This window comes from Pyrgilauda ruficollis, unplaced genomic scaffold (assembly GCF_017590135.1).
Source record: "Pyrgilauda ruficollis isolate IOZ18807 unplaced genomic scaffold, ASM1759013v1 scaffold6, whole genome shotgun sequence".
Taxonomy (NCBI): domain Eukaryota; kingdom Metazoa; phylum Chordata; class Aves; order Passeriformes; family Passeridae; genus Pyrgilauda; species Pyrgilauda ruficollis.
In genome coordinates this window covers 4,303,305-4,375,393 of record NW_024527710.1, presented here as the reverse complement: position 1 = coordinate 4,375,393, position 72,089 = coordinate 4,303,305, and the positions used below count along the sequence as shown (strand labels likewise).

Genomic DNA, 72,089 nt, shown 5'->3' with positions numbered 1-72,089 from the left:
CTATTTAAGGCAGAATTTAAATACACCATGAATTTATACTTCATAAATAATCAGATTTTTTTTCCTGTTATTTCTTTTAGTGTAAGTTAACAACTAATTGTGGCCTTATAATCACAAAATACAACAGCCTTACAATCAGCAAATCACTCTCCTGACTCTTGTGAGAAAGAGAAGTCTTCCCTATTACCAGAAAAACTAAGAAACTGCCTAAAGTCATGAAAAGAAAATTTGTGTCAGAATGAGAAAAGAGGAAACTCCATCTTTCAGCTGCTCAGAACAGTCTCAGGTCTCCCACACTCAGCCCAAGCTGCACAGCAAGCTCTGGCAGTGAGCACCAAAGGCTGCTGCTGCAGGAGATGGCTCGTGAGCCAGATGAGCTGCCCATGAAGAGTCACAATGACTCTCACCTCTTGGCCACATCATAAATATCTGTCTATGCAATCCAATTCAATCAAGTTCAACGTTCAATCCACAAAACTAGAAGACAGCCAAAAAATCCCACTGTAAATGAGGCCTATCCTGTATACATTGCATCTGTGGATAGCACAAATACACATCTGGCACAATTCCTTCTGAAGAAGGGGACAAAAAAGACTGGATTTGATTCAATGCTGCGTAATTTGCAGGAAACATAATTACAAACATAGTAAAAGAACTCAGCTTTTAAAGGCTTGTTAATACAATTAAATTTAAACTCAAAAGCAGTGCATTTGATTTCTACTGGACCCCTTTAAAGGGTAAAGTTACCCATGTAAGAAAAAGGGACAGTTGGATGGACACCTAAGAGGCCAACAATAATTTTGCATGTGTTCATTAGAGGTAGAGAGCTACTACAGTCAAGATTTTAAATACTACATCACATTTTACAAATATTCTTTCTAAATACATTATAAATCATACAAAAGAATGCAGATCAATATGCAAAAAACCTGTTTTAGTTAAAAAGCCATATTTTGTCTAAAAGCTTTACATGTACCTTGACAAAGTACTTATATTTTAATATATTTAAATGCATTATATTTTTCCAGAGATTCTATAAATTTGAGGCAGCTAAAATTATTTCAATATTTTCAGAATACCCAAGATTCATGGTCTCCTGGCAACTAGTAATCACATGGCTGAAGAGGTTTTGGCCTACTGTTACAATGCCGTTATATGTTTGGTAGATGATTTATTCAAACCCAGTTGCAAACCTGCTGTTAGCTCCCTCATTGCTTTAATGCAGCCAGTCTACCATTCATAACTGTCAAGAACCAATTCATTGGGACTTGAGCTTATTAAGCACCCAAAGTGTGTCCTGAACATATGCAGTTTTGTGCCTTGGAATGTGAATAAACACTATCCTTTCCATCCCTTTAAATTGAGTCTCTGATGTTTTTAACACCATGCATTATTTTTATCTTGTTATCAGAATACTCAGCCATGAACTCCAAAGAATCCATTGTGCACAGCTTGGTGTTAGCAGGTGTCAGTAAAGCCTGGCAACCAGGGCACAGGCACAGAGGGAGAGGGTGGCTTCATACACTGTGCTTGCAAAAAGTTACTGTAGGCACAGAGTATGAGCTTTGTGATTTCACACAGAAACAGGAAGGACAGGCTCATCTTATGCATACAGCACTTGCAGAAACAGTAATGGACTTCTTTTCTTAAACACTGCTTTATTTGAAAGGAGAAAGATGGCTCTGGCAATTAAATGAGTAATCACAGTAGATATTTACCCTATTGAGGACAATATATCAATTCTCTTGGTCAAACACACCAACTGTATAAATAATATAAAGAGGAAATGGGTTTTGAAAATAAAATATTACTTAACAAGTTCATTTATATTTTAATCTAACTCTGTTAATTCAATTGTCTCAAAAAGGCATATTTGAATTGCAGGCTTTTATAGTTTTTCATGTTGAATAACATGGTAATATGATTTTTCTCCATTCTGTACACATAAGGAACATTCTAAAATGTGTAGCCACAATTACACAGCAACAGTGTGCGTGATATTTAATGCTAGACTGGGAATAAAGCTGGTTCAAACCATTTGGTTTGAAACAATAATGAACAGCCATTTTAACATAGTGATTCTAGTATAATATGCTTTGCTTATATTTTAAGAATTGTAGTGGGGAAAAGATAACATTCTGAACACTAATTTAATTTAAATTAGGACTTCTGTAGAATTTAAGTTCTGACCAAATAATAATTAAATAAAGTTTGAGGTTGTTTTTTGGGGTTTTTTTTTGGTTTTGTTTTTGTTCTGACACAAAGGACTAAGAATTTCTTGAAAAGGAAATTATTATAAAAATGTCAGCAAGAATAATTGGAGGGTCAGGAGGTTTTTTCTTGAGTGCTTGCTGATGTTGTGCCCATCCCATCAAGAATTTCAAAAGAGAAATAAAATGGCACTCTATCTTCTGGACAGCTTGATGTTTGTCTTTGCTGTCAAGCAAAAGGGGATGCAATTCCATTCATACCAAGATTAGAATAATGCAGAAAATATGACAAACCAGAAAAATTCACAACCAGTCAACACGCTGAGGGATCCAGACTCCTTTAGTACATAGGAACTGACACACAGGGCCCTAATGAATCAAGGTTGTTCACTAATAACAAATGTACTTTCTTACTAGCTCTTCACATTTTCATGAAGAATTTAACACAAATAGCTTCTTAAAATTACTCAAAATCAGCTCAGCACCACTTAACTACACTACACCTTAACCTGATGCTGTAAACAGAACAGGTCTCTGCTTACACTCAGGAGTGGCTGCGACAGGACTATTCTGCACTGTACATGGGAGTCCTTGCAGGAAAAACCCTTCCAGAACTATTGGTAGAGTCATGACAGAGAGGTATGGACGTATATGTAAGTTTTTCTAAAGAACAATTGCCCTAGAAGATGAATCCTCATTCCTTTTCTACAAGACTTCCAGCTCAAACTCAGGGCTTCCTTTAACATAAACACAGTGGACACAGTACTCCAGGCTGTTCCATTTGTTTTGTGGCAATGTAGTGCAATTACATTTAACTAGCCATGAACTGGCAAACATATACAGTGTTTGGGATTCACCTTTAAATAAAGCTTACTGCTGCTCCAAGTTAATCAAAATCTTCTGCAAACTTGAAAGAAAGCTTCAAGAAATTTCATCTTTGTATCTATTTTCATGGTTACCTATAGAAATACCTATTCTTTGGAAAGTCAAGGTGCTGTGCAACACTCCTGTGGTCTCCTTCAATGTATTCCCCCAAATGCAGTTCATTTTCAGATGTGTGAAGCAATTCAGTACTGTCTTACTCTTCCTGAATTTTTAATGATTACTCAGAGATGAAACTTTTGGTGGAACCAATTCTGATTACCTTTTATGCTGTGATTTCATCTACAGGAGATAAAGATTTAATGGAATAATGGCTGGGTGTTTGCATCCAACTTTTCACACCATTAGTGTGATGATAAACACACAGAAATACCTAAATCTAACTGGCTCTGTACCAAACTGGCATTATATCTTATCTTCCCTCATCAGATACTCAGATCTGTTCATTGATGCCATGTATACATCTGTCCCCAAATGTAGGAATGCAATGAAATGAATGAAACAAAAAATGATGGGTAGTAGTAGCAATTTCTAGTCTCCACATTATTTAACCATTTCTTATTCGGAGATTTCATCTGGGAGAAGTAATGAACAGTTAAATATAATCAAGGAATGTTATCAGGAAAGAGAGGAAAAGAAGCTCAGTAGGCCAACCAGGGCAGCTTTGCACTTTCAAGGGTCTAATATAAATAAGGAATAAGCTGTATATTTCTGTATAACCTGTTTCGTAAAAATGATTACAATTACACAGCCTCCTAAAATAGCTGTTCCCATCCCCCAGTCAGCATCATAAAATGAAAGATTGCTTCTCTCCTGCTCTGTAATAAAAATTTCTTTCCCTATACACAGGAAAAAGAATATCTTGCCCTGCACTTAGCAAACACAGGGAACAATCCTACTCGTAGCAATCATTTAGAACTTACATTATTCACCCCTCAGTCTTTTCTTAGCTAGATAAATCCAGAAGTTTCAAGGGAGCATGTTTATTCTGTTTCACAAGTCTTTATCTTGACCAAAACTCAGGCAGAGTATTGAATCTCAGGTCTAACACTTCAAGGGGTAATTTTCTCCCAGATTTTAAATCTGAGGGTCCTGATCATGCATTGTGTAATTAAACCCTGGAGTCTTTTCCCCCCAGTACTTAACAAGATCTTTAGAATTCTAAAGTTAATCTTCTGAATGCTTGCAAACTCTTCTCAACGGGTGTCAGCCAAAACTTTTTTATTGCTATCTTCTGCTATATCATCAGAGAGTGGAGCTGGATCCATGAGACACCTTGGGGAAGTTTGTTGTGTACATCCCCGAGTTGCAAAACAAAGCATTGCTATCTTTGAGTATTTTTAAACATTTATGTAAATGTTGTACTTAGCTTCATCTGGGTCATAGTTTCTTGCACTACAATCTCTATGTTTTAAACATTAAAATGATATTTTAAAACTTAAAAACTTAAAAAAAGTTAAAATGGGAATTTTTATTTCAATCACAGAGCAGATCACAGTTCTTTTGTGAATGAACGTAAGTGAAATGAAAGGCAAGGAATACCTCATCTGCCTTAAAAACTGATCAAAGAAGATACAAATTAAGAGGAAAGTGAGGTCATCAACAAGCAGAATGTCAGGAAATATAATGGATAAGGCCAACTTTAAAAACTGTCCATAAGACTGATCATAAACATGGCCAGTTAAATTTCCCACAGAATTTTCAAAGGCAGAAGACTGCACAAGCCAGGTACCAGTAGCAGTTTTACTTTTATGTACAATCTGAACTCTCAACTCCAATATAATATGCTTGTTTACTGGAGAAAAAAAAAAATAGTTCTTCCCTTACTCTTCCATGTTTGAAAGAATAACAACCCAATTAGTATGAACAAGGTTTGATTACTTAACACTGCTAATCATCCCTCAGAGCCTTGGGTTTCCACAGAGGCTGAAATACACACAAGGACTGAATCTCCTTCCTTTGTAGGATACTCTCCACTGAAGACACCCTCCTTCCCTTGTAGATCTCAGACCACATAGCCCTGGCCTTTGGCTCTGCCTGTTTAGTTGTTTTCTCATATATTCTCACTTTTCGTCTATTCACAAGAAGGTGAGTTTTCATTTACCAGCTCAAGGCTCACAAAAGCAGTGTGACAGATTGCAAGTAGTGTTTCCAAATCCTTCCCCACGAAAGTCCTTAAAAAAACTTTCAATCCATAGAATATCTACCCCATTATTTACAAGTGTCTTTCCATATTTCTTAAAAAAAATAGTATTCTGACATGAAGACAGGTATGAGAGAAAATCAGGTAAGCAAAGCATAGCTAATACCAACTTCAAATATGAAGAGACTAGCACACCTCTGCTTTCTTAAAAAGGAGAGCTACATTTGGTCACACATGACGGCGGGGAGAGAAGATTCCTCACTCAGGCAAATTCAAAGGCAGAACTAAGACAAAATTTTTCTGACTTGTACACAAAAATCCCAAAGAGACTAAACTATTCATCAGGGATGGAGGAATATTTGTCTATTGCCTGTATATATCAAGGCAGTTTTCTTCATTAGTGTAATGAACAATGAAACCAGAATCAGTGCACGCATTCAGATGAAATGGCTCTGTTGGTTTTCCTGTTCCCTTGCAAAAAGGGATATTCAGCACCTCTGTTCAGGGCTTAGATCTCATCAAGAGAATGGATAAATGCACCAGAACACTTGTACAGATCTCTCTCACTGCCTTGTACATTCAGCCCCCATGCTCAGAATCTCTGCCAGCTTAGATGAAACCTGCAATATTTTTGTAACTATTGTGTTTTGACAGTGTCAGAGTTAAGTGATGTAATAGGTAGGAAGCAGAGAGCCTCATAAATCATATTAAAAGTTAAAGTTTTGGTGCAATGGCCAAAGGTGCATGAGGTAATGTATCCACAGTTCTCAATCACAGCCTCCTTTATTATGGCCTATTTCCATCAGTCTAATCTGAAATGAATGCATTATGTTTTGTGTTCTTTGCACAGTTGCTGCCAGCATCACTCTGCCCTTCCTCCTTATTTCCTCGGTAGTTTGGGAGCCTAAGGGAGGGGTGGATTAAATTGGAAAATATAAATAACAAATCAAAAATTAAAATTGATTGGATAAACAATTTCCCTGTTTCTTAATAAGTGATTGATTTTTTAATCAATATTCATTATTTCTCAGAACATACCAAACTGTTTATTGAATAAATGAATGGTTGGAACTACAATGACATGAAATCAAATAGGTGAACCAATTTCTTTAATAACATGGGCTGAACAGGCCACCTTATCTTACCTGGTTGAAACTAAAAGCCAGAAATTCAACTCCATTGACTAGGCGATCCAAAAAAGGGATGCAATTTGTTTTCATGTTTGATACACACAGGTGTATAGCCACATGCTGATTTGTGCGATATTTCTAAATTGCAGTTGAAAGTTATTTTCTTTTTGATACAACTTTAGTGTTCTTCATTAGTCAGCAGACTGCAAAGCTTCTGAAATAAAATTCAGATCTGAAAAATGAGATCTGTAAAACTGTTCACTGTAAAGGCTTCAGGCATGGCAAATGAATTTCTCTAATAAGTTTTTATTCACTTGTATCAGATTCAGTGGTACACATATAAACTATACACTACATCCTAATATATACTTCAGACTATTTCTTTTTTTTTGGCATAATGTAAAAAAAAATCGTTTGAGGCACAGAGGTTCTGCTGTTCCTTTCTTCAGTTGAAGAAAAAGCACTAGGGTATGAGATCTCCAAGAAATGTTTGCACATTTGTCTAAAACACAAGCAAGGATATTAAATTTGGTTCTACATAAAAAAGATCATATCATTTACATGATCTTCAACTCAAGAAATTTCTTCCAGGATGTGGAAATATTTAACTTTCATTTGTACTCAGAACATAAATGATTCTTCTTCTTATGAAAAATTATAAGCTGTACTAATCAATTGTTAATTAATTTGTAGGATGCTCACTTTAACATCTATTTTAACTTGTCACAATTAATTTAACATATGACCAAACAGCAATATAATTTCATTGCTCCAAAGGCATAAAAGTATGGAATAACCTGAGCAATGAAAGGATTTGGAAAGATTGCAGTTGCAGTTTGTACACTAATTCAATGTGTTCTTTGTCATCAAAATTAATTATACAGAAACCAAGTATCAATCTATTGTGCTATGTTGTCATGTACAATAACACTAATGTAAGAAATTTCATTAAACTCACTTTTGTAGATCACAGATTTCTGCAAATGGTAAAGGCCTACAGTAAAACCAGAAATCTAACCTAAAATCCGAAACTTCAAGTATAATTTCACTTTCAAAGTCTTACAGCACTGCTTCCCAATAATAAAGAGGTAAGTTCCACTGTTAACTCTAACAATTGGCATTTTGAAAGTTTTAGCTATTGAAATGAAGTTGTTTCCTCTCATGATATATAAATATTCTGCAGAAATTCCAGTCCAGTCACCAACCTGTGTAACACACATATCAAGAGCATTCAGGACCATCTGACAACATGAATCATCATCACTGACAAAAACACTTTCCCCTAATTCCGAGCATAAAATTCCAGGCACTAATGCTTTGGATTTATTCACAGAGCTTTCAGCTCCCTTAGTCTGGCATTTTGCACCATCCACTTTAATATACATCTACATAAGCTTGTTAGGGTCCAGTTTCCCTTTGGAAATTTTAAAATGTGCTATTTTTCCAGTATGAGCTTGCTTCAAACGGCTGTGACTGTCCCCTCAGTTGAGGTAATAGGCTCGCCAAAGCCAGCAGCAGAGGAAGTGGAGGCAGTTTGTGTCCCAGGCACTGGCCAGGAGATGGTGGCAGAGTGCAGCTCTCCCTCAGCCCCTTCAGCACTCACTGGAATCCTCAGAGACCCCAAGGTACTTCAGACACCTCATTACTGCCACACTCCTGACTTGTGCCATCAACTTACTTTTTATGTTTTAGGATAACGTAACAAGCTCCAAACATTAGTTAACATCCAGTTCTTTCAGTCAGATCTGGGCACTTGCATGAACACGCTACAAGCTGGATGCACTCAGCTCTCCCTCTTCTGCTGAAGAACCAAGTTTCCTGACATCAGTTTTGGTAGTGATAAAAATCAAACATTTTCTGGAGCCATTATTGCCTAAAATGTTAATGCAGTTTACTTTTTTCAACTGTGATCGATAGCTGAAGGAAAAGTGCCCATAAATTACTAAAGGCAAATACGATTCTATTAGCACTCAGGAGATTTTGCAACATTTGCCAGTCTGTTTTACTGGAAGAAAAAAAATTAATTTGTTGAAAGCCTAGTTTTTTACCTGTCTTTGTCTTTCTCTGTAGAAGAGGGATATTTTTATCAGGAGTCATTTAGGAGATGTAATTCTAATGTACTATAGCTATAGGTTTCAATTAATGTTCTACCTCTCTGTCAGCTTTACATTCCATGTTTTATGAAATCATTAACTATTGTCATGTTTCTATTATGATACTATTAGGAAATAAAGAGATATATGTAAATGGAGATGTAAAATAAATGTATGACAGTTACTAGGAGCAACATCTGTGCACTATCATACGTGTTTACACTAATTTTCTAAAGATTCTTCCATTCATTACAGAGCATTGTTACTTGCTGTGGCACAACCCTTATTTCCATGCATTTAGGGATTCAAGCAAAGAGAGGGTAAATGAGAGCCTAATCAATACCACTTTTCATTTTGCTTCTAATGTGCTGCCTTTCTCTTTCTTTTCTTCATGAACAAATCCAAAAAAGATCCTGACGTTACAGTCATAAAATGTAATTCTTCTGCAGAAACACAGACAATAATGCTCTCTGTATTCAGGCATATTGCATATTCTAATGGCATTTGGCTAAATTGAGTATGGATTTAACATCAAAGGCTTCATGAATTTTTCAAATGAGATATTAAAGTCAATATTTCAAGTGAAAGATATTTCAATTTAGTTGCATACACAACAATAAAAAACTTCTACAAGGCAGAGGTACTAGTGGCTATGGCAGTATTAGTTCATTCAGGAAATTATTAGTTTATAAGAAAATCAAACAGAAGGTTGTGATACAGCAATGACACTGAATAAATTAGACTAACAGATACACACTAACGTACTTTATCTCTTGAAGTCTGAAGCAGAACTTGCTACTGGCATGTTCAGTCCTTCAAGCAGAGTTTCATTTGGGGATATTTTATTTATTTATTTTGTAAATTCAAATACTTCTACCTAAATTTACATTCAGAACCTCAGAAATCTGCTTACATTCGTCTCTGAAATGGTTAGGCCTCCTGTATGCAAGAAGGACCCTGACCCTGTTTATTTTTTAATTTAAGTGCATTTTGCTCCATATTATCAATGCTTATGCAATGCTGCTTCTGATTTCACACTGAGTTACAAAACATTCAGACTACTCAGTGCTCACAAATAGTCCACTGAGCTCTGACTACTTCTATGTCTCAGCAGAGATAAAGACTTGCAAACAAAATAACACAGGGTCTGGTCGTTCTTTGCCTTCCTATTTTGGGCATGTGGAATGTAGCAAAATGCCCATTAAATCATGAGGATGTTGTATTATGATGCCTTGATATATCCCTGAGGAACATGTGTCACCTACGACTCCTGGGGGAGCTGGATGCCCCACATACATGTGCTCCTAGAGCACATTTAGGCAGCTGCACCCACAGGGGTTTTGTGCTACTCCAAGGCCAAATACATCACTTGTTCACACACAAATAACAGAAGCTACCAGAAACTACAAATATATACTGCAATGAATACTGATTTTACTAGTAATTCTTATATTACTAAAAACTAATTATAATTGGGTACCAGGGAAAGTTACACTGATTTAAAATCTTGACTATCAGGTAGTTTGGGCCGACAAATTACTGCAAAGAATTCTGATCCTAAAAGCACTTCCCTGAAACTAGCAGGTTGTTTGTCTCTACAGTATTCACCCAAAGTGTTTGCACTTACTGTGACACTGCTACAAGGGTTCACAGAGAAAAAAAGCTGGTGCTAACAAATTGTTAAACTGCTAGGCCTGTTTCTACCATGGCTGCAGGAGTGACAGCAAATGCTGATCTGTTACTCAGAACTAAACAAAGCTAGTAGCATTGCGGGGAACTCTTGGAGAGACTGGGGCAGGCCATGCTTCCCCCATTTAAACACTACCTCACTTGTAGCACTGCTCTTGGGGTTCTAAACAGCTCTTTGTTCACCCCTGGGGCTTTTCTGAAGCTCAGTGCTCAAAGCGTTACAATATTTCCATAAAATGAGAAGTGCCACCATCTCAAAGGCAATCAATCAGGGACAAATAGATCTTCAGAAACAGTACTCTCATAAAAAATATTTCTTGTGGTAACAAAGGTAAGGCAGAAGCCTTGTATAGATAATAAGATCCAATAATAACCAGAATTGTATTTCCAAAATTGCCTCTGGGGTTGGGGAATATGGTTTCCTTTTCTTCTGTTTTGATTTCTGGACATGTCTGAGATTGTTCTGAAAACTACAGTTCATGCTTAGTGAGGCGGTAGTACATCCAAAAACTTCCAGTTGAAATTATTGAAATTTTGATTTTTTCATGACATAAAATGACACTGTTAAGAGGATAGATTCCCCCATTATGTCTACTCAGCCTGAGAATGATGTTTAAGGAATGATCCTCTGAATTGAATAATTTCCCATTTTCCTTGTTGATTATAGGGATGCACATAAAGTTAAGAGTACATCTCTTACAAGATCTGTGTCAAAATGAGAGCTCAAATCCTTCTTTAGAGCACTGCTAAATAGACAAGGAATATTTGGCGTTCAGATCAGAAAAGGAGACCAAACTGTAGGATTTGGTCTTGGACAACCAAATGCTATGCCAAAACCAAAATCATTCACATATTGTGCTGTACATACCTTTTGTATTTAATATAAGGTTTTATTGAAAACATATGAGTAGATTATCCATAGAAATAAACTGAAGAAATTCTGCTACCTAAAATATGCTTTTGACTCTTTATTAACTTGTGACAATCTGCACTGATTTGCATCGCAATTCCATTGCAGATGTTGTTGATGTTAAGACTTATGACAAGGAAACTACAGAAAAAGCTGATTTAAACAGGTATTTCACATTAACTCAACAATATATGCAGTGCATAACATCTTCCATGGCAGTTCAAATATTCTACCTAATTCTTTGCAATTTCATTGTTCTTAAAAATAAGGAGCAATGAAAGTTCAGTTGACAGTCATTTGGTTTTCTCTAATTTCATAACTTTCTAGAATTTTCTGATATGCTCTTGAACTTTCCTTCTTGATGGAGTCTAAAGAAGGAGCTGTAATTATGTAGTTCAACTGAAACTCATGGCATGGGAAGGGATGGTTACATTTCTTTGGATCTACCATTATTACAGCAGGAGCAAGCACAGCTCCTTTCAGACTTGTTAATACATTCTGTAGGGGATGAAAGCCTTGAAAAGGGTGATACTTGTGTGAATTTCCTCCCCCTCCACACAGCAATGGAGCTGGCAGTCCACCAAAGCTCCAAACTTTATGCTCCTGCACTGTCTGGCAGAAGAAAGTGTGGCACTTGATTAAGGGGAAAATGGTGCTTTTGGGGCACTGCATAGGATCATCTCCAACACAGAGGAAGAGCCATGAAGGATGAAGGACTGAAAGGTGGGAAATGTGTGTTTGACTAGGTGAAGAAATGATCCCTGGATCACACTGTAAGGCTTTTTTCTTTCTGTTTAAACACAGTATTAGTCAGTAGAAATCAAAATAAGAAGCTCCATGTAGGTCATCTGAAAAGCCTAAAAAGCAGTCAAAAATCCAGCTGTTACCAGGCACGCAACAATAGGAACAACCTCTGTGCAAATATAATAAACAAATTCCTCTAGTAATGTGAACTACACAGATGCTTTCTCCATCAACTCAGTCCATATTCTGAAAGCCACACAGGATCAATGAAGGCAACAGAACTTACCCAACTTCAGTAGCTCAGCAATGAGCTCTGTGTGCTCGTCCACCCACCTCCCTGGAAAAAAAAAGAAGTGTTACATGTCAGGAATGAGTCCAGTAATTATCTTCTAACACAGGAGCAATGCCAGCAACATTCTGGTAATGGCAGCATTAATGCTAAAAGTTTACATTTTCAAAAGTGAAAACATTCACAGACACAATCTGGATATTTTAACTGTCACAGGCCTCAGCAATCTGATATTGCTTAGCCTTGTGGCCAAGGCATTAAGACACTGGTATCTATCTGCCACAGATAAGAACAGATCTTCTCAGTACTTCCTTAATAAACTCAATAATTAATCCACCAAAATTTGAAAAATAAAAACAAGGGTCATGTCACTATTAACAAATAAGAAACAAAGAAAAAATTTACTTATTTTGCTAAAAATAGATAATGAAAATATTTTCTACTCTGTGGTAAGATCAGAAAACAACATAAAGCTGTAAAGTTCTATAGTAATTCAAATTCATTGAAGTAATTATAAATCCCAAAATACAGAGAATAACTTTAATTCATTTACTTGGTCAATCATTTCAGTTACCTGTCAAAACAAAGCAAAACAAAACCAAAAAAAGGGCAACAAGTTCATGCCCACATAAAAAGGACAAAGCATCTACTATATGAGTGTAATCAAATGCAGGTTTGTACCAGAAATATAAATAGTAGAGATTGGAAAAACACTTGAATAATGAAGTATTTAATGCAATTCCAAGGAAAATTAGATGAATGACTGAAAAGGATAGAAGTGTACACAATTCATTATATAGAATATGGTAACACTTGGCTAAAAGAAGTGTGGAGTTCCTCACTTTAATGAGCACAGTCTTTGCTCACAAATTAAAAATAAACAAATAAAAAAGATACGAGTATGATCTCACTTATTGGCAGTCGATCAAACTGCAATTTCTCCCAAGAGCTGGGAAGCCACTACCTTATAACACATCAAGAACTCCTGCTTATTGAACTGATCTGTGTTCAGTCTGTCTCCTTTTCTGTCTACAGAAATTGTTTTTCCTATCAAAACATTTGGGTTTATGGAAATGACAACTTAATGGTTAACTGGAAACATAGCATGATGTTAAAGTGAAATCATGCTCTCTTGACTTCAGTGTCTCATTGTACCCCCACTGAATAAAAGTATTTATAAAAGTTTCCTTTCACTGAGGGTTGTACAGCTGGTCCAACCTCAGTGCAATGCTGCTGATGTTAATAGCAAACTTGAATAGCTACACACAACAGTTTAAATCTCTAACATACATATATTACCATAACTAAACCCAGCACTTTTCATTAATCATACAATGGCATGCTTCTTCATTTACAGCTAGCTGATTAAAATACAGATATATTGTCCTGAACATCACAAAAATCACAGGCACCCAGCGGTTGTTTCCAAATAGTGTTTTCTCAGCCTTGTTTCACTCCTCAGCTACATATTGCAGATTACAAAAACCATTAAAGATTCCAGCATAGAAATGGACAACAAAATATCCTAAAAAAGAGATTGAATGGGTATAAATTTTCTGCCACAACAAGGATAAAGCTTCAGGTAGAGAAGGCCTACATCAGTGTCCTCCGCCCTACTACTGCAGCATTTCAAACACAATCAAAAGAAATTAATGTGAGTTTTTGATAAGGAAAACCTGAAAATAGCTTAATAAGCTATAGATAGACACATGTAGCTTTAAATTTTTATTTACATGAGTCCAAACACCTAAAAATGCTTGGAAAGCAGGCACATCTACACTGAAAACAAAGTTATTTCTTTGAGAATGGGTCAACAATCTACCTCTTAAGTCACTTATCATACAAGTCTGTGTGAATCTCACATGACTCTTACTGAAAGGAACAGTTAAGACCCAAAGTACACCTTCATCTCTGACCTATGTCTCTAAATATAGCATTTACTCAGGAATCGTATCTCAATTCAAGTATATAGTTTTGGAGTATTTTTCAGAAGGGACACAATGGCTGTATCACTAAGCTTCTAATCCTATAAACAGGAAAAATTGGTAGTCATGGCAGCTCTGGAAGGTGGTTGAGGCAGGCAGAAACTTCCAGATGGTAGAGGAATTAGTGATTCTTTGCCTATGTTTCTGAAATGTATATGAAGGATAAGAAAGGAGCTTACATATGGGGATTTTTACCATCAGCCTGTGAGAGGCTGAAGAGCAGATTTCAGAGTACACAGACCATGAGTTATGGGGAAAGAACAACAGGGACAGAGGTTGAGATGGAAGTTTTTACATTACCTGGAAATAATCTGTTCACTCTCTTCATAAAAAGTATTTCTCCTAAGGTGTTCTTTTCATTAACAGAACATCTTTTCAAGTCTTTTTCTTGGCTTTATTTTAAAATTTGGTACCCCTGATATTTAAAATTTGGTACCCCTATAGTTTTATTTACTGAATATCATTATTTACTGACTATCTTACTGCACAAATATTGAATACATACTTTAATAGTTATGAAGCTGCCTAGTCCACAGGTTCATTTTTAAAGTATTGTTTTCCTACAAGACTATTTGGCCAACAAGTAACAAAATAATGGGCTAGCAATGGTACTTCTTACATTGAATCCTAAAAATCCAATGCTGTAATTTATAATTTCTATAAAGATTTCACAGACTTTTGAGAATATACCTCATGACTATTGCTGCACTTACCCATACAGACAGCTGGGAAAAAATCAACATAGGTTGTAATATAGAACAATTTGCAGATACAATTTCCAGCTAGACTGAAGTAGATTTGATTATAAAAGATGGGGCTGAATATAACCTGTTTTTCTAAAGCTCTCTTCTTCTGTGAGGTACTTGAATGGCCATAAAATGTTTTCCATAAAGAAAAATCCACATATGCAAAGGTAGCATTCTGGAAATGGATTTAGAATATTTTCTGATGGAATATCTAAAAAGCCACTTCCAGTCTTTTCTGTATACCAAGTGCCACTGCTGTTCAGTCACACCCTTTATCCTTTGGGATACATCCACTAAATCCTGTTCACAGCCTTAGCAGCCTCTGCATCAGAGTCCCTTCACCACTTACCCTGCATCATCAGACCCCTACAAAACCAACTGGCAAAGTCAGTGGATGACATCAATGCCTTGTCTGCTAAGTGTCTCTATTTTAAAAAAGAACCAAATCCAACCACATTTCATGCCATGGAAACAATGATCAAAATAATCATCATAATAATATTGTATTATCATCTACAAAAGCAATGATGACCCACAAAAGTAGAAATTTAGAATTTATCTTTCATCCATAGTCCACTTTTAACAATTAGAAATATAATTTGTTCATTTAAGAATTGCAAAGCAGAATACAGTGTCTGTCAGTTATCCACCCTAAAAAACTCATCCTGCTGAAACAACTGAGAACAAGTAGTACAAAAAATACATGAAAGGTCCTGTGGAAGACTGGGTACTACATGCCTAATTCTGCATGGGGATGCAGTCCTATGTAGCAAGAGCTATTCAGTATAACAATCTTTTACAGCATGGATTATTATTTCTAAAGCACCATAAGGAGTCTTGCACACCATCAGACAGGATTAGTGATTATTCCTCTAATACTCATTGTCTACCAGTGCATATATACTGCTACATATTTATTATAAGCTACATGTTTACAATTATAATTTATGTACATATTTCCACAAATTTTCTTGGAGAATGGCATTTTGCTGTGAACTGAATGCAGAACCAGGAACCAAGAGCTTCTCTGTCCTAACCTTCACTCCAGTAACAGGTTCTTGAGTTTGCAGTCTTCAGCAAACCGCTTCCTGCATTTGTAAAATGAAGATATAAACACCTGCTTGCTCACCTAGAAAAGAATACTGGAAAACTATTTGGCTTTCACAACCAAAAGTCAAGTCTTAAAAATTCACAGTGAATTTGGCAAGGAAATATTGCACAGGGCACTGAGATCCCAGTGTTCCTTTGGCACTCTATGGCATTTTCCCTGTATGCTTTCCAGGCTGAGTTCAAGTTTCTGTTTGACTTCCAAACCTGCAGACAGTTATGGCTGTTAAACTACAATCACAGAATTTGTCTCTATGACTTCAGGAGGATTAATTAGATGCCTAAAGGTAAGGAATTAACCAAATGCTTGTAGAATGAAGGCTTCATTTGGTGAAGGGCCAATTTTCCCAATTGATAACGTATAAATAAAATAACGTCTAATTTGCTACCATTACTAATGCTTTATATACTATATAATTGGAAGCAAATTAGCAATTTATTTTAAATTGTTTACATACAAATCTTATTTTCTTTAAGAGTAGAAATCAACGGCCATTTCTCTTCTAATTTGATGATCTTGTCACATACTACAAAGACTAATCATAAGGGGCTTTTTATTTTAAATTACCTCACTATCTACTGAAGTTAACCATTTGATAAAACACTACCCAACAGAAATAAAAACAGTAAATAATAATCAAATATAATCTCATTTTTATTAATCTAGGGCAGTTTCATATTTGATGCACACACAAGAATTTGAAAGAATCTAAAAAGCATTTTGAAGATACTGCTTGTATTCTCTATAGAAATGACAAGAAAATTATTCACATAACTGACAATGTTATTAAATAATACATATAGTTAACATTATTTTGTGCAACAGTCCCCATATTCCTCAAAATAACTTGATCCTTTATATTTAAGAGGAAGCAAAAAAGTCTCACAAATACAGTTAAAGACTGATTCTCTCAAAGATGACTCAGTGAAAAATAATGACTGATAGTAGAGTGTTAAGACCTTATATTTGTGAAACATGACACAGGTCATCAGCAGGAGTCCACAGAAATCCAACTACACTGTTTTCACATCAAGGTTCAGAATAGCCTGGTTTTCTTAAGCCTCTTGGCTCTCTCTGAGCCTCACTCCTCAGCTGAACATATATGAATATAATTCTGGGTCTATCACAGGTTCAAGCATAATTACTTGTATGTTACTGGAGTATGGGCACTTGCCACAGTCAAAAAAGCAAAGTTACTACTGTTGATCATGTGTCTTTCAGAGCTCTAATTCTTGCAAGTACCATGACACCCCATCCCTGTGGAAGGACACATGAATAAAAGAGGCTTTTTGTGAATGAAAACAAAGCCCATCAAGGCAAATAAATTTTTCTCTGCATAGATTATCAGACCAAAATATCACAAACAAATGGAAGTAGATGGAACTTTCCAAGCTTGTGGACAGAGGGAAAATGACAGGATAAACTACCATCCCTGCCTTTCTGGATTTTTTCAAATGCTGGTATCACCAATGTTTCATCCCTAACTACAGCTTCCTATGAGTCGTGTCAATTCTTCTCACTTGTTCATGACAACTACATCTATCATAATCTGGAAAGGAAAATCTAAAAAAATATGTCCTTTGAGTCTAGAACACAAGCACTTTTTCTTCAACTACTCTTGGAAGTAAGTTCCCTGACCTTGACTGAGCAGTAGGTGTTGTCAACTTCTTCTATCCTGTGATGACTGAAGTTTGTCCAGGAGACACAATTTTCTGTAAAATTCCTACAACTCCTTCACAGAAGACATCAGTTTACATAGAAATTATTTGCAAGAATTCAAATTACCTCATTTGTGGCCAAATTAGGAATAAAACAAAATTTAGCAACTATGAAATAGTTGCTAGGCTGCTCTCCAACCATACAATGGTTGGATATATAAATGTACATGGCTTTCTCTCATTTGGGGGACTCATACCAGTCCTGAGATTTTTGATATTACATGCATTTTTCAAAAGTCCCTAGAAATGCTGTCCATAATTTGAAAGATAATATAAAGAATTTAATCTGTTAATACACTCCATTCCTCAAAATGCAGTGGCATAAGCACGAATGTCCAACATACTGCAAGAGGGAGGTAACACTGAGTATTCTGCTTGACAGGAGTCAGGCTGCCTAAGGAACACTCTTCCATGTAGTTCTGGATCCAAGTAACTCCAACACTGTCTCTTTTCTAAGACTAGATCCTTAATGGAAAAGCTGCTAATAGCTATGTGTTCATTAGACTTGGAAATGGAGAGTCACTCCTCTAGCCTGGAGGCAGAAGGTGGGCGATCTTGGAGGCAGGGTTGATAGCTTTTGAATACCAGATGAAGTCTATGGATACAAGACTGGTGTCAAATGACAAGAGCCTTAAGCAGATGGATGACAGTGTGTGTGCACTATAGGCTGTTGTTAATTTACTAGCTGGAGATAATGCTTCTATAAAATTAAAAATGAGTCACTGGAAAACAGCCTGAGAGGCCATAGCCTGCAGATTTCAGGCCTCCTGGCAGGCCTGCATTGTGGGGGATATGTTTTTATAGAATTATGAAAATGAAAATTGCATGTTAGAGAGAAAGAAATTGTAATTGTTTCTCTTACTAGCTATTTAAGCTACTCATAGTTTGGATTTGTTGTTCACAAGTACATATTCAGTAAAATGGAATAAACTACCCACAGAAGCCCATAGACAAGATACACATAAGCAATGCGAAACATATATAAAACTAATGAATTTTCAAGTGTCAATATGTGGGGTTTATGTCTGGAACTATGCTTCCATAATTTTAGCATGACCATATACAAAGTCCCTCTTTTTCAGTATTGCTCTGCATAGGACTTTTCACTGCTATTGGATTATGCTGGAAATAACCTTTCCTCTGCTTTTATCATGGAATGAAAATTTCATGTCATACTTCCTGCAAGACTGTCAACAGATTTACGTATCATAACATAGATGAGGCTGTCTCATTGTTTCTTTGCTCCAAATGTAAGACCAGACATCAGATTCAATGTAAAATTTTTGTGAGAGTCCATTTTGATAAAGAAGCAACTTTATCACTGAAGGCAAAAAAGGGAACGGTAACAAATAAGTACACAGGTCTTAGCATGGTTCCCATGCTACCATTCACTGGGAGGGATACCACTTACTGTGCTATCTAGAACTTCCTGGGCCACTCAGGACCACCTTATCTTAAGAAAACAGTGAGAAATTCAAACAATCTGCCATCCAAAGAAGCTGGATCTAAGCGTCTATATAGCCAAAACTGTTCTTGATTCCTACATGTATTTATCAAAGGCCCTAAAACAATTTAACCCACCGCCTGACAACCAAATTCCAACAGATGTGAAAAATATGCTCTAGGAAAAAACAGTTCTAACGCCTAGACAATTCCTTTAATATTCTCATCTATTCAATGCAGAAGTAACAATGCCTTGCAATTTTTGCCCCTGCCATTGTTGGTGAATATATCTCTTTGGATACCATTGCCCCTGGAATCCCAGCTTAAAGACAAAAAGAAATCACACGACAGTTAGTGACAAAGTCAGAAGAAACCTTGTGATTCCCAGTCAGGGTTCACATAGTTTTTAATCCACAACCCCAGTGAGCTGATAGAAAGCCAGCCACACTGTTCCAATCCATCCTGCACTGACTCAGCACCACTGAGTCCAGCAGTATTACTGATGGTTTATATGCCTGTGAATGAGGGCAGAATTAAATATGACATACGTAAAGAGATGTTCTTTGAAGCTTAAAAAGAGATGAGAGGAAGGAAGGGGAAAAATATGCAGACAGTGAATTAGTTATCCTGCATAATGTACTACAATCAAGGTCACATGTAAATGTTTATGTATATAAACACATAATACTGTCCATGAAATATTATGCCAATTCTTTTCAGACACTGGCAGTGACCTCTGTGCAGCAATGGACATTTTTCAGCTTTAGAAACCTTTAATACAAAAGTGCCTACCATAGAGACTTTAGCCATGAGCACATCCAAATATTACAGTGCAGCACCTCTCGTTTCCACTTGAAGGTGAAAGCCTGACTTTACAAAAAAAGTTTCTCTTTTTTCAGTCCTATGCAACACCACCTGTCTCATCAGCAGGACCACTCAAAAGGGATGGGCCTCAAGGCACCTCAGTCCCAAGATTCTCCATGCCTCATTCTTCATCCACGCTGCTAGTAATGTACCATCACTGGCACAGTTACACCTGAACACTCTGGTGCTGCCAAACACCTGGCTTTATTTTCCACTGTCCAAATGAAAAATAAGCATAATCTGCTATTTGAGGATACAGCAAATGAGGGAGTTCATGACAAATTGTGTTGGTTTATGCAGAATAGTGATAATAAGATACAAATGAGAATTTTTTGCTTAATGAATAATACTAATCACGTTTCAACAAATGCTGTGCCCTTCTAATTAGAGAGAATGCATAAAATCAGCTTAATTTATTTGTGACTAGTTATACATAGTTTAAATATTTACTAGAGATTTACTCTAACGTTTGAAATTATTTTAAACAGCTCTTGCAGTAAAAGCAGACCTAGTAATGTAAAAAGTTACAATTGTAACTTCTGCCCTCCCTTTTGTTATGTAGCATGTGATGTATGCCCTCAGTTTTCAAGATGCAAGAGAAAGGATATTATTGATTTACATGTTAATTCTCCAACTGTTACTAATTTTCTTGATTCCTGCTTCCAAAGTTGCACTTCCAACATTCATCACTGTAGTACACTAGAGGGGCTGAGCATCTTTTTCAATAAATTACAGGAACTATGACTAATTATAGTGATATTAACTATGCAAAGTAATGTGTAACTTAAAATGGATACGTTTATCATTTCAAATTATGCTTTTGACTCTTGATGGCCTAATACATGGATGCTTTTCCTTTTTTTATACAGACTATGAACTCTGCTACATTTTTTTTAAAAATCTTTCACAGATATAGGCATACCTTGTGAATTTGATGAATGGAAACAAATCATTTACAACTCATGTAATGCCTAGTGGGTAGAGGACAAGATTAATACCAAGGGCAAGCAGGGCCAAATCCTGATTGCTATAGCAAAGCACTGAGGATTCAGCTTGAACACTGCCATCAGAAGGTATTTGCCTACAGGATTTGTACCCTATTCTTTATGTCTTCCTATTGCTAGGAAGCTAATAGTGCTAGTTGCTTGGCTGATAATAACCAGCAGCATCAAGCAGTCACAGCAAAAACAAGTGCAACTGACTTTGAACAGTTAGGAAAGTATATTACAAAGGTTTAAAACACAGAAGCTTTAAAACAATGGCAGTGCAGCTGTGCATGTGTAAGAACTCTGCATAGCAGCAGAACTTTCTAGCAGCACCACATTGTTGTGGTTCTCCTTCCAGTGTAGGAGAAACACAGCCTCTGTCTTCTGAGTTATTTTCACATTACCTAGCTAAAAGCTTCAGCACTATTGCACAGGCCAGTACATTATTCAGAGAACAACAGAAAACACATAAAGTACTACCAAAGAGCTTAGGGGTAAATATCTCCCTTTCTATATCTACAGAAGACCTGAAAAACCAGCACAGTGTTTTGGAATAAAGCTGGAGAAGGTTTGGGGAAGAGTTTGCTGAGTAATCATCCCAGCTGGACTCCTGATTTCTTGAGGTTGAGTAAGTAGTACATTGAGGTACTAGTACCAGGTTGAAGTACTAGTACTTGAGGTTGAGTCTAGTACTTCTAACCTATTGTTACTAATATTTCCAGTAATATGGAAATATTCCTGTCCTCTCATCTTTGCTGGTCTGGGAATAGCTGGGTCAGCTGACTGTCAGTTTGGTATCACCATCTGCACAACTCAAGTCTCTTCCCATCAGCAGAAAAAGAAAATTCTAGTTGTGACCTGGACATCACCAATATCATTAAAACACAAATCAACCCCATTTCAATGATACCCTCTTGTGGCTGAGCTGTTTGTCAGTTATCTCAGCTGGGTACATGAGATGAACACTCACTGAAGATCATTTTGGCTCTTAGAAACTATGTTGGTAACGAGGAAGGAAACCCTCTCATAAGAGGAAATGAAGTGCTCTTCCCAGAGGTCTTTAAGAAAGGCCTTTCCCTCTAACACAGCTTCTAGGAAGGTTCCTGACATTCCTATCTGCTTACTGTATCCCTGTGACTATTGCACTGCCCTGCTTCCTCCTTCACATAGCCAGAGTGTTTCCAGAAGGCACAGAACTTCACTGAGGCTCCTCTTGCTTCTGAGGGGGTTGCTAGACCCAGGGGCATTGGTGATGTCTGTGCCGCTTATAGAGTCTACTCCCATTTTCCATCCCTCATCTTCCATTATTCTCCAGCTCATCAGGTAGTCTTAAGACTTGGCCTTCATATGTAAGTCTGTCCTCTAGGGTGTTTACAGAACCACTGCCTGCACAACCCACCCCCCTCAGCTGCTCTCTAAATGCTGGCCCATGCCTAAAAGAATGGAAAGAGAATTTGCAAAACAGTCTTGAAAAAGTTTGAATGTACTAATGTGCTCTCTCAAAACTCCAAATACAGCACAGAGTAGAACCAGAGAATAATTTGTGTTGGAAATCACAGAAGGTTGCCTCATACAACCCCTGCTGAAAGCAACAGTCAAAAATACAAGGCTCAGTCAGGATCTTAATATCCACAAGGAAGCAGGGGAACTTGTTCCAGTATGTGATCACTATCATGGGGGAAAAAATTAAAATCCTTATATTTAATGAAAATATTTTGTATTGTAACTTTTAGCTGCTGTCTCCCATCCTGCCACTGCATCTCTCCACCAAGAGCCTGTCTCTGTCTTTTTCAGATCCTCCCATGAGGTAGCTGTAGACAGCAATAAGATACCTACATAGCCTTCTCCACTTAGAGAAGAGCAAATCCAAATCTCACCCTCTCCTTGTACATAATGAGCTCCAGAAGGCTTAATATGTAGTGGTTCTGATTACTAAACAAAATTTAATTCAAAGAAGCCTTGGTAGAAGACAACTTCTGAGACTATTTAAAATCAGAATTGAAAATCACTTACCAGCATCATTTACAACTCCAAAGCATAGCTCACAGCTGTCCCAGTTATGTTCTTATCAATCTCTTCTGGACAAGTATTCTCAAGTCCTCTACCTCATCTAATGTTTTCTAATTCTCGTCTCAAAAAAATTTATTCTCAGGAAGTCATCGAGAGTTCACAATCTAATTGAACAAAAATGCTGTATAATAAAATGTACCACAGATGCATCAGCCATGCTCTTTAAGTAGAGCTGAGATTATCAAATTTGAAAATTCCTGATCAAAATCTAGGTCGCTTTAGAAACCTACCAAGAGTATGTCCAAAGCAAGGAATAATGAGGTTCTGTCCTTGAAAATTCTTCTGGACCTCAACACGCTTCATTACCATTATTACATAGAACAAACCCATAGTTTTAATCAACATGAAAGCAATGAAGAGTTTGTCTACTATTCAGGACATCTTGCATGACTGATATTATGTATGCATTTTGCTTTGGCATTTAACTCTCACTTTTTACTTCTCAGGGAAATGTGACAATTTAAAGTTCATATTCACTGGACTACTATCAGGTGTAAAATTCCACACCACTATAAACTGGTCCCTTCTTAAACAGTATGTTTATGCCATTTTCTATGCTTTTTATACTACTAAAGTATTAGTAAGTTACTAATTACTAAAAAATATAATTTCAGCCCTGGCTATCAGAATCCCAGACCACATGTTAGATGTATTATGGTTAGATGTGGTCCAGTGAAATGCTTTTGTGCTAGAGTCTCTTTCAGTAGGCCTTCATTTCAATTGTATTAGATTTCAATGTAAAGTTAAAAAAATTAAGACATTTATATTTAGATCTGTTCTGGTCTACTCCATGAGTCTCAGAATTGTAAATATTGTGCTACTAACATTTTTCCCCCAGATATCCTATTTTGTCGGTCATGCAAAGATACAGCAAGACTGCCTACATATACATGCAACAAACAGCTGGAAATCTACAGCCTGCCCTCCTTTCCAATGCGTATCACTTTAGAGACAGAAGATTAACAAATGAATTTGCCTTGTAGGGTGGAAGAAAGCCAAAACACTGCCACTATTTTATTCTGTGTGGAGAAGCAAAATTCTTATATTAGAGTAAGAATACACAAGGATGTGGAGGCACAGTATGACAGACTGCAGACACGATCCTTTTGGGTCATGAATCTCAGGTGTGGAACTGGCCATGTAGAATGACCATCTTCTCTTGCGTTCACCACTACTACCCACAACTGCTAAGATCTGGACAGGCAAGAATGAACAAAGCTTCAGGACTGGGGGACAGGGAAAATGCTTAGGAGCCCTGCTTCTCCTTTTCTTCATTGTAAGCTCCTGTAGATTGCCCATCCAACATATTTGATTAATCCCCCAAAAGCACTGAATGATTTCAAGGGTATTGATGCACAACCCTTACCAGTGCTTGTGTTTTAAGCCTCAAAGATACTCAAATTGTTATTTAAAGAGTACTTCCTGGAGAATTTATAACATTCAAATCTCCCACATTGAGAACAATAAGGTTTCATGAAAGGAATGAAGAAATAGAGTAATTTAAATTGTTCAACATCATTAAAATACTCCTAACTAGCTACTCCTAGATGAAAAATACTACAGTTTCACAGAAAAATATTAGTTCCTCCTTAGACAGACTTTAAATAAGGCTTAAGTGGGATACCAATGACTGAAATATACTCATGTTTCCTTTGCTTCTCCAGAGAGCATTTCCTCTGACTCTAAATAGGAGTAGTCAAATGGCTTTGACTAAACTGCATTTCTGAACCTCAAGAAAGCAGGGTCCCTCCTCTGACATCTTCTTTTGATCTGATATTAAAAGATGTTCACTTGCCCATAAATCCTTTCATTAGCCACTATAGATTTGATTTTCAGAGGTACTACATACCTGAACTCCAGTTTCAGAGGGGAGGATAGAGGACAGCTGCAGCTACATACAGCCCACCATCTTCATCAATTATGTACTACACCAAAAGGCACCAAATCGTCAGTATCAGGTGTCCTGCACACATGAAAATCATCTGGCCTATTTTACAAAAGCTGATGTGCTGAAGTGCTGCTGTGGCCAGTTACCAGAGCAAGTAAATGTCGTTGCTTTGAAGAGGTGGACTCAAAGAGCAGGGTTGATGCCAAAAGCTAAAGGGCAAAGCTGTGCAGAACTACCAAGCAGTAGTTCTGGAGCTCAAAGCAAGGGGAGGGATTAATTCCATGCTGTGCATGTGAGGAACTGCAGTGGCAGTATGCTAAGGAGATAAAGACAAGGATACAACTATTTCCTAGGAACAGCACAATAGTTTCTGGAGCAAACATTCTTTGAAAGTTCATGTAAGTTCCTATGAAGTTCCTTTCACAAGAAAACAGTTTAGATATTTTGTTGAATACACTGGTCACGTCTAATATTACCCTGACTCTGGCTGAAATTTTGCTGAAATTCAACTTTCTGTAATACTTAAAACTACATAGACCCTCTTCATTTCAATAAAGTGGTCCAATTTCTTCCTCTTTAAACCTCTCTCTACAGCAGAATTTACATAAAAACTTCAAACTCATCAAGACTATCCTCTGTATGTAAAAGCAGACTTCTGGAAAAGCACAGGCTGAAGGCTACTGGTGAAATTGCCATTCCCTCAGGCCCAGGTTCTGTAGACAATAAATCAGTTTGTTAACATGTAAGCCAACCCACAGGCAGTTCCAGGTTGCCACAAGCAGATTGTTCCTAGTACTTCCACTGATTTTAAAGTTTGTCCATGGTCCCCTGCATGTCAGTGTAGTTGCTGAACAAAAGCTCACCTATGGCAAGCCTGCTCTGCTTGCTTAGTGAGTTGCTGCTGACTTTTTAAAATTTAGGTTCCCTTTTTGTCCCAGCAGCATCCTTCAAATCACACTTCTCCCTAACATTAATAACAATGCTGATATAAAACTGTTCCCAAATGGTTGGCATCAGGTCCTTCCCCGTTATCTGAATTTCTCCTGCTATACCTAAAAAGCACCTTCTTGACAGATGTAAAGGATCTGAGTGGCCAGAGCTGCTCCTGCTCAGATAAGCTGGTATAACATCCCAGAATTCTATTCCACATCACTTACAACTTCAGTTTAATATACATCAATATCTGTGACTAAATGGTACCTCAGTGTTATGAGAGGTATCACGCTATCAATATGCACTCACAGCATGGATTCCAGGATGCTCCAGTCCAGTTGCTTACTGCTGCTGATCCCACTTAGCATGCTAATTCCAACTCCTACTAAACCAGCAGGAAGACAAGACCCTAACTTGTTACAATTCATTTCTATATTGCTGAGGCCATTTCAGCTCACTGAGATGTTCATTCAGAGAAGTTTTCATTACTCTTTGGTTAATGTGGCAGTTAACATCCTTGAGCTCCATGTTCCTGTGTCCATTTAAAAATGTGGGAAAAAAAATGGGTTGGCCTTATTTAGGATACAATCTCATAGTCAATCATTTGAAAAATCTTAATTTGCAATTGCTCGAGTGGATAGTGAAACCATTTCCTGAATGATGCTGCTTGCCTTTCAGATTCCTCTTGGTATTAGAAAGGCTGTGTTAACTCTGTATCAGTGTTCTTTAATAAAACAGCACAGCAGTAAACACCAAAAATAAGAGTTTCATGCTTAAGGTACTATACATTAGAAAAATATAATGTTCTATCGATGTTTCTTGCTGTTTTATAGTTACCTGATATATGTTGGACTTTCAATCCTTTCTATGCCATGAGCATTCATTACATTTATACATTTTACAGTTCTCTAGTAATTTTGCAATACATTTTCCTGAATCAGCTGATGACATTTAATGGAATGTTTAAGACACAATATAAAACCATAAATGCTTTTGCTTATTCTGGGGAAAAAAACTGAGCACGTAAATTGGTTTTCATATTAAAAACTATGTTGGTGTACCCAGCATTTTTGCTTCTGCTATACATATTAAAATATAACTAAATGCCTCTTATGCAATACTGCAGCATAAGTACAAATAACAAGCATTTGTACTTTACAAGCAAGCTATATGATTAAGGGGCTATTAATGAAGTGAAACAAAACCTCAGTGCTAGAATGTAATAGTCCATGAAATTCTTATGGGGGAAAGAGAATCTGCAGTGAATAAATATTAACCTAAATGCAAGAGAAAACATAAAGCAAACAAAAAAAAGAAAGCATTTTTAAAGCCAAAATTTCGGTAAAAACTGCTGACTACTTAAGGAAAGTCTATTTGCATACCACAGGGCTCCATCTGCTGTGGAAAATATAGGCTGCAAGAATGATTTAATATTTAATAGAAGTAGTGGCCGTTGTTAATTATAATTTGCACATTTACAAATCAGCACTGATAGCAATACAAATTATGAAATATAAGGGTGTTATGCCGGATACAGGGGAAAATAAGATGACAGACAAAGTTAATGGAGTATCCCTAACAACAGCTCTGTCAGAACACATCAGAGAACTAATCCAGTTACTAAGAGCCTGCAATGGAAAATCTATTTAAAATATTAAAATGCTGTTTGGTAAAAGCTTTTTCCTAGTGCATTTTACTTAAACAGTTGCTTATTGCTCATGGGTCATTAGCTGTACACCCAGATGCATTCTGCAAACTGCTGTTCGAAGGAACAGTAGAAATTAAATAAGAAATAGATTTCTGCAGCGTTTTTCCTGAAATCTAGAATCATCTTACTGCAGATTACAGACAGAAAAATAATATCAGCTACTTCCAAGATAGGTGCTGTAACTGTTACTATAACAAGATATTTCCTTTCATTAAAAAAATAAAAAAGCAACATGCTATAGAGAACTTGACTCATTTGAAAAATTTTCCATTTCTGGAACTCACTCCAAGTGCATTAAGAGACCAACATGCAGAGAAAGTAATGCCAATACTGAAAACTTAGTTCTAGTTTAAGACTTAGCATTACTTTGATTTCAACACTGAAACTATAAATAGAATCTTCTTTAGTAAAACCACAGAAATTACCATTGATTGTTTTCATTAATCTCACTTTTCTCATCATCATGTAATATGGATTGCAGATAGAAACCATTAATGCTTTAATAGCAACTCTGCTCACCAAGTCATTCATGCTGCTACTGATTTCTGTGTTTTCACATCGGGTAGGTGGTCTGTAATAACAAACCATGAGGCAACCCTGAGCCCTTTTAATTCAACAGGTAGCTTAGTGTTTATGTCACCTACTAGATACAAGGCAAAAGTATATACAAGGCAAGAGCCTGTAATATTCCCAGTATACAGTTCATTGTAATACACAAGCTAATTGTGCTCCTATGGTACAGACAAATCATATTCAGTTTGCAGAAAGAGGTACAATAGCTGTCTCCTCAAAGTCCAACAGATTAGCAAGTACATATCAATCTGAAACTCTGGCCATGAGTCACCCTAGACTGATCTAGCAGTGTTTAGTTTACAAATTCTGCTGGAAAATGTCATGAGTACCACACTTTATTTGCAGCTTCTTTAGTCCATGTATTGGATTTCTTTTTATTTCATGTCCACAAAAGGAAGGATGTGGAATTAGGCAATTAGATATGCTGATTGAAATGGTCTGGAGAAGCCAAAACTCCTGTTTCAGGGGCACAACTCACCAATTATGACAGAATCATGAACCTACAACTATCTTTCTCTTCCTTCTGTTGTTAGTGAATATTTTTTCTCTGATCAAAAGAGTTGCATTTTGTCTTCACCTGGTTACTCACACCACTAGCTGGATAATTAAGCAGAGTTAACATTTGTTTTGCTGAAGTACGATTTAAGACATGCTTGGATGTATTAATTTGAATTATACTGTCAGTTTCCCTTCAAGAAATGTTATTCTTGAGCATCACATGAAAGGTAGTATTTCAATGCTAAAAGCCATACCTTCTGGTGCAGAATCAGTATCTGCCCATTTTCACCTCCTCAATTCCTTCCCTTAGTAATGGTTTCAATAATGAAATCATTCTCACACATCTATGCCTGCAAAGAGAAAAAATAGGCTTTGTTATTTTTGATTCTGAGTCTCTATTTATTGTGCAATCAGAAAGGTGATTTTAATGTTATCAAAATTAATGCCCAACAATTGCATAAGGTACTCATATTTCAATTTTCTACCAAACTATTTCTATGTGCTTTTGGGACTCTATAAGAATCACAAGATCTTTTACAAGATGTGTGATGATGAAGGAGATTATCCAGAATTTTAGGCAGCTTGTTCTACGGCAAGATGCCAAGACCTCATTTGACCGCTGCTGTCCTAGTCTATAGTAGTTGAGGGCAATCTCTGCTTTTTGTTAGGCAATAATTCCACTTCACAAAGAAAAGTTGTCAAGACAAAATAATGATTGCTGCAAGTTCCTCTCTTTCGCAAAACACAAAAATCTCTGATTAGCCAAAGAACTAAGAAATGATAAAGATAAAATGGTTCAAGCAGAGAATGCAATTCTGGTTTTATGAAAACCAGACCAAAATAACATCACTTCCAGATATTTTTACATTCTTTTTGTGTCATGCCAGCAATGTAAAGACTATCTTAGTACATGGTTGAAAATGCCCTTGTCACCAGCAGCTCCTCAGATCCCTACAATACCTAGATCACCTGATTTCAGTGCATGAGTACTATGCAGAACAGGACAAAGAAGAAACACAGCAAGAATATGAAATATCTCTTTGGCATGGTTAGTAGAGCAGTTCTTCAGCAGCTGTTACTCAATTAAGTGCTATCTCTATTTATACTAGAGATTGTTTTTTCCTTCAGCAATCTCTAGGTTCAAGACATCAGAAAAGCACAGAAAGATCACCCACTGTTTGTTTTTTTTTTAATTGCATGAAGTGTTAATCTGGTAAGCACATGAAATTCCATCCTAAATCATAAAAAAACCCATAAATGGTTTACTAACCCATCATTATTCTATATATGCTGAGTACCAAACAAAGCAGTGTACAATATTCTGTAGGGGTGGAGAAAAAGGAAAATTAAACTTAACAAGTACTAGCACAGCATGTGTTGTTGTTCATCCTGGCCTGATGAGTCTATGTCATTTTAACATGTACATGCTCATTTATTATGTCACAGGTCAGATCAAACAGCCACCCAAATTGCAATTTTTAGAGCTGAAATAACATATGACTCCCATTTATTCTTCAGAAATCTCTTGTAGTAATAATTTTCACTCTGGGTCAAATATACACTTAGCAAAACACATCTAACAAATTTATGGGTTTTCCTCTGATGTCAGCAAAGCATTTTCACACAATAGTCCATAATGAGTATAAAGAACCTGCTCTATTTACTAGGCATTGTAATTTCTTGCTCAGAAAACACAAAAAATAGAAACACTCAAAGTAAATTTCCTCCCCTACTTGGTCTCTTGATAGCAGCACAAAAGGAATAAATGATTGCATGGATGGCAAAGATGTCCCCTTTTGCATAATTACTGACCAGGATAATGAAAGGTTCTGTGACACAGACACCACTGTTTCCTAGTCCCATAGGTCAGTCTTTCCGGAAAGTTACCTAAAGCTCCAGTTTCTCCTAGGTACCTAAAGCTCTAGTTCCATCAAGTACATTTTGTTGTAGAGGGTAAAGAAAGTAGACAAAATGGTCTTTTCTGAAGATCAACAGTTTTCTGCAGAATGACAGGCAATCAGCTCCATGGGCATTCACAACAATCTGGCATCCCACACACATCATCATTCACAAAGTCCTTGCTGGGATTTGGGATCCCAGAAAATCCTGGAAAGCCTCAGACCTGGGGAAGTGCAAGAAGTGGACAATAATAAGTTAGAGAAAAAGTTGGGCCTGAGCAGCGGCAGAAATGGACTTGGATGTTGGATTTGAATGCTTCCTGCAGGCCACAGAGCAGCTTGGAGGAGCCTAAGTCAGGCTGAGGTTTAGCTGGTAGTCACTCCAGATTAGATATGAATGGTGCTCTAAAGCTAAAAAAATTCATGAACCCCTCTCGGTACTATGCCATCTGGACCTGTGATAACTGTATTGCAATGGTCTCTTAAGTGGAAAATATTTTCTCTGGATTTCTTGCTTTGAAGTTTCCCAATATAATGCTTTTGGTCTTTGCAATAGAACCCAATGTGAAATTTTGAGTTACAATACAATATACTTTAAGATACTAAGGAAAAATAAAGTTGCATTAATTACATTCACAGAATGTTTTAGACTTGCAGTGTGTGAAGGAAAGACTGATCTGGGCTCTTTATTTCACTGCAGCTTACCAAGGAGAGAGATACAAGGGACAGAAGGGAATCTTCCATTCAGGAAGTACCAAGTTAAACCCAGAGCTTTTAGTGTGTTCCACATTACACGTGACCACAAATTCAGTTTAAAGCCATTCCCCCTTGTCCTATCACTACATGCCCTTGTAAAAAGCCCCTCTCCAGCTCTCTTGTAGGCCCTCTTTAGGTACTGGAAGGGCCTGTGAGGTGCCCCCAGAGCCTTCTCTTCTCCAGGCAAAAAAAACCCAACTCTCTCAGCCCATCTCATACAGCAGGTGCTGAAGCACCTTCTTGATTTTGAAGAAGTTCTGTTCTAATTTGTAAAATGTATATAGATAAAAGTACCTCACAGATAATGTCTAAACTAGGGACAGGTGCATATGGCAGTGGAAAATACAGCAAAAAGAAACATATCCAAATTTAAAAAAAAATCAGAAAACACAGCATCATAAAAATAAAAGTATGGCTGCTGAAAGTGTCTTTTTATTATTGTCAGTGAGTTTCTTCTACATCCTTATTGATACTTCCACCTGTCATACTGCAGCCATATAACTCTAGCCATGACATTCATCCATGTTGTTTACTCGTGGCATCTTTCACTTCCTAATGGGTCTTTTCTCTTTATTTAGATCCAACATAAAAGCATCCTTTCAAGTTTGTTTTTGAAGAAGAAAACTATTTCCCCAAACTGAATCAATTAAGTGTCTAGATTAGTGTCTAGATTAGTGTCTAGAATAGGTGTCTAGATTAGTGCTTTAGGCTTTTTATCTAGTCATACAAACAGAGTATACAGAGGCAAAAAAGAGTACTGAGTAATCCCCTTAAGTTTCACTAAAATGTTACTATGCCCATAAGTCTGTCACTTACACCACACACCTAGAACTAGACCCCTAAACAGAGTTTGAAAGGATAGACTGAGATTTTCAACAGCATTGACCTAACTTTACTGCAATTTAAGTCATAGGAATTTTACCATTAACTTAAATGTGACCATTTAAGGCAATGCTAAGTGCATCTGAAAATCCAAGCTGTAATCTTCTTTAAATTTATGGCTAGGCAAACTGGACCAAAAAAAGAATAGCTTTACAATCATTACTTATTTTTAAATCTACACATCAGCCACATGTGAACATGATATAGTCTGTGCACATGGAAGAATAAATGCATGCATACATATAAATGAACTGAATTTTTGTGTTGACAGATTATTTGCCAAGTTAAAGCCAAATGTGATTTGAAATTACCATGATATTACAGTGAATAAAGAGGATTTATAATGGAAACACTAAAAGAACCTCTGTAATAGTGATCCTGCCAGGCACTCCTATAACACATATATTTCCTTCTTTTCAGTTAGCTGTTTTTCTTTCTCTGAATGTTTGAGAACAGTAAGTGAAATGTTAATTTTTTTAAGTCAGAACCATCTAGCTAAACCATCCAAATCGTTTTTGTATACAGAGATTTTATTTGTAATCTTTCTCTGCAAGCTGCTTTGTTAAATCCTAATGACAACTTTTATGCATAATGCATAAAATAAACTTTACCAATGTTTAACACACTTTTATAAACATGTAAAACCCCTTCATAAGTGAGATGACGCACTGCAGGGCATGCAGTTGCAGTACACTGGGAAACCACACTTCCAAGATGACTGAAGGCATCTGCTCCGTGCCATTAACTTCTCAACATCGAACACATGTAGTTATCTTAGAACAGCGGTGCATCATATCCTGTACTTTTTTTATTAATAGAGAAGTACATTTTACTGCATGTATAAGTGTGCTCTGCACATCTACAGTCCTTTTGCTTTTATTCTAGGAACATCTGTATTTTGTCAAGGAATGGGGAGAGAGGAAGACAGTGAGATAGCTTTTTACTTTACCAAAACACTTTAGCAAATAACTATCTATAAAAATATATGCTAACAAGGAGTCACTCAAAAATGGATGGTATAAATCTTCCTTATGCAAGAAGCAAATAAATCAGAATAATAACAGTGTATCACTAGCCTATGTCACTGAAATGATTTGTTTTACTCCTTTAATCTTTACCATATCTAAACTGACTATAATAAATGAATAATTACTCCGAATGCAGTGGAGTTAATTGAAAATCTGCTTGAAGTATAAAACCAAGAAATCATAACAACAAATACAAGGTTTAGCCAGTGTTTAGGAACTTGTCTTTGTCAATAATTTTTAAGGTTCCGTGTAAATGATACTGTTTACCATCGTACATCATCTAACATTACTTCAGAAAGTCATGAATTATTTCAGACTTCCATGAATATTAACAATCTTCAGTCATGGTATTTCATCAGCATATACCAAAGTATTAAAGTCTTATGGGGTTTGACTTTTCAAAATGAAACCAATTTAATTTGAGTTTGTTTTATTCTCAAAACCTGATTTCTAAGTTCAGAGAGGTGTATACTTTCATGCATGTGAAGCTCAGGCTTTCTTCAAATGTTAAAGGTATGTCACCTAACACAGGGACAGGCTGATTGTCAAAGCACACATCTGCACATGCCCTTCCTATTGTGTGTCCAAAACAATTGGAATCCTGAGAAAAGCATACACTAGCAAGGGGAAGACAAAATTTGGTGGTTGTTTCCTGCTTAAAAACACAACAAAACCAGACCTTCCTTAGAAACTGTACGGTTTTGGACATTAATCAAGTGGCCAAAACAAAAAGTAAAGAAATATTGTTTGCATGAAAGTCACTGCTAAAAGATAAACCAATCATTCTACTGACCAACAAAAATTACCAGTTTCATCATCTTCTAAAAACTATGTCTAGAATTTGCAATGAAGCTGACCAGCATGGATTTCTCTTTCTTGAAAACAAACACTTGGTAATAAAGGCTTACAAGAGAGCAAGTGCACTCACCCAGTTCTGTCTCCACTGAACCTGACCTGCAGATTGCTTGTTTCACCCCTACAACTGTTGTCATAAATTTGACTAGGGCTGAGATTAAAAAGAAACATGATGCATAAAGTGGCTTCAACACAGAATACATGAGAAGAAGAAAAGCTGGCGCTCTTCCCATACACACTCTTGTGCTGTATCACTTTATTCATAATGCAAATCAGAAGCACCAGATTTGAAATTAGGTTACCATAGCAGAGGGCAATACAGCTCTCACATATGTCCTTGGCAAACTGCAGCACATATACAATTACTGCACAACAAAGTCACTGTGTTGGCTGCAAAACAGGTTCTCTACAATCAATAACTTCACTCATGTAAAAGAAGGATCATATTTCAAGTGTTGCTATTATACCACTGTCATCTCGTACATACATAGTACTGCCATTTTTTTTTAATTTTTTTTTTTACTGTATAGGTTAAAACCAGCTTGTGCAAATGTTATAGTAAATATTCCATTAAATAACCCTGAGATAAAATAACAAGCTAGAAGACATAGCAGTGCCAAAAGTACTTGCTGACAGTCATCCCAGGCAGATGCTGATTTTTGCTCTGGGAAGGCTTTCCTTCCTACAGGTCATACTTTCATCATCTCTCTCATGGTAGCCTCTCAATTTTGAAGCACAATGATCCGAGGTTTTGAGTATGTTTGCATACACAAAATAGCTATTATTGTGTGACAGATTCTCGACAAATACACCTAAAACTTCTTTGGAAAATACACATTTTACAAAACTTTGAATAGTCAGAATGTGCCTCCTGGAAAAAGGAGCAGTGCAATGGTATAAATTCAGCCTAAGCAGACCAAACCTAACTAAAACTGGCAAACTACAAATACTGTCAGTTGTAAATCGGTACATAAAGTGAGAAGGGGGATGGCTGAGGCAGCAAGGTTACTTTATTCCATTAGCCAGAAAATATTTTTTCTCTCCCTAAAATCCAGAAGATGGGCACAGTCCTGTGACCCAATTTGCATCTAGATGACCCAGTAAGGGAGATACATGCTCTGCCCAATACTTGGTGATGGCAAAATCAGGAAGAAATCCAAGACTCTTGGGTTCAAACCCAGGTTTGTGGAGAAAGTTCTAGCTCTCACAGTAAGACTATGCATTGCTCTTTTGCCTCAAAACACATTCTGTTCCTTGTTGCTCTAACATATTCAAGCTACTCCTGCACTCTCTTTGATAACATCCATCCTCTTCAGTTAAAATCTCATTTCCCCTACAATAGGTTTCTTTTTTCCTCCTCACCTCCATTTCTCATGCTTTCCAGTAATGCATCCAGAATATTTTTCTGCTTTTCTCCATGCTCTGTTGAACTGCCCCAGCAGAAATTTCCTGTGCCCAGCATCACAGTTATACCTGTTCAGCATCCCTGTACCATGTCATGCTCTGTGCAAATTAATTCTTTAAGGAATGTAAATAGCAAAAAATAGAAACATATTTAGGATAAATTTCCACACCAGCATAATCCTGAAAAATTCCAACATCCATGGCAGAAAAACAACTTTTCAAGAAGTAAGAATATTCTTCAAGCAGACAGAAAAACTGTTTCCTCATAACCTTGTAGTTGAAAATTACTTAAGTGCAACAGCTTATTCATCCAACATGCTGCTTTTGGGACAGATGCCTGACATGGAAAATACCAGCTAAGACAGGGAAGTTTGGTACAGCTGAAAACTACAAATTCAGCAATAGCAAGAAATTACCATTAACAGTGGCTTATTTCTAAACTCTGCTGGTTGTGACAAGAAACATGATGAGAGTCACACACAAATGTGTGACTTCTCAACTGATGCTTTCAAATGGCAGCAGGGACTCAGTGCTTGTAACTAGAAAAGAATGAAGACCTTGCAATCTAAAATGGACAGAGAATGAAGATTATGTCTTGTGTGGCACTGGATGGGGAGCCCTGAAGCTTAAAAGGCACAGACTGTGACAGTGTGAGCTACAGAGCCGTGCAGGCTGGCACTACACAGACTAGCACATTTTGGGCAGACACGCATGTGGAAAACTCATGCTTGGTCATCCATTAGAAACGGATATTACCAAAGGAAACCTTGTCCTCTGACTATGGTCCCCTGCAGTCTGAGCTCTAGGCAGGGTGACTCTTATCTGACAACCACCTTCTGCCTGGCTAGCATTTGAAAATGGGAGGATTTTTACTTTAGCATGTGCTTTCTAATATCAGATATTCACTGAAAAATTGCATTGAAAGAATGTCTTTAAAGAAGAGAGTTGAAGGAAGAGTTGCTTTAATATTCAGAGTAAAGGGCAACATAATTAAAACTAGATATTAAAAATACTGGAAAATTTCCTTAAAAGAAACTCCAAACAACAAAAATATAAGAATTGAAAGTTAAAATCAATGCCCTGAAATGTACACTTCCTCATCTCTCAGGAGAATAAATGCAGCACTACCAGTGTAAAAGTGGTGTAAGTAGACATAAAATCTATTCTTCTGAGTTTAGTTTTCTTGACAAAGTGTAGCATGTCATCATGAGACTATCTTATTCTATTATGAGAACTGGTAAGGGCTATTAGAAGTCTGTGGAAATGATCCTTAATAAAAAATCTTCATAAAACAAAGAGTTCTCTTTATTAAATTCTTATTGCGTGCATAGACATACAGTAAACGTTTAGCTCATTGTAGTTCAGAAAATCATATATATGGGCCAAGATATGCCTTTTAGAAATCATGTCTAAAATAAGTAGAGAAGGGAAAGATCACTTCTTCTGAAATAATTTTATTTTTCACAAGAAAGCAGAAACATATCTATCAGAAGAAGGATTATAACAAAGCAGCTGGAACGCTGGATCCTCTGTAATATATTGCACATTTTAATCATGTTTGATACAACACTCTTTATATGGATATCAATTACACTAATGACTCTTACATAATACCCCTGGGTGCCTAAGGGATGTATATTGTCACGTCCCTTTTGTCATAAAAATAGAGAGTAGTTCTATACACACACTGAAGTAGTTTCTTTCATTTTTATATAATGAATGAGCAACACTGTAAAAAAAAGACATTTTACCCCATATTAGTTTAGCAAACAGAAGAGATTTCACATATGACAGTGCTAAATATACTCTTAAGCTGCTAATAAAGACAAAGCCTGAGGGGAAAAATACTAATGATGAGCAATGCCAGAAGTTTTTATTTCAGGACCAAAAGTAAAAATGTTTCACTTAGGTATAGTCTTAGAGGCATCATAGAAGAAATCAGATTTTCCAATAATTTTTATCTCTAATAAAATCACTGGAATTAATTTGAGCATCACTCCAGGACTAAAAAAATGCTTTTAAAGGTACTGTTAGTTGGTTAACTTGTCTCTGTGCACTTTATTGCATACTGAAACTGAGAGGTGTCATCTGTAAATGATCTACACTTTCCCAAGCAACTGCCTAGAAAACACTCCATAGACTCCACAGTACAGTATAGAGAACTGGCAGGACACAAGATGTGTACTCAGGAAAAGGATCAGAGAATCAGATGAAAGGGGAAACCATTTTCATCACGGATTTATGAATTTTAACACACGGACTTCAGCGCTTTCTTTCTCTGAGCTGGTCCTACCATAAATGCCTGCAAAAATAAAATATCTCCTGCCTAGAAGTTTTACTAATGCTTACATGGGGAACACCAGTGGGCAATGACAAAGGTGCTGTTAGTGTACATAAAAAAAGAAGTGTGGCCTCACTAACAATGCTCTACCCAGATTAATCCATCACAATGTGTTTTTCTCATCAGACCTCTGGCTTCTCTGACAACCTAAATAATAGCACAGCAATTAAATTTATCCCAACTTTTTCCTTAAGTTCAGCTGCTTATGAGATTTTGATACATTTTTCTTTATCCCAAGTTCAAATTCCTGTAATGGATCTCTCAGTGATAATTAAATCCCAATAACAGTGTGAGCTGGCAGGAATTTCATGGTGTTTGTACAAAGGAGAGCCTGGTAATAGAGTAGCTCTCCAGAACCATACATTGCTGTGTGATACTGTGGAATTTGCTGTCCTCCTGCAGCCCTATCATTTGAAGAGTGTTTTAATCATCCATAAAAGCTAAAGAAACCTCATAGGAACCTGAATAATATGGCAAAGAAATTTGTATTCATGCATGTTTTCTCAATCTTACTTTTGACCTTCTGAGATAATGTATAAAAATACATGTTGGATTGCTTCAGATGATTTTTTTCATTTGTAATTACTTAATATTGATTTTGATTCAGCTATGAAAGCTGATGTGTCTTTCCCATTTTGAACTAAAAAAGTAAAACTTCAGGATATTTAAATATTAAAAAGTGACAACTGCATATGCATAGCAAGTAACTACCTCTCCAAGATACTTCGGAAAAATTGTGTTTAGTAGAGTACTTGTGATAAATTATGTATTTATTGTAACAGGGTCAGAAGCTGTTACAATTTACTGTGCTTGGTCAAAAATTCACTTTTATAAAAAGTACTTTGGTGTCTCAATGTACATTCAAATGAGAACTTGGATGCACCAAACACATTGATTTTCATGGAAGACAAGTTAAACATCTGAGGTCAAATTTTGCTGTGACTTACATTGGTATAAAAAACCCAAAGCATAGTCATCCAACCAATTTCCATATATTTTGGTCTTTCCTTACAGACAAAAACATTAAAAAATAATGTGGAAGTTGGCACATATTTTGCAAGAACAGGTAATGTGTACATCGTGCTGTTGTGCTAACGAGCAATGCAGGAGAATGGCTTCTAACAAAGCAAATGGATCAAAGCCAAGTGGCAGTAAGTGAAACACTGGGTTTGCATCTTATAGAGCTGAATTTTCAAAGTTGTGATTCATGTGCCTGAGCACATATTATGTGATTAAAAAATTAGTTCTCAATGTTAATTCTTTACTTTTTGGAAACTTGATACATTTTTAGTACATCCTGCTGTCACCAGTAATAGCTACTGGAAATTATTTACATTAAGGTTTTTTTGAGGTGTCCATAAGAAACTTCAACAATGTCACTGCTATTGCAAATTTTTGAACTGGGAGAAAGAGGAAGTTCTTAACTCACAGAACTTTCCTTTCTGTGTCACTGCATATCTTGCTGAGGTTTTGCATAATTATAAACCTCTAGGAAAAAAAAAGTGTCCTGTCTCTGCTGAGCAGTCAGCAATTACAGAATGTCAAAACATTATCTGCAGACCAACATTGTTTGTAATCTATAGCTGAGTGTGTGCCCAGTCAAAGAAACTGAAAAACTGTCCTTAATGTACTGGGAGCCCCAGTGCCAGCCAGCCTGGATGGAGAAGAGAGAAAGATGCCTTGGATCACTTTGTGATGCCCATCTGACCAAGCTCACAGTTCAAGTAAATCATGCCAGGAGAGCACGCTATTCCTACTGTGTAGTCGTTTAGACCTAAGATCACATTTCAAGAACAAAAGTTCAGGTTTCAAATTCTCATCAGGGCCCGGGGTAACTGTTAAAAATCCATATAACCATAGAAATGTGCTTCTCTTTTTCCACTAAGAAGATATTAAAAAGCTGCTGTCTATGATTGCTACCCATGGAATGCATTGAATGAGACAGAAACCAGGAGAAAAAAATGAGCAGGTGATAATGTACTATGGCTCTGCCATATTAAATATGCAGATAGAGGCAAGTGTAAGTATCTTAAGCAACCTAGAGTCCATCATCTCCTAATTTACAAATACTTGCCTGCAGACTCAGTACTGCAGCATGACCACACTGTTCTCACAGTGCAAAGGTTACATAGTCTGTAAGAGTAGTGAATGCAGTGCAGTGGAGATGCTAAGGAGAGCTTAAATTTACTTACTCCAATCCTACTAGCTATCTTGCTGTAGCACTTTGAAAGTTACTGCCTGCTGCAAAGTCTTCATGGCAGGTAGGGTTAACCAGCCTACATTAAGGCTCTTACTGCTATGAAAAGATAGCAACAGTACCTACTTTAAAGTTGGCTTCCATGCATTGATCTCATACTGCTGCCATTGCTCTGTTGAGCAGTCCCTATTACACAAATGCAATCTAGAAATACTCATTTTAATATTATTCTTTCAAATGGAAATTAATTTACAAAAATTCTTAACTCACTTAAGTTCACAACAAAGCCTCATTTCCTCATCATAAAATTCTCTCACCCATAAATACTAAATAAATGGCTTCTCTATTCTGGAACATGAGCTCCAGAAAAAGTTGTCTTCTCTTGCTCTAGGCAATAATTGATTCAGCTGCATTGTTTTTGCCATTGTGCTAGCCAATATATGGTGGGTTTTTTGGCTAGTAAAGAGTACAGCTATACCTGAAGTACAACTGGATGTCTGAAACACTGACTGTATAAGTCATAAGACACTGGAATAGACATATTACAGTGCAGCCTTTTAAATACCGTTCAATATGTGTGTGCAGACATGCATTTGCCTTGAAGTACCTCTTCCAAGGAAGAAGGAATAGCCAGTATAAATCACTAATTTTATAATATACAGGTGGAGATGAAGAACGTTACTGAAGAGAAGAAAAATACAAAATCCTAAAGCAATTCTTAGTAAACTGCTAGAAACTTTCCTTTCCTTTTACTAATTTGGGGGCCAAGTATTTTTCTGGAGATACACCTCTACCTACTCTTTCCTGGATCAGAGCAAATGAAGTTTAATTTCTGCAAGGAAATTCAGTTCAGGGAAAAATTAAAGCAAGAATTGAGTTTTCCTTAGCTAGGATTTTCTTTTTAATTCAAATTTATTTCATAACTGATTTTAGTAAATTGAACCTCATCCCTAGTCTCCTGTTGGTATGAAAAACTGAGCGGGAATCAGCTTATGTTTCTTTAAAGTTTCTGTATTGAATGAATTTGGCAACATTTACATATGTGCTCATGTTTCACATATACTCCAGGTTACATTGATAATGCCACAGAAGCAACACTGACTTTATTGCTCTCACATTACACTGAAACTGCAGTAGAACTTGTCTGCTACATGTGTACTTTGGATTCCTTAGTTGTTTGATCACATTGATGAAGGGATATGCAATCAATCTCCTACTAAGACAGTGAGTAGTATTGGCCATAACTCATTACTCCATCAAAGGATTTGGCATTTCAATCGATGGGAAATGATGTGTGATCATTCTAATTTATTATACATCATTTCCCATCAATCGGTGTGCTGAAGCTTTGACATAATAAGTAGTTACAGACACTGTCAATCATTCTTGGTCAAATACCTCTGAATGCTGCCATTTGATGCACCTTCAACCATTCATCCAAACTGTAAATATTCGCCCAAGACATTCGGCAGTCAGACTGTAACTAAAGGTCCATAAAAAGACTCACAAAAGTGCTTAGGAATATCTCAAAAGCTTTAAGAAGATGTGAAACTGAAGAAAAAAAGCTTATGAGGAAAGTACACTTTAAAAAAATGCATAAAAATTGAGGAACCAAATCTGTAGAGGAACAGTGTCCAGCTCAAAAAATACTGAAAAAGTGCAAGCTTCAGTATTGTGCTGGATTTTGGCAGGATCCTCTGCTATGCTGGCCACCTCTTACTGTGAGAAGGAGCTAAATTCTGCTGATTTGTGTCAGCACAATTCCTTTTATCTTCTGTGGAATTACATGGGCATGTAAACCCAGGCCACAACAAATCTTTCCCCTACTGAAACAACTAAAACTCTTTAAATCAGCCCTGAACTTTAAACATTCCTTCCCTATCCAAAATTCCCTTTAAAGGAGAACTTTTTCCAATCCAGAAGTGTAATAACACCCGCAATCATTGTCAATTTACTTATAAGAGCAAAACAAAACATGCATTCAGTGATAATTTTTCACTTGGACTTACTTTGGGAATCCACTACACCTAAAGGCCCCAGCACTCGTTTTCTACTAGATCAGTATGACATGTAACAATTAGAGGTTCTTCTTTCACAGGAATATATTAACACACTTAGTTAAAAACAGTGGTTCTCCTTAAGAAATCACTATTCCTTTTTAAACCAAGCCTGAACTTCCTCTTTAGAATTTGCCTGTATTTAATTCAGTCTTTGGACATAGCATACACTGTCAACAAAGACAGATAAAGTATTTGTGATAGCAAAAAACCCAATGAAATGTTATCCTAAAAAACCAGAATTTTCAAAGTCACAGAATTAGGCGAAAGCTGCGTGACTAATTCCTATTGCAAGCCAGCTAACATCTTTAATATAGCAAGTCCTCCTGGGATGGATTTCAGATGTCAGACTAGAAGATTCAGCAGACCAGCTCTAGCTCCACTGTCCACATTATCCTACTCACCCTCAGAAATTCTCCTATGCTTTCCTGGTTCTCTCCCTATCAGAGAACTCATACTGTTCCTCTAATACTCCTCATCATTTTGCCCATCTCTTTCTTCATATATTGTCTTGTCTTCCTGTGTGACAAACATAAAATCTACTGTATTGAATTCCATATAGCAATATCTCATTATTGGTAAGCTGGTAAGAGAGAGTTTTTATAAAACTGCTACACAAAAGCAATACATTGAATCCTTTCTCTCTGCCCATCCATCCTTCCTATACTTTTTATTATATTTGTCAGTCTAAAATAATGCAATACTGGACAGTTTAATGTGGCCCCTAAATTGACCAGTTTGTTTATTTATTCTGTTACTATGAAATATTTTGATTTCCCTTTCAAGTTCTATTCACTCAGCTCCTGTAAATTCTTCCAATCCTCTTACCAGCCTCCAGCCTGATCTTCCCTGACTACGGCAGCTCCCTGAGAAAGTCAACCTATACCAACTATCAGATCTTCAAAACAAAAAACATTAATAAAATAAGATCAAGGTAACACTTTTTTTTTTAAATATGCCATTTTTTTCAAATATATTTTGGTGAATTTGTTGTGATTTTCTGTGAGAAATGTTTCTGAGAGAGGCATCAGACAGATTTTGTCAAGCAAGTTTACACTCAAAAGGAGCAATCAACAGCCCATTCAGTGACTATGTACTCACTAATAATTCTGAACTTGCAAACACTAGTTGGAAATTTCATTTTAAGAGTTCTAGTAGCTTCTCTTTCAAAGAGAGAACATAAATGTTAGTATATCTAATCAACATATACAGTGTGATATCTGAAATTAGAAATTCAAATAAATGCAACAATCTGCTTGCCAACATCTCCAGACCAAAAATTATTCAGATAAAGTATTTGGTGAATAATTTTGAATAGCAAATTCATTTGAGAAAATCAAAGCAGCTCATAGACAATTCGAAAATGAAAAAAAGTTATACATGTTAAATCATTTATTATGAAGTATTTTTCATCTCTCTTCTGTTATTTGTTTTTCCATTCAAGGCAAGGACAGCTTCAGAAACGGGCATAAAAAGGCAAAACAAAACCCCAAACCACCTATGCTTCTCTTACTTGGCATCTTCTAGTAATTCTTGACTATTTATCTATTTATTGAGAAGGGAAGAAGTTAAATGTTGACCCACCCAAGAAGAAAAACATCCACCCCAGTGAAAAGATTATATACAAATTTCCAGCCTGATGAGATTGGAAACGAAAGGCCTATAAGCCTCCCAATGCAGGTCTCATAATTAACAGACTTTCAACTATAGCTGCATTGCCAGGTGCAAATTTAATAACAGATTATAAATGATAGATGAAGTGTACTTCCAGCAGCTGTTTATAATTCCAAGCAAAAATCTTCATTAAGATAGTGTTAATGTTGTAAATGGTTATCTATTAATTTAAAATATTGCAAAATATCAAACATTACTCATTTAGAACACTGTGTTGAAAATCAAGCTAGAAACTATGCTGCATAGAAAGTTTTAAAACACGAAGTTTTAAGTCAGACAATCTGAAATCAGAATTAATGTCAAGCCTTCTGTAGTTTTCAACAGCCTGTCCTGAGAATCACACAAGCTCCTCAGGAACACAGCTAAGTACTTCCTAAACTCCAGCTGTAAGAGCAGGGTGTGGAGCTCCTGGAATTCAAGACTGCTACATTTTGTAGATCCACTGACATGCAACAAGAATGTCATCTCTGGCACCAGCTTTGCTAGAACTCCTGATCTAAGGAAGATTCCCAACTCAGTAAGGCGGAGCGCTAAGTAAAACCAGCTCTGCTGATATACCCAAAAAGGCACAGAAAACCTCGTATTTTTTTTATATTCATCCCTTTTATACAATTTTAAGATAAACCAGTTTTGCAGGGAATAAAAAGAATACTCTGAATATGGCTGACAATCCCCCATTAATGGTGCAGAAATGGAGAGAGATGTGAATGCTTTTCTGGAGGAGGCTCCCTTTTTGACCCACAGAGTTTGAGAGTATGTGACACCACCAGTATATTTTGCTCTCCTTTAGGAAATCCCACAAAAGCCTTTCTTACCTAAAGCTTCCATCCTGCTCATAGAGCTCCAGCCTCAAAAATTCCATGAATAGAACGTCCCCATTTGCTCCAAAATTTACCTCACACTTTCAAACAGCCATTACCTGTTACGTTTTGAGGGAAGGGTTTTTACAAGCTTCAGCAAGAGAAGCAGCACATGGGAACACCTCCACCACACCCAGACTTGCTCATCCAATAAAAGACCCAAACCTCCATGTGTTGGTTTTATACAGTGTATTCTGTGCAGTCCTTACAAGACAGAATCCAACTGTCCCTTAGAAAAATTCATCCAAGAAGTTTTCCTGAAAAGAGTTACAGAGAAAGCCTCAGGATTAATCTCTATAATTCATGTTTTAATTCACATTTTTAATACATTTATAAAAGAAAAAAAAAAAAAACCAAAAAACAAAAGAGACCACCAAGCTGCAAGATAAGCGCTAGATTTGGAAAATTCACTAGGTACTATTAGCTAAATAGCCTTACAGATGCTTAGTAATGATTATTACCTAAATGTGTAGAAATTCCTAGATAAAGCTACCGTAAATACATTTGTTTCCAAAAGGAGCTGGCTCTTCAAAGCCCCTTCCTTTCCTTCCTTCCTTTTTTATATTTAACAATGTTCGAAACAGTTTCAAATGACACTGAAGTCATGACCAAAGATGTGAGCTGCTTTCAACAGCTGTACTATCTCAGTTCCCAACTACAGCAGAACTCCCTACTTCTAAAGAAAGTAACCTCCCTTTCAGTTAACTTTCCCTCCCTTCCTCCAGCTCAAAGGTTTAAACCTCTTTACTATCCCCCTTGAGCAAGAGGAAGTGAAATTCCATTTGATCATCTGCATGGGTAAAAGAGATGCAAAAAAATTAGTGTGTGCTAAGTAAAATGATCAATAAGCCATTAAAATAATAATTTAAATAAGAAAACTGTACTATATGCTTGGATCTAAGTCTCTCTTTATTTAGCAAATTCATTATATAAGAAACAATTCATAGTTAACCTAAATGTTTTCTGTCCTTAGATACTGTATGCACACCTTAAAATCATACATTTTTATGTGTACAGAGAAAAAAATGTAAAGTATAGGAAATTATTTTCCTGAGAGTTTTGTGGCCAAAATGAAATTGTCATTTCTTACTTCCCTGGAAAATAATGCACTGCCATTTTGGAAGAGAATGACAATAGAGTCAATGTCAGGTGCAAGTCAATTTTTCCCTCAAATTAAAGCACTGCCATACACAGTATCTCCAGGGAAAAAATATTTATGGGAATTTCACCAGTAAAAATCCAGTACAACCCCAATGATTTGATCAGATTTTTTCTCCCTATATTTTGTCTGTATCAAGAACACAACAAATTGGTCCAGACCAGAAAAATATATCAGGGAATATAAGAGTAAATCAGTAACAAAATTCAGGGAAGCATTGAGATGCTCAGATTATACCTTATCATGCAGATAAAATAATTTTAATTCAAGCAGAATGGTATGCTTAGGTGACCTTTTAATAGGACATACTGTTTATGAGGTATGCACCCAAATCAGCTAAATGAGCAACCAGTAAAATGTTTCTGAAGTTTCTCCCTATTAAATTCTGGAAAACAAATAAAACTTCCATCAAAAACTGAGTAAAAAAACCAGACTCAAAATATTAATAATTTCTGACAGGCCTTGCATGGTCTGCACCATTAGACATGAAAAATGTGATTAATGTTAATAACAGAGCTCATATGTAAAAGTAAAGAAAAAGTGTAAATCACGGCTGCACAAATGTAATCTTTTATGTATAAGCAACAATAAATTATATACCAAATTGATGTTTTTAACTTAATACCTGGTTGCATGTTATGCAATTTTCAATTTTAAAATCACAGTACTTTAACTCTTAGTATCAACCCTTGGGTAGTGGTACAATATCCAATAAATGCAAACTGTGTGCTTCTCTTTCAGACAGGGCTTCTTTTCTTGACTTAAGGATTTTTTTTAATGTATTAGTTATTCTGCTTTTTTTCCCCCAAAACCCCAAATCTGCAGTCTTTAATTAGCCCACACATGAACCACATGAAGAAGCTGGCATAAGCAAGTAGCAGTCACTTTAAATGACAGATTACAATAACACAGAAGGAGCAATTTTGGTGTTTCAAGTTAATAATATGAAAGATTTGCCCTCTATGATACATTATGTTAAAATCCCACTATATAGCCACATTCAAATAAGATTCTTATTTAGATCAGAAAGATTAACAACTCAGAAAAAGTAATTCCAAACTATGAGACACCCATTTACAAAATACAAGTATAAATTTGTAACACATTCATAAGATTGGTTAAGGCATCAGAGTATATTGCTTTGCCTTCCTTATCATTTTTTACTTATAAATAAAATGCATGTATTTTAAGTCTAACAGAATCATTAAGGGGACAACCAAGCTTAGAAACAAAATGACCATATTCAAATATTGAAGCCATTCCACTTATAATTCTAGTCTTTCAAAAGGAAGGAAATTGAGTTAAGACATATGCTGCCCTTAGCTGCATGTGCCTATGCCTTTCCCTTGGTTAAAAGAAAGCATTATTCTCAGTGATTATATATACAGTGATTTCTGCTTTGCTTTACAATGCCTTTTTCTTCACTTTTATGCAACCTTTATGTTATTTCACCTTAGGAGAAGGGAAACTGCATTTTGTAAATAACTTTGAAAAGTGCTGCCTGTTCTAGAGAAGACATAGAATTTCTTTTATTCTTTTACCTTTAGAAAGGTTTATGAAATACAGTTAAAAGACAGATTCAACCACAAGGCAAAACAGCTGGTTTCCAAACCCTAGAAAATTCTGAGATATTCAAAGCAGAGGTTTTTGTTCAGTCAGTTACAGAAATAAAGACCAACCATGAAAATTAGATCTCCAGTTAGATTTGGAAACATTCTCTTTCAACTAAAGTTACGGCATTCTCATCTGCATTTAGATCCCTATCTGCTACAAAGACTACATTTATTTAATGTGTTGTAACAAGAAAAAATCATTCTTGCCACAGACATTAAAAAATAAAATTCAAAGACAAACTATTCTTCAAAGGAAACAAGGGCCCCATCTGCTGATGTTTAAACGTACTACATTAACCCACGCACAACACCTCTGCCACAGATAAGGTATGAAATGAATTGCAAAGACAAATCACCACATTAACTGTACTGCATTCTTCTGGTACCTTTTTATAGGAAAAAAGAAGAGGTTTTAGGCCCCTGGGTCAATCAGTTTTCACTGATTATGAGAGCTTTGTCTGTGAAATAAAAATGGAAGACTAGGAAGGAAATTCAGGCAGGATCCTGAATTTGCACAGCAAAAAAAATAAGGGAATATGACCAGTCCTATATACAGCATAACAAAATTATGTCTATGTGCATACAACAAGAAGTTACAAAAAATAATAAACTACTACTATCCAAATGTCACCTTCAATGCCAAAAACATGAATTATCAAAATGGCCAAAACCTCAACAGAGATATTAAAGCCAAACTCTAAGAGCAACAATCAACGAAAGCATCTGGGAAATGTAAAAGTCAAACTTTTCTGAAGTTTAAAACATCTTGTTAAGTAGTTTGATAGTTGTTTATTGAGAGTTCTTAAAAGTAAGCACTGTTTTGTTTACAGAAATCCCATACATAGCAGACTTTACATTATGCTGGGATGAAAAATGGCAGTCAGCTTAATGAAGACAAAACAAATGTCCTTATTATGGACAGGACTATTTCAAACATTATATCAACTAAGAGTCAGCAGCTGAATTTATAATCTCATATTTCTTCAATAAAAAGTCCATAATTTTGGAAGAACTAAAACATTTTTGTTTACATGGCTACAACATAGAAAAGACCCATGCTGGTGTAGCAGGATGAAGCATGTTCCTGGCCTCTTTCCCCAAGCCCAGCAGCACAGTCAATGAACCTCTGATTAAAGCTGGAAAAAGTGCTAAAGAAATTTGCTCCTGCTCTTCTCTCCTGGACAAGCCAGAAGTGCAGCTAATACATGTTGGGTGTTTAATTATACAAGCTGTTCTGCACCCCAAAACTGTAACTCTGCTGGGGAGAATTCTAAATTCTGCTTTATCCCTCCTGAGTTTCTGTGCCATAGACCAATCCTACAAAAGGGGACATGATTTGCAGCTGGGCAGTGGTCAGAAGGCAATGTATGAAACATCTCACTGCATGGATAAAAAACAATAATTAGACCTCAGTGCTAATTAATTCTTCAGCAAATATGAACATATGAACATGATCCACCCAATAAACAACAGTCTTGATTTTTGACTGAATAAATTAAATTTAAAATATTCTGAACATAATTCCAAGATGTGATAACAAAGTTTAAGGCACAAAACAAAACTATAAAAAACCTGCTGTTTCAGAGTATAATTAGATCTATTGTGGTTTTCTGGTATTTTCTTATAACTGTTCCTTTAATAGAATTCCTTCCATTGGCTTTTGTATTAGAAAACAATTTAGAGAGGTCCACGGTCCAGTCTGAGTACTGAGTACTTCAAGCTGAAATATGTTAAATGAGGAATTTGTCCAGTGAATTATCTAGATAACAGTGCATGAGACCAAGTTCTAGTGGCCCAGATATGGCATTTTCTCAAAATGAAATTTACCATTTACTTTAGGCACTAGCTTTCAGGTGTTTTTTAATAAAGCATCTCTTTTTGAGCAGGTTGTTATTTGGTTGATCATTATCACTCATAAAAGTGAAAAACAATTAAAAGCTTTCACAAATCAGCTTGCTCAAAAAAATTCCTGTGGAAAAAAAAAAAAAAAAAGAGCATTCTCATTCATGATCACAGATAACACAAAGTTACTTTACTATCCCCCTTCATTAGATCATCCATCAATCTCCAATGTGCTAATCTCTGTTGGGAAAAGTAATTATATCTGCATCAGTTATGAGCATGTTAAAACAAAGCCACGACAACTGAACATTGTCAAAAGTGAATCTGCTGCTTTGGGTGAAGCTACATACAAGACAATGAGCTGATCCCACTGGTTACTGCTGTTGGAAAAGGAAAAGCTCAACTCTGCCATCTGCTCACAACTGTGCGCTCCTCACCACACACTCCTGACTCTGGGTCCTCCTAGGCTCTTTCCTCCACCTGGGCTCTTTCAGTGAGGTGAAACAGGGGAAAACTGACCCAGCAAACAAAGTGGAGAGGAAATGATCCACCCACAGAATCACACTTAGCAAGTTTTACCCGTGGCAGGAGGGGACAGGACGTCAGAATTTGAAGGAAGCCTGGGAAGGTAAAAGCAACTTCCCCTTTTGGCAGTGACAGAACAGCTGAGAGCATAATTTGACCCTGAACTTGTCAGCTGTACTTCTGCATTTGTGCAGCATTCAGAAACCAATGTACTTTGAATAGTCCTGACTGTAACATTCAGCCATCACTCCCTCCCAGGCATGCCAGTGTTTCGGGTTTGGGTTTGTACATCTGCCTGGGAATTTAATCTCATTGCACAGTAGATGAAGAATAAAACTGGCTAGGAATGATAACATTTAGTAAGTACTTACCTCAATTGCAATCTTGAAATCTAAATAACTTTCTAAAAAAAGCAAGAATTTGGGATCTTGCCTTCATAAATGCATCAGTCAAACACTACTAAGTCCAAACCCAGTATACAACTGAGATTAGCTCAGCTGGTTAGAACACGGCGCTAATAATGCCAAGGTTTGATCCCTGTATAAGTTAGACAGAGTTAGACTTGATGATCCTTCTGGGTCCCTTCCAGCTCAGAAAATTCTGTGATTTTTGTGATATGATCAAGCTAATGTGTTTCAGTCTTATTGGCTTCTATGGTGTGAAACATCTAACAAAACCCCATCTGAAATGAACAGTGTTAGGACTTACCTACATTACAAGCACCACAGATGAACCAGCACCTCAGGTGGCTGGCTATTTCAATGCTTTACCTGAGCAAACAGCAATATCTATTGCACTACACATATACAGCTGCCCTGTAAATCTCAGTTACTTTCACTGTCATCATGCATTTAGAAATGCAAGTAGTTACACTCCTGATAAGCAAACTTGTGCTTTCTATTACTCTGGAAGACACTTTTTTAAAAATAATGCAATGACTTGCTTATGATTCCTTAATGTTTTAAACAGACTTGATTTTCATCACATTTCCCCTTTTACTGACATGCACACACATTGTTTTACATAATTTTTCTCAACTCCTCTCTTTCTATTTTATTTTTCCTTGTGAGAAGTCAGTGAACATTCTGTGTGGAAGATGGAATATTGAATTAAAATATATATATATATATGTACTTTGGATAAACAGAAAATGAGAGCTATAGCCCAGCAGAACTTGGAACATATCATTTTGAAAATTTGGTGAAATGCTTCCCAAACATTTTTTAACAATTCCTGGCTAATATTTTGATCAGTTCAATAATTTTTTTCTCCTTCTTTCTGCCTTCCTCAAGCCTTTCTAACACATTTTAGCTTTATTAGAGAAAGCACAGCACTCCAGAAATCTGATTGGCAGACATAAAGGCTGGCAGGCACAGAGGGTGTCTTTTTGATTTAATAACGATGACTTATATTGTTGTTTTGAAAGACCCATGAAACAGAATGGAGCTCTCCTTTCAAATCTAGTATTTCTATACCACTGCTCACGCTTGGAAGAAGCAGCTCTATTTTGGCTGCTTTTGGTCTCTTTTGGAGGCATCTATTGATGCTTACTAACATGTTAATGAATAGCATTGCAGCGGTGAAAGTACTGGATATGAGGCTTTTTTGGAGCTTGTTAATACTTCTCTTTTATCAGCCAGAGGAGATGCTGTAATGTGACACCTGAAAGTGTGCTGTCTCTGAAGTGCTCCCAGTCACTGCTGGACCACAGAGCAAAACAAGGTGCTGAAATGAACATCATCACAAATAAGACTTAGACAGACTTTGGGAACACATAAAAAGGAAAAAAGCTGAGACTGAAGTTACAGGATAAAAGGAACGTTCCTGTTACTTTTGTCTTTAGTAGGATCTTACCCAAAGTCTTTATGTTTCAAGCATAGAGCACTATTTTTCATATACCTAGACTTAATTAAAAAGTAAATTTAGCCTTTATTTATCAATAATTCTACAACTCTATGTCTCGGGACACATATAGTTTTCTTCCAGACACGTGGAGCAGCTAAAAGACTAAACAAAACCCAACAGCAATAACTAACCTTAAAAAAAGAAAATATTTAGAAATCAAACCCACAGATAAGGAAGGGTTAACTTTCTTTTGATAGGGATGTTAAATTTGAGTCCCCAGGTATGTATGGGGATATTCGAGTTCTTCTGAGAACTTCAGGTACATCAAGAAAACACTTGAAAAGGTATTTTGTCTCTGCATCAGCAATTTTGTCCAAATGTTTCCCCTCCCGGGGAACTGCAACTATTGTTTAGATGATGGCTGGGTGGGAGCTTTCTACTACTCAGAAGATATCTTATCTCTTACTATGAAATGACCCTTAAAATTGTTATTGCATTAGATTATAATTGTAGTGTATTTAGCTGTGAAATTGCATGGACGTTTTTGTGCCTCTACATTTGAGTACTCTCCCTACTTGTTAAGTCAAACAGCATTTTGTTCTCAGTGCTCAGTGCTGAGTATTCGTGGAGACAGAGGCATGCATGCACATGCACACTGTCTCTCTGCTCTTTCACAGAGAATTTACATCTGCTTCTGCTTGGGTTTTATTCTCTTTCAGATCAAGGCTCTCTGCTCTTTCCACATAGAGGAAGCCTTGCAATAACAAGTAAGTATGTCCAATGCCCTAACTATAATGGAAGTATGCTCAGAGGAAATTGATAGTGTTGCCAACTCTCATTATTTTCCTATGAATCTTGTGATATTTGCTATTTTTCTTAATGTCCTAGCTGTTGAAATCATATGAATAAATGTGAATCTGAGCTTCCATGAAAACAAGTGTCTAGATTTCTCAAACATGAAGTAAAACTTGAAAATATTAACTGAATATACCCAAGACAGATAAAACAACCAAAGGTAAACTAAAAATAAATGAAAGATAAGTGGGGTGTTTAATCACAAAATAATTTTAATATAGTTTCTTAATTTCAACTCAATATTGAATACTTGGATTGAGAAGTGCAGCAAATTGGCTAATTCCTCAGATAAATGCTGTGTGCTACACAGTACAGAACAAGGGCAAGAAGAGGGAGGAATTCTTCCACTTTGGACATGAATCAGATTGCTAGGAAAGCGGTTTTGCCTGGAGTTGGTGTAGTAGCACTAATCACAGCTTCATTGCCAAGTCCACCTTTGCTACCCATGCCTTGCTGTACCACTCTCCCAAGGATTGCTATGGTTCAAGGTCTGGACCTTGAACTATTCAAAAAGCATTTACAATTTTATGCCTTCAGGTATTTATTTTTGTCTATGGATCCTACAAGTACAGGATGTGGTCCTTCAAAAATACCCAAAATTTTCTCTCTGTGCAAGTAAAAATTAGTTTTTATTTTTAATGGTTATGACAAAATTGTACCTGATCTGTGAGCCAGTATGTAATGGAGAATCCCCCAGCAATACAGAGAACTGTTCACAAAGTCTATCAACATAGGATCGGGTACTCTGAGAGGATATTGATTTTTCCATATAAAATGATTTTTTTTAAGTAATTAACAATATACCTAAAATAAATGAAGTTTATGTAACCCATCAAGCTTGCAATTTAATCCTCAAAAGGAGTATAGATGCTAAAGACTGGAATGACTGATATTTAGGAAAACAGAGAAACACTTTCTTAGAAGGAATTTTTAATTGATTTTGTAAACTGAGAAAAATGGAATGATGTGCTTAGAATACAGTGACTCACAGGCCTGCAGTCACAATCCCAGTCCCTCTCCCAGCATGCCAGCATCCCTCCCTTTGTACCAGAGGTGCAGGAAGCCAGTCTGGCCCTCAGCTTCTCAGTAACATTAACATGACAATTTACTCTATCTCACACAACCTCGGATCTAGTGGGAGACGGGTCATGCTTTCTCCACTCTATTTCAGGAAATCTTATTAGTCTACAATACATAGTTCTTCATGCAAATTCAATGAGTACAGAGAAGGAGAAAAACTAACAGAAAATATCTTACCAGATGGAGAAAATTGAAACATTACCCTTGTTTCCTTGCCAGCACAGATCCATTCTGACAGGTTGGAAATGATTTATGGTTGGGGGGGCCTGGAGGAAGAGAGGATGGGGAGAAGGAAACATACTTACACTAGCAGAGATATTAATTGCTGTACAATGTTAAAATCTTTGCACTGTTTTACATGCATGCAATTAGTTCCAAGAATTACATATGCAGCAATGTTTGCATGCTGATCTCTGCATGAGACAAATAAACCTCGAGTATATGATGCATGTTAGAAATTGCTTTCAAACCACTGTAGAAGACATTTTGGTAAAGAAATTATACAATATGGCAACTCAAAAGCTGTAGTCAAAGAAACAAATTACCTTTGAATATATGAATAGGTAAATACTTCAGCATGTCCAAGATTAATACTAATCATTACTATTTTAACATATAAAATGTTATGGATATTGCTACACAGCAGTGATCAGGCAGATATCTAGTCTTTGTAAATTAAACTCAGATATTTTTCTGTATCTAATTGATTTTTACATTACATTAGGCAGCCAAGGCTGCAACCTTCCATGACATAGTATCTAAATAAACATTTATTAAAATATTTTAATTAGAATAAGAGGGAAAATACAGTTTCCAATTATGTTTTCAGAAGGAAAAAAATCAGATCTATTAAGAATTAATGTAAACATAAGTGTAATGTAACATTTAAATGCAATAATTATGCCATATGATTTATACAATGTGAGTTATTTCTAATTCCTAAACTTTTAAAAAAGGACTACTTATCCTAATGCATTTATTGCCTCTAGCATCTTATGGCATTGATTCAAAAAATAATAAGGGACATTAGAAAGTGAATAGTGATCTTACAAACTGAGGCATATCTGTGTTGAGCAAAATTTATCTTATAGATGCAGAAGTCTTAATGGTCATTAATAATATTGCTAGAGCAGGAGCACCTCCTGCTCTAAAATGGGGAGGTGCTTTGTCTGGTCTGGCTGTAAATGGCACAAGTGACTGGGTTCCTGCCATTTCCCTTGGAACTCTAACCAGACAAAAAGACTTATTCCCAGGGGATTTGGATGAGATTGTTAACAGTCTCCAAATTACTTATAAATTTTTGTTATATAGATGCACATACCTGTGTGCCCATATATTTTGGCTTCCTCTATTCTATTTTATGGAACAGTGAATTTCAGATTCTGACATGATTTAGCACAGGGAGATGGAGTCAGGCACAGTACACCGGTGTAATCTATAGCTTAAAGTACTGATAAGTTGTCACACCTTATTGAAAACATACATTTCTTGATAGTATAGTTCCACACCACCAGATATATACACATGAAGGGGAATCAGTTTATACCTCACAAACCAGACAAAACTTGGTGTGGAAGTGAGGGCAGCATCTTCTTTGCTTCAGACAGAAACTGGCAATCACATGACTGTCACTGCAGGGAAGCAACGAGGGAGTCTTCCATGCCTATTAGTTTAAGACATTTTCAATCACCAAGAGTTGCTAGAAGAGTTTCTGTCTGTCATATAAAAATTGGCTCACTGTTCTTGACATTGATATAAACTTATAGAGACACTTAAGATACTACAAAAGTGACTGGTTAGATGGGGTTCCTGCATTTTTTACAGCAGTAATTAAATCCTGGGCCATGGAAAGAACCTTTGAAATGGGCATTTCAGTAAAAAATGTATGCACGTCTGTGTCATGCAAATAGAAATAGAGGCTCCCAAGGAAAACAGGCTGATGCAGCTATATAACCTGTCTGTGTTTCCCTTGATGATTTTTGACCAGTTTGAAGTGAGTTTCAAAGTACTGGGATTGGTAAAATGAAAGCAGGAGTGTGCCATTTCTGCCAAACAAGCAAATACAGCACCTAAAACAGTTCACTCACTTTGGGTTGTACCCTTTAACAATATATATATTAATTTCTTAATTCAGTAATTGAATATAGACACCTTTATCCGACAAAATTCAGACATTTTACTCAATTGCTTATTATTTAACAATTGTTCTTGTGAACCTTGCTGCCTTCATTTTCCAGAAATTTCTCTTTTAAGAGACTAGAGTTATAGCAAGAGATCTGCAAGAAAGATGTTACTTTTGTGTCCTTCATTGCAAAAGTATTCACAGAGAAGGAAAAAAGCTAGAACCCAGTCTAGACCTTCCAGAACTGGATAAGGAGAGACAAATAAGGAGATGTGAACACTTTCCCTTAATAAAAAGAGTACATTTATCTCCTTCTTTAGCTCCAAGAGGCTAGTTGCTATCATTTCTCATAGCTTCCATTCCTTTCCTTTTCCATCAAGTGCGTAAACTACCAATCATAAAAGTCAAATGTCTAATCTTCCCCATTCATATCCTCTCATAGACTAGAAGACTGCTACCCTGCTGGCACCCTTCCATTCCCGCTCTGGTTTCAAGCACTGCACAGTTATTACATAAAGCAGAAAGCTTGAACACATCACATCCACCCTCTCTGCCACTCATTTCAAGGGTTTACTCAAAAAACTCCATGGAATCTACACTCACTTCTAGTTTACACCTTACTACCATCTTCCAATTAGTGTCCTCTTTGGTGTCTCTTAAATAATAACAACAGAAATAATAACAACCACCACCACAAATCACTGTGCCTTCTTTAAGGCCAATATTTCACAATACAACATGGTTACAGTTAGTAAATTCATATTTAGTTTCTTAAATTAGTAAGCACTTAGATTTTAAATATGAAGTGCTCAGCTGTTACAGAGAACATTTAACAGCTTTAGTCACTTGTTTATTAGATCTTAGTTTTGGCTCTCTTTCATGTGTTCCACTTACACAAATACCATAACTTACTCGGCACAGAATGTCTCTAATATCTCCATAGCACTCAGTAACAGACTTCCTATGTTGCCTATAATCCTATAAATGCATTCACAGGAAGAGAGGGTAGGATTCAGGCACTATCATCCAGCATAAAAAGAAAAAAGAATTGACACATCTGAAGTACTTTTTAATCATAATTTATTTTAATTAACATTTGCTATTTTACAAATGTTTTACTGTAAGCACATATTCTCAATGTTCTATGCTTAATCTATGACTAAACTCTGTTTGACAATTTTTTTAATGCTCTACATCTGAGGCATCAGAGACCTTGCAGATTTTAAAGATTAAAATTCTGCTGGGGTTCAGAGATATGAATATCCATTTCCCTGAGTTAGCACTGATGGACTTGAACTTACCGTCTTTGACAGAACTTGCAGTATGTGGCAATTTTTGCATGCTTATTTTTAAGGCAGTTACAGTATAAGAGATTCATTTTGGCAGTCATGTTATCTTTTTTACCACAGTGGTAACAAATACTGTGAATTTCCAGCAAGAAAATCCCTCAAAGTTTTCAGGATTGCTATCTTCATACTTACCACAGTACTTGTAAGTATTGCTGCCCTAGATGAAGATTTGTGAGCCATTGTGTTTAGCAGCTCCCTTCCAATTGAGTTATAGATCTCCTACAAAACAGTCATGGAGAAATAAAATCTCAGAAATAATACACTGCGTAGTGGCATTTTTGGCAGTCATGGAGTTCTCAGAATTGTACAATTTACCCAGTGATTGCACTGTCATTATAATTGGTAATCATTAGATTTATCTCTTATATCATTTGTAACATCTTACAGTATTATATGTGCATTTATGTAGCCTCATTACTGCCAGGAGTCCTCTTTAACCGAGATGATAAGTAAATAAAGTAGAAATTACACACCAACAGGAACCTGGAATAAGTTGTTTTACTGTATGTCTGAGCTCCCTTTAGCAATGCTAATCTGTGCAGCAGTTACCATTATTTCTACCTCAGTGAGCACTTCCTAATTGCTGTGTTATTGCTTGTGAAGAAAATATATTATTAAAGTCCACAACTTATGACTTGTTGCACATCTATACATGGAAGGAAAAAACCTTCTCATTTCATCAGCCCTTAATAGGTTTTGAACAGGATGATCAGCTGAGGCTGTTTTTCTCTTGCAGATCTGTTCATTACCGTTTCATAATGTCAGTGGCTCCTTCTAACAGTCAAGATGCATCCATAATTTATTCAGAAACCTGAAAACATTACAAAACCAAATCTACTTAATTCTCTATGAATCAGCTCAGGCCTGTTTTGGTAGCAATTTCTAAGGAACAACAATTGTATGCCCAAAGGAATCAGTATTCCTTTTTAGTTGTTAATGTTTTATACCCAATTATTGGTCCACTGCCAGATAATGATCCATAGAGCATTAGAAATGTGTATTAATATTATCTTTACAAGTGCAATAATACTCAGTGGAGGATAAAGTTTTGATGGACTCCTCTCATGTGCTAGTTAAAGCTCTGCATTGTCTGGGAAAAAAGTCAGCATTAGCACTTTGTTCTGATGGGACTGCTAAGGACAGGGTGACCTTCAAAATTTGGCAATATAATCAAAATAGCAAACAGCAGCCACTGAAATTAACACAGAAAATAACTTCAACAATTTTTCCTGTTCAGAACTACTGAGATGTCACAGCTATGCAGAAAGGAGACTTAATTAAAATATTTTAGGAAAAAACAAAATACTCTGCATTCTTCCAATTAAAAGTAAGCGTGATGGGACTTACATCTTTCCATGAGCAAGCCACCACTCAAGAATTCCTGAAAAGATGATGAGCCTTCATTCAATGGCCATACTGCAGTATTTTTCTCTGTCTTGAATACTGAGTATTACTTACTTCTACAGGATGTCTGGGGTAAATCATATGAATAATTTTAAGAACTACATTCCACAGATTCTGCTTGGGATAATACTGTGCACTTATCCTAAGAATAAATATTTTCCATTTCTAAGTTGTCTTAATTCATAGCAAAGACGTGGCTGCATACAGAAAATAAAAAAGCCAAACACAACTCTTGTAACTTAAAGAGGCTTCTGCACAAAACAGGAAATTTTGGAAAGTAAGAAGAAGAAAGTTGAATGAACATTTCAAACAAACTCTGCCACATTGATTGTGTTAATGATGGTAGGGCTTCAGTACACTGAGAAACTGTTTACAAGTATATCATTATGTCTTTCCCAAGTAGCCTGTATCACAACACTCTTGGAGTTGAGTGGATGGGATTTTTGATTTTTACTGTTAAGATCCCAGAGAACTGCAAAAACTAAGAAAGCCATTCAGTAGTTAAGGTTCCACTTAAAGCCCTCTGATTTTTTCACAAATACATTGCCTGTTTCTCTTCTCACCTGGAATGAACAAGCAATAGAGAGAACAGGCTGATATATCTGTCAGCACTAGAGACCAGCCACAAGATTTCCACAGTACTGAAAGACCTAGGGGACCTCTAATAGGATCTCTCTAAAACACCTGGGAAGCTAATTGTCATTGTCTGTGAAGAGCATTAGAATCCTGGCTGTTTTTAAAAACTCCATTAGGTGCCTCTACACCTTCAGGAGCTTAAATACCTTGTAAAATTTTCCATAAGGCACTCAGCAGGTGGCTTCAACAGCCTCACATGTTCCTTGGTACAGGCAAAGAGAGATAAATAATGGTGTGTTTTGATCAGAGCAGTAGCAAACATTCAGTGTCTTAAATATTCTTTTCCCTTTTACATGGAGAAGTTGATGACAGAGACATATATTTCTTTGATGCAAAGCTATTTTCAAATATATATATGTCCTGTTCCCCTGAACACAGTAGGAAAACAGCAGATGCTCAGTGCAGTGTGTTGCTTTTCTCTAGCCAGTGCTGAAGGGCTCCCTCCTACCTTTCATATTGTTTTCATTTCCTGCCCATCCTCCCTCTGCCATACTGGCTCTGTCTGCTCTTTCTTTCATCTGTGGCACTCAAGTATTCTCGTCCTTCTCCTCCACAAGGATGAATTTCCCAGTTTCTGTTTTTGCATCTGTTGCACAATGGAAGTCCTTTCTTCACATAGGTCAGCTCCTGTCCTAGTCTAGCCCTAGCTTATATTTTAGGGGTCTATGGCTTCTGATGTTTATCCTAAATGTATGGCAGTTCTCAGATACAGCAGCTTTAATCAACTCTCCATGTAATATCCTGAACGGGTAACCTTAACATAAAGCTATAAATTGTGTTATTTTTTAAAGATTCTGTCAACTTCTAAACAGCTCTGAACCCAATACAGTAAACATTTCACTATTGTGTTCACATTTCTAGGTATGTTTTAACAAAACACTTCTAATTAAAGCCTCATGTATCAGCATTTTATACAACTTGGGACTCATGACAACAAATTTTACTCTGAATTGCAACAACCAAGTTCCTTGCTACTTTAGTTCCTAACATTAACTTTGTATCCTCATTTAAAGATATTCTACATCAGGTAAAGAAATTGTTAAGAAGAAAAGTATGTCAACAGGGAGATTCAAGTGTATGATGGGAAGGTGCAGCTCACTGCCAAGCTCTTCCTATAAGAAGTATGTAAATGCAAAGCACAAAACCAGCCTGGAATGCATTTTGATCCAACGTTGGTAACACATGGAGTGGCATAGCTGAGTCTGCACTAGCACTGCCAGTAGCACACACAATGAACTGATAACACAGACCATGGGCATTTCTCCTAGGAATGGGTTCACACTTAGTCCTGTCACAGATAGCTTCAGTGGAAACTATGGGAACCTCCTTCCTGCACATCAAATACTGCAATTAGTAAAAGCATCAGGCACTAAAAATGTAAATAAAACTCTTTTTTACCTGAGGCAAAAGCCAAATCTTGTTACTATAATACCAAAATGGGTATAATATCCAAATGGAAATAATTAGTCCTTGGCTTTTCAAGTGTAAAACCAAATAGAATACTTTACATGCAATTAAAATTATACCACATACTGATAGTTGTTAAAATTTCAGACTGTAACCACCAGTCCCTAACAGAATATTGGTGCTTGATACTGCACTCAAATATTTTATAAATAATATCTGAGAATATAATAAGATTCCTTCATCCTTTGGAAAGTTCTTCAACAGGCAAAAAGCACCTCTCCTAGGCAGAGAGTGCTCTTGCTATGCTGCTATGATTTAGTATCATGAAGCGTCTTTAAAATATCCAGTATCTTTTTAACAAGCTATGGTCGCTTCATTCACTTACTCTCATTTTGAAGACATGTGAATATGACTGTTTTCAACAAGGAAACAACACCAACACCACCTACCATAACTCTTCTTGCTTTAGAGTGTCCTTATCAAAAGTAATGCAGAAAGCCCCCTGGCATTAATTGTTGTTATGCTTTTTTAAGGGCTGATCTGAAGATCAGAGAGAAACCTTTAAATATGAAGAAGCCTTTTGTTTGATGATGTTTGGACTCAGCGTGACAGCTACTTTCTTCTATGTCCTGCTTTTATTCTGAATGCAAGATAAAAACAAAACTGCAGTTAGACCTGGATAGTAAGTGAAAAATGCAGGGAGCTGAAACACCACACTTCTCACTAGTGATAGTCTGCCTAGCAAAATGAGTCATGAACTGTAGTTAAATACTACTTCAGCTTAACTCCCCACTAGTTATCAAGTAATTTCATGAGGATATTTTCAAGAGGGAAAGTCAAATTGACAGCTTTGTATGATGAAGACACATCCAGCAGGAAGAGGTAACAAAGTTTATTGTTTCAAGTTGGCTTTCCCGCCCCCCACCACTTCTGGAACCTCTTGGTAATTAAAACATTCATTGTCAATCTGGTGACAAGACATGTGAGCTTGATTTTGTCATGAATTGCTTTGGTTTTGAAACAAGAACAACAATGACTACATGGATGTTCACACTCCCTTTTCTGTTATCCTTCCTGAATATTTTCCTGTCCACGCAAGTGGTGGGGACGGAAACAGAAAAAAGGGAAGAAGAAAAAAGAAAGCTGACAGAAAAAGAATTGCCTTGAACAGGAAATAAGAAAATTACTTAAACATCAATAGTTTGTGAATAGAACTAACATATGTAAAGGTCCTGGAGACAAAACATAGAGGAAAAAGATAAAGGGTGATGAAGCAGTATATCAAAACCAGTTAGGCCTGCAGCATGTTTGACACTGAATGAAAAGACCAAATTCTCTAGTGCTGGAAATAACCAGGGAACAGGAGTCAATCATGGCCAAAATCTTTTCCCTGCTCATCACCTACAAAAAATCCAACAAGGCACTAGGGAATTCCATCAAATGAAAATTGTGTTTCCTGTATTCACACACAACTTGGGGACCAAAGGGTTGCCACCATAAAAGAAACAAAATCATTTTTCCTAGCAGTGCGATCAAATTGTCTCTTCATAATACACAACATTTTTAAACAAAACCAAAAGGAAATAAAAATACAATGCTATATTAAGACAGGGAAAGAATTAAGTACCTAGTTCAAAGGCACCCTTCCAATCCTTAATTTCTAATTCTAGTTTAGTAATCAGAGCTCCAAAACAGTAGAGCAAAAAAGAACTGATGTTTTCAGAAATGCCTAATGAACAGATTTGGGGAATAAAAAGCAAATTTTCATTTCCAAAGTAACTTGGGCCTTGCCTACACTTCAGATGCAAAATCATCTGATCCACTAGACAGACTCTCACATCCAAGGAGTGTGGTGCAGAGACTTTGAAGTGAGCTAGACCATGATCCAGAAGCAAATACTGCATGATAGCCCTTGCCTGAGTTAGTGTCCTTCTAGTTTACTGTTCACACACAGGCTAGTGCATCTGCACAGCCCCACAGCTTTGAAGCAACATTGCAGACTAGCAAATTCAGCACAATGTGCACTGTAGCATCTATTCCCATGGACACATAATAGCTTGTGTTTCATTGCTCTGGGATTAAATTTTCGTTGCTGACAGCATTTACAAATGTGTGTGTTAAGATATAGGCAGACTCCTAAAAAGTGTCTGATGAAGTTTAAAAAAATTGGTCACAAATTTTAGTGATTTTTATGGGTAAAAAACCTCAATGGCAAAGTTACAAAAAAAATAAAGACCCTTTACAAAAAATGTTGGGCAATAACAGTTCACCTAGAGCTCACTAGATATGGCAAGTTGACAAGAATGGAAGGGTAAATGCAGGTAAATAAACACAAAGAAGCAAAGGTATACAAACATAGGAGTTACTGAGGAAAAGGGTGGGGGCAAAGGTTGGATTTATAAAACACCACAAGAATGGCTGTGTGGGTCAAGGGGTTAAGTGTGGGTACCCTGCAGCATGCACAAGCAAATTAGTTCCAAAGACATTAGTTTAAATGAGAAGTATGATTGGGAGGGAGGAAAGCTCTCATTCTACCATAAACTTCTCCCTATTTCACTGAAGCATGAACACAGAATAAAGAAGGGGGTTCAGTGAAAACCTCATTATTAATCATCCCTGTGGATAGTACAGTGTGTGTAACCCCTGAGATTCACACAGGCACCTGCCTCCAGATTGGCTGAGAATGGGACAATTTATCATAAATGAACATGTAGGAGTGGGGGAAGACACAGTGGTCATTGCCTGCACTGGAATTTATGATGGAAAGGAAAGTTAATTAAGTTCTGTGGTCAGTGCTAAAGGGAAAAAATAGAAGATCTCCCAAATGCAATTCCTTGCTGGAACAGATATTTTGGCAGAACTTGCTAATTACTATACTAAACTGCTAATTTGGCAAGAGAGAACTAATTCTATTCTAGTAAGTTTTCAGGCAAAAAATGCATAGAAACAAAAAAGCTGTGTCATCAGGACTTTTGTTGTCAAAAAGAAAAGTACACCTGGCATACTCTAGCTAACACCACAACGGCACAGCACTTAACTGAGTGGCAGAGTGTGAGCAATAGCAGGGAGAAGAAAGTAAAAGGCTTCTGAAATAAATGGGAGTGCCCTAGATTAAAGAAAAATGCATATGTGTAACTACATATGCTTCTGCAATTCATAATGCAGGATAATTCCATGAGAAATATCAAATGACTAACAGGGCCATTATTGCTTTGCATGATATTACCTGAAATGTCTAGTTTTGACAAACCCAATACATTATATTTATTTATGCATTCTTACACAGTCTTCAGTACGTATATAAAACATCAAAGGGATAAATAATCCTTTTTAAGAACCGGAATCCTCAGGGCAAGACAGACATCAAGTACAATAATTTAGTCAATATCCACTGCAGCCACATGACCTTGACTATCTATACCATCCACAGTTCAAGTGCCTTACATACCTCCAGTTTTGAAGCCAATTCTAAAACACTTCATTAGACATGGGCAAATGAAACGGTGCAGGGATCTGCATTCACGTGTGCCAGACACAGTTACAGACCAGAGCTTTGCTTGCAATAGAATATGGACCAACAACAAGTGTTTCTGGTTATTTTTCCATGCTATTTATCACCCCATTTTTCACTTGCACTTCCCTGGTAGAGCTGCATTTCCCCTGAAGAAGAAGTTGATAAGTTGATCACAATCCCAAACCTCCCACCACAATACCAGTGCTAAGAATTTGCATTCAGCAGTGAATTAGTGCAAGGCAAGAAAGAAAATGGTGTACACCAACCACCATAAATAAAATCTGTAAGCCACTGCTGACTAGCTATTACAGCCAAACAGGATAACCCAGTAGTCAAAAAGGTCTGAGAAGAGAGAAGTCCTGGATATGTTAGCCAGCGAAACAGATTCACAAAACAAAGGGGGGGCTTTGCAAATTTATAGCAGATAGGTGAAAATGTGATCCAAAACATAGCCAAGTGTTCTTTGCTGCACAAATATGCCCTCAAATTTAAAAAAAAAAAAAATTTAGTCCCTGGCTAGGCAGAATATCTTCAAAACCTACAACATGACAACTTACTTACAATAGCTCATCTAAGTAAAACAAATTGTGAAGCAGCTTGCAAGACAGGTATCAGGAAAAAAGCAAACAAAAAAACCCCATTGATTTATGAAAGGAGAGCAATTGTAGTTTTTCTTGAATTTACTTGCTGTGTTCAGGCACAAACTCTTTATTGGGCAATCCTGATCCTTTCAGCTTCATTAAAACACAAGCTCAACAAACTAATTTTGCTAACAGATCATAAGTGCATGCAAAGAAACAGGAAAAACAGATTTCTGTTTCATTTCTACCTATAAATGAAATTTTAAATTTGGGCAAAAAAGCCTCAAAAATCAGTACAAGATAAAAAAACCCAAATTAAAACTAAAGCAAACATTCAGCTACAGTGGATTTAGTAAGGAAGGAATTATTTTTGTTGGTTTAATTTTTTAAGCCTTTAATCCTTTTCAAATTAAGGTTTTTTCCATAAGAAGCAAAATCCAGTGGGCAAGAATACTTGGTATCTTCAAGTATGCTTTTTCGTTTTATGGTAAAACATTTCATTTAAAAAAAAAAAAAAAACTTATTTCAGGATATATAGCAGCATTAATAATATAAAACTTCACTAAATTACATCATTTTAAGTTAATGATAAATTGAAAAATATATTGAAAACTATATGCACATTTAGTGATAGGATTTGGACCTCTACTTCATTTTTATCTGAAGTAGAAATAGAGAATTTGTTGCCTAATATTAATTCATGTCCATGCCTTAAACTTCATTTTTTACTTGACTTTCAACGACTACAGTATATGAAACCAAAATATATTCCTCTTTATGCATATTTTATAATTTGTTTCAAGTTGCATCTTAAAAGGTATTTAACTTTTTCTCCTGGATCCTGATTTCAGTTAATGGCAGTAGAAGAGTCACTGTCCTTGATCTAGAATTGTTTAGTAAAGGAGTCAAGGATAGAGGCACATGAAAACATGTCAATCAGATGTAATTGCTTTCTAAAAGAAATTCTATCAAACTGGAGAATGAGAACTAGCACTGAACACATGGATTCACTGCAACACCTAATCTACTAATGAGCTCAACTCGTTATTTTCAGGCTCACTGTTCAAAAACTTCAACATAAGAAACATGATCGTGAAGGACAATATTGCTTAAATAGTTGTAGAGAATATTTACTACGGGTGAAGCCAGTAATGTCACCTGTAGTTAAGGTTTCCCAGCACTTTCCATGACATTTCCCCTGGAACTATGTTCAGCTTTAACTGCTTGAGATGAAATTTTCTATACAAAAGGGCTACAGAAACATCTTTCTTCATTAACAAAGCATATACCTAATTCTGTCTTGGCAACATACTACTCTTCACAGTTACCATCCCTGACTGCAAAAGTTTATGTAGCTGATTTAAAGAAATGTTCCTGATGCTGAAATCTGAGAGCATAAATTGATATGCCAATTTGATCTCTATTGAGATCAATGGGAAAGGATTGGTACAAATCCCCCTTTGTTAACATTCTAATGTCTTCATTTGCTTCAGGTTGCAAACCAAATGCCCAGTAGCACTGGAGAGTATTAAGTATGCTCCTGATGTACATCTTCTCATTTCTTTTCATTCAGCAAAATGAATTCTTCTGATCCATAACTAAAAAGAAATATTATCTCATACTCGAGACAGATGAATGACTGAGAACTCCATTTGACTCCTCCTTTACCAAAAGATCTTGAAAGTTCCTTTGAGGAGCTTAGACGTAGATTCAATGAGTAAATGCATGAATTTGGGAAGCAAATATTACAAAAGAAGATGGATTGTTTAATGTAAAGAGTAGCATTGTTAAGAAATCAAACCCACAGACTTGAAGCTGGGTCCTGCTTACATCATAATGTTAAACTAATCAGATCAGAGGTTCTGAAACACATTTTTCTCAGGTCACCTTGGCAAAAAGATGGGTTAAGAAATAGTGCTTCCCATGAGACACAGTGATTTTTTTTTTTTAATTTTGCCATCATAAACCATTTTAGTCACTAAGGGTAGGGAAAACACCTTTAATCTCTTCTGGTTTTTTCTTGGGGATTCATTTTTGTTTAAAAGGGCCAAAGTTCAATTGAAGATGATGGGTAGCTTTATAGATTTGCAGTAACGAGTCTTCACTACACAGGAATGTCCTCTTAACCTGGATCTGTTCTGGATCTTCTAGCTATAGTAATCTGACACTGCATTAAGACCTCAAATGGCTGAAAAGAAGAACATGCCCTTTTATGTTCTGAATGTCTCATTTGTAACTTCTGGAAGTGTTAAAAGCTTCTACACCTGAGCAAAATCAAGAGGAAGTCTACCAGTAAACATAAACAATATGACATACTCCAGTAAGCATCCTGAAAAAAATCAGGTCCTGAGCAACACAATTCCTGGGTAAGTCTGTAACCATCATGCTGTGGTTCAACTTTCCCTTTGTCAAATGGACATACAACTTTCACCTTCTAGAGGTTTCAAGAAAATTAATGTATAACATTTGAGAAGCATTTTGCACGAAAGTGGTGAGCAGCCCAGATAAGCCTATGTGGAAGTGAAATTTTCTCTAATTAGAGCAGGATATGAGTATTTCCCAGATAAGTTAGGGCCACAGATGAAACAATGATGCTAAAATGCTGAACTCAGAGAACATAACCCATCTGTGCAGTGAATGAGGCAGTGGTCCTGTAGGAAAAAAACCAGCATGTGATCCAATAATTAAAGACTGTTCATGAAACATTGTCACAAAGTAGGGAAATGCTTTTCAAGGAGCAACCTTAAGGGTGGCATTTTCTGACTTGAAGACTTCGTTTTGCAACCTTAACATTTTCAATATTTCTTACACATAATATAGGCTCACTTGGAATAAGTATATGCATATATTATATTAATATTTTCTAAAAATCCTTTAGCATTTCCTGGGAAAGGCTGATTTTTCTCCTTCTATCCAACAAACAACGTTTTAACAGTTAGCTATAAGGACTGCTTTAAGGAATTGTGCAGTTCAAGGTTCTTGGTTTAAATTTTATGGTGCAAAGAACAGACTGGTTTATGTTTGCAGAAAACAAAGGAAATCAGGAGAAAAAATGAGGAGGCATTTCTGCTTTCCTGACAACACACTTCTATTATGACCCCAAGAGTCTCTGATATCCATCCCTAATACCCTGTCATGCTCTGGTAAATGCTAAAAGATGCTCTAATTTGCATGAGCTTGTATGCTAGACATTTTTATGTCAATGCTAACTCACTGAGAATGACAGAGGTTCAGTTTGTAATCCCAGATGAACGTGTAAAGGACAACTCAACTGAATGCTGCATAAGGGCATAGAGCATAAATTGTGGTGTCTCCTAGTAAAACCTAAGCAGTGCATGCAGCTGTTAAACAATGCAGTGCAAAGGAGCTTGGGAGCTTGTGTGGTGACTCTACACACATGCATGGACTTCAGTTTTTTGAAGGCTGGTCGTACCATGAAGCAAAAACACTCCATGCACAGGAGAGCCTTTCTCTCAGCTCCAGTTCGCATGAGGCTCATTTTCTAGATCTGAAGAGTGAATTTTTAATAAGTCATGTCACCAGTTAAGTGCACACAAAACTCAATAGTTCCTCTACAGTTCTCTACACCTGCTACACATCTGACAGAAGTTAGTTTTGAGAATCACTAGTCAGGTGCAAAAATCCACTGGCAGACAAAAAGCTTGTCTGAGACCTAAACTAGTACTCATGAAAGTCAGATGGCATGGGATTTGATTTCCATATCAAATACGGACATTTCCCCAGGCCACAGGCTACTTCAAAATTATCGATCAAAATACTTGATCATTTCAGCTATATTTGTATTATTTTGTAGGGTATGCCGCATGAAGAAAGGCAGAAGTCATTGAGATTTCTGACCAGTTTGGTATCATTGCTTAGGCAAGCCATCATTCTTTTGGGTACCTGGTAATTTACAAAATTAGAATTTACAAATGTCCTTCCAGGCAGGTTATGTCACATAGTGGACAGCTGTGTGCTCTCACACTTTTCTCTTAGGAATAGACAGAATACTGAAAATAATATTGAGTAATATTATTAACTGCCCCTAAATACCTTTGGAACTGGGGATCTAGGAAACTGGTTACACAATTTAAACGTAGACACCCACTTCAGTGATTATGCTAAGCACTTGGACTGAACAGGACCACTCAGAAGTCTTTAGAAAATGTTAATAAAATTAGCCTTTTGGGTGTACCATAAAATGAACTGATAATAAAGTGAGGAAGTGTATGACACAGCATTAAGGTAGACATTAGAGATTTCTTTGTTGTACCACTGCTGTTACATATCATCTGTGTCCAGAACCAGTGTTGTGATAAGGCACGAAATGATGACACAGACACTGCTGCTCTCGAGGGGAACAAAAAAGAAGCTTTATTTTCTGACTCTAACATTTATAGTTTTCCAAAGGTGACAGTGGATTGGAGGGTGACAGTGCCACCTCTCCAATGCCACTGGACAGACCAAGGGTCCGTTAATTCTCTCCACCTCTATGAAAGAATGCAAAACATAGGTTATTTACAGAACTGTGTGTGAGAAAGTTTGTTGAAAGAATGTAAACATCAGAAGGCTTAACAAAGTCTTACAAAATCAGGGCGACAAACCAGTGTAAGAAAGCTCAAAGATTTATATGATTCTGGGTTAGTGCAGAGCTACAGAAAACAAAAACATAGCAAGATGCAAGGGTGATGAAGGCAGGAGCTATTTTTCAGGTCATCAGAAAGCTGGGGGGTAGAAATTATCATATATTTCATGTCTTCCTCCTAAGATTCATATTTGTCACGTCTCCTGCAGTGTAATCTTTCATCTCCACCTTCATAAACCTGCACACCAAGTAGTTGCTCAGCAGTTCCCTGCAGCCCCAAGCCAGTGCAGCTGGCACCAACAGTTACAGGGCAGGAGAACTGATGCAGCTCTATGTAGCCCTGGGAAACATCTGCTCTCTCCAGGCAGTTTCATAGCAAAAGGTGCTTCCTATGCCAGACCTAACTGAGCAGCTTTCAAAAAAAAAAAAAAAAAAAAAAAACCACAGAATCACCTTTCAAAATATGAGAACATAATCATGTTTAAACACCAGCAGAACACTGAGACCCCACTGTAGAATTCATATGCTCCTTTATTACCAGTTTGCTTCTAAAGAAAAATATATAGATTTCTATTTCTATAGGGTCACAGAAGAATATACAAACTTATTACTCAGTTCTGATACATTTTAGATAATAACTTTATATGAGCAACAGATGTGATTTAATAGACATCAACTGCCTGCTTTTCCACACAGGAATTAGAGGGTTTGAAAATATCTTCACTGAAAGAGAATGCAGGAGGCAAGGCAACAAATCTTCAGTTGTCTGATTGCTGTAAAATATGCTATCATTGAAATACATTTAACTAGTCATCTTCTGTTTAGGGAATTCACAGTGACTGAGTTCCAGTTCATTACTTTGAGGGCTCTGAAGCTATTGTTAGGGTCTCCAAACCAGTAAGATGGCCTAACCCCAGGTTAGAGAGGCTACAATAGCAGAAAGGCAATTATACTGTAGGAGAAATGTTGTCCACTAATCAGCTAGCAATCAATTACTAGGAAGAGAAGATAACCCTATTCCCACTCAAGCTCTTCAGTATTAATAGTGCCATCATGTAATTACTTTAGGCATGGGCAGGTGCATGAAAGGACAGACTCTATAGTACACTGTGTCTAAGATTAATGAGTTCTGTCAATTTGCCCAGCAGACATCTGATTCTTCAGCTTTATGTAGCCACTAGTTTTACACATGCCTCAAGGGTTTTTTGTAAAAAAAGCAACTACTAATTTAAACACATCTAAAAAATACACATCTTTTAAAAACCCCTGATTTTACCAGTAAGAATGCACCAAAAAAGATTTCCATTGTGATTATTGATACAGTGTGTTTCCCGTATCAGTTATTCTTCACTTTAGTCAGAGTAATGAGAGAAACACAAGGTCCTATAAGCACAAAAAACCTTCTAGAAAAACTGACAGCATACAATCCTGCAGTCACAACATCCTGAATTTCACTCACACAATCAATTCCAATAAGTAAAAAAAGAGAGAGAAAAAGAAATGTTTCAGTAAATAAGTCATTGCTCAGAAACCAAGACAAAGCAAATACAGAAGCACTTTCCTGCTAAGTTAGCAAACATGCTGAATGAGCACAGCTGCCAAAAGCAGAATCCTTCTCTGTGACAAGCTAGAGGCCACAGAGTTAAGTCAGAGATACGTAGGTCTATGGGTCAAGAGAGATAATAGCTTAAAATAGAATTTCTAACTGGAAAGTAGTTTCTTTTTCCTTTGAGTTACATCTACTGGAGTAAGCAGTAAAAGCCAGTTTATAGAGAGTTTTTAAATTAAACACAAGCTATTTTTAGAAACATCTTCCATGTTTGGGAGTTGCATGAAAAACTCCTACTCCAGAAAAATATGACTTACTCAGGATTTTAAGAGATCTTCACTCTTACTAAAACCCTGTTTCAAGAAGTTGCTTAAACACTTGCTTAAACCTTTCAAAAATAATCCAAGATATTTAAAGTCATTTAGCTGCTTAAACATGCAGACAGTCTCTCAAAGATCCTCTTAGACATCTCTCTGAAAGTTCAGACTCTTAAATACCTTTGAAAATCTGGCTCAAAGTACTTGGCTGTACACACACCCAGCCCTCATGAAATAGCCTGTGGATCTCCATTTGTATTTTTTAAGTGCAACCATTCAATAACAACAAATTATATTAAAAAAAGGGGGCTGGACTCAAAATCAAAAATTCAAATACTGCAGCTAGGGAGGTTACCACTCATCAGCAAAATTGCATTAACTAATCAGATGTAAGGTTCACGTCTGTGAACTGCAAAATCTTAATCTACTGAAAGACACAGGCATGATGTAGCATTAACTTGTTTTTCTCCCACTGACTTGGGTTGAATTTGATCCTAAAGCACCAGTGCAACTTCTGAGATATCAATCTCATTGGTCTCAATGGTCTGGAAACAATCTTTTTTTTTTCTTTTTGCTTTTCAAAGTATTTCTTCCAAAAACTTAACCCTTTAAATATGGGCCTAAGCCAAAAACTTTAAAAAATTTTTCTCAAAGCTTTCTGCAACAGATATAGGAACTGACCTATTTACTTCTTTCCAAAGTCAATGTCATCCTATTTGTTCCTTTTCTGTCACTTCTGTTTGAGTATGGGAAAAAACTAGTGGAACCTACTTTATTACCTTCCATTTAATGTCACAACTGACCATCCATTAAATCTTTCTCAAGACTACATTTATTGGATACCAGATTCTGCTAATTAATTCTCTGGATTAATTTCTTCTGAAGTAACGTTATCAATTGTTTCCAGTAAAGAAAAAGCAGGTCAGTAGTAACTTGATTTTCACATAAATGGATTAAACTTACACAAATGCAGTGGCTGAAGATATCATTGATCCATGTTCATTGGCTGCTGCTGCTGTTTCAAGTGTTATTTGATATGGTAAAGGACAACAGAGTGGGAAACGGTTTTGATCTGAAGCAACTGTTTCTAAGAAGATACCAGCAACTCTCACAATGCATAACTTACAAAATGTATTCAAGGCAC

The 72,089-nt window shown here is 36.5% G+C and overlaps 1 long non-coding RNA gene across 1 annotated transcript; it reads right to left on the bottom strand.

Annotated features, from left to right (window-relative positions):
- Positions 1-53,668: 53,668 nt before the first annotated feature.
- Positions 53,669-57,172, bottom strand: LOC121361985. The gene is made up of 3 exons (XR_005956433.1): positions 57,085-57,172; positions 55,028-55,144; positions 53,669-53,747 (listed from the first exon to the last, which is right to left on the bottom strand). It is a non-coding gene; the product is annotated as an uncharacterized LOC121361985 (long non-coding RNA).
- Positions 57,173-72,089: the final 14,917 nt, after the last annotated feature.